We start from the raw sequence: 72089 nt of genomic DNA on the forward strand, positions 1-72089 counted from the left end.
TACGAGACTGCTTAAGTCCCACCTCGCCCCTTAAGTTTTCCCCAACCACTCCTGCCCTTGTGCCGGCTGGCACCAAGTCGCGCCTCGGTCACACGCCTGCGTGTTTAGATGCGAATGCGGACGAGAATACGCAAAGACCGTGGAACCGCCTCCCGCGTGTCGGCGCTCCTCGAACGCTACCGCGTGCCCTGCGCAAAATGAATGAACGAATGCATGACTCAGCGCGCGACCTACGCGCTAGAAGAGAGCGCCCTCGCAGGACCCGCTTTCCCGAAACAGACAAACGTGATCCGCGAGCGCGGAAGGCGAGGACTGACGGACGAAGAAGATCCGGCCTCCTATAGGCCAGAACGGCACGAGGGGTGGGCTCTTTGGGGGCACCGGTCGTATATTGGCCGAGCCTCCCGTCTTAGGGCTGGGACTGGCCGCGCAGCGCCAAAGGACGCCTCCGCGCGGAGGAGGGCGTGCCCTAGGGGCGTGGCCGGCGCTCGGTCCCGTGGCCGGCGCTCGGTCCCGCCCCCGGCGTAGCGGGCTCGGGCGTGAGGACCGCGGTCTTCACCTGGGACCCCCGTGTCGGGGCCGCAGTGTCGGTGTGCTGTCGCCGCAGGCCTGGTCGAGGCCTTCAGAGGGCTTGAGGCGAGGTAGGTAGCCTCAAAGTCGAGGCTTTGCAATCCCCGCCCGCACGGCCCGTTCCCCCTGCCTAGCAGCCTCTCCGGGTCTACAAACAGGGCGCGTCGCCGGGCCCCACGTCCCCTGCCGAGAAGGGCACAAAGGGCTCCTGGGGGGGCAGGGGGGCCTCGTGCCTTCGCCTCCATTTTGCAGGCGGAACGACGAGTGCCGGGCGCGGAAGCGAGAGGCCAGGGTTGGAAGAGCCTGAGCGCGGGGAGGCCGGGCCGAGGGGGGCGCGCGTGTCCACGTATCCTCCTGCCTGAGCAGCTGTGCTGCTGGTCGGCCCCGGCCGTGGACGAACTCACTTTCCCTCGCGGCCTGTCCTCGGGCGTGTGCTGTTTACCCTGCGCTCTCGCCGGGGGCCAAGTGGCCCCTGGAGTCAGGCACTGGCGCTGCTTGCGGTCGGTGCTAACGCGGAGACCCTCTCTCGCCAGCTCAGGGTCATTCCCACGGGGAAGATGGAGACGAATGATGCTCTCTTGGTGCCGTGAATGCAGCAGCTGCCGAGGGGGAAAAAGTACAGTGTTTTGCTTTTTTGTCTGGAAGGGCCACCCTTTCCATCTTCACCGGAACTGTTCTTAGCAGCCTAGGGGCACATGCTCTGGTCCTTTGTAATTATTTGGTTGGGCACCGTGTATTGTTTGTAATAAAAATGAGCGGAAACCTGCCAGTGCCACAGCAGATTGAACCTCACTGAGAATTCAGTGGGGAATGGGGCCTGCGCGAAGATTGGTAGTATTCATAAATACCCTAACAGCTCCTAGATCTAGGGTGGGAAGGATGTTGCTAAGATGCATGACAAAATCTATAGGTCATTTTGCCTAGGGTTTGGTTAAAAGAAGTTGAGGTCACCATTTAATCCTCGTTTGTACGTCCCCTGGACCAATTCTAGGCTACTCAGTACTGAAAAGAGTAAAGAACTCAGTTTCACCTCTCCTGAAAAACTTTTAAAGCTCTCCCCCACCCCACAGCTAATTAATCACGTCTTCCTTTAGGTTAGTTTCTACTGCCTCTGCTTTAAACATCACATTGTAGTTTCCCCAGCTCCTAGCACAGTGCTTGCAACATAGAAGACACTTGGTGACTAAAGCCAAAACAAAACAAAAAAGCCAGCAGTGTAGCCAAAACTTAACAAAACAAAAATTTTCATTCTTTAATTTTTTAAAAAGATTTATTTATTTATTTATTTGACAGAGAGAGCGAGAGATCACAAGTAAGCAGAGAGGCAGGCAGAGAGATGGGGGGGGGAAACAGGCTCCCTGCTGAGCAGAGAGCCCAGTGCTGATGCCGGGCTCATGCCAGGCTCCATCCCAGGACCCCGAGACCATGACCTGAGCTGAAGGCAGAGGCTTAACCCACTGAGCCACCCAGGCACCCCTCATTCCTTTTAATTTGTTGGGCCAATTATTTTTACAGATTACTTCGGCTTTTAAGTTAAATCAGGCTTTATCTGTCATGTTACTAACTCTGGGTAAGTTATTTAACTTCTCTGTGCCTCAGTTTCCTCATCTGTAAAATGGGAGTTACAGTAGTACCTAGTCCACGGGTTCTGAGGATTAAATAAGATATTGATATAAAGTGCTTAGATAGTTCGTGGCTCAAAGAAAATGTTCAGGAGCTGTTAGCAGTTATTAGGATAAAAATAAACAGATACTTAAATAGATTTACTCATGTTAAGTATCTGTGTATACTTGACCCTTCAGGGTCTCTCTGCCTGTTAGTCCTTATCTGTTGCTTGATTTTACAAAGTCCTTAAGCCTCTTCTGACTCCCCCACAGTGAACATATTCCATTGATTATCTGTTATTCATTTAGAGTCTCACCACCTACTATAAATTGAGTGCCAGATAATAATTTGGCCAAGTATTATAGTAGTAGTTGATACACTGTTAGTGTGGTCTGATACTCAGAATGGTCCTGTAAGAGCAGAGGAACAGATGGGGCCTGATGTGGCTAATAAGAAATCTTCAGGGGGGCGCCTGGGTGGCTCAGTGGGTTAAGCCTCTGCCTTCGGCTCAGGTCATGATCCCAGGGTCCTGGGATCAAGCCCCGCGTCGGGCTCTCTGCTCTGCAGGGAGCCTGCTTCCTCCTCTCTCTCTCTGCTTGCCTCTCTGCCTACTTGTGATTTCTCTCTGTCAAAAAAATAAATAAAATCTTTAAAAAAAAAAAAAAAAAGAAATCTTCAGGATCATTGGTTCAGCCAGAAAGGCGGAGGTTGTGGAGATGGACTTGGAGTGGCTTTTCTCCTTATAACTTAACTGTGTTCTCATGAAGAAACTGTCTCCTGTCTTTGAAGTTATTCACAGACATTGTGTAAAGTGGAAGAAGTCTTCTCATTGGCTTTAGACCTGTTGGCTTGACCTAGAGGTGGCAGATAGAACCTATAGGGGATGTTGCCTCACTTCCAGGTTTTCCCGTACCACTTTCTGGGGGCAGGATGCAGGCTAAGTTGTATATTTCCTTCCAGCTGTAGGTCCCCTTGACACATCAGTTTCTCTTAAATCATTTGGAGTCTCCAAAACAAATACCTTCTCCTTTTCACTTGTAACTATCACAAGAATTCTGGTCTCTGATTCTGTTTTTAATGTAGCCATGATGAATCCTGAATCCTTTCTAGGGAATACGGTTCTTTCTGGGGTCTCCTTTCCAGATCTGACATACTATAATTAGCTATTAAAAACCTGCTACAGGGTGTGAACTTTCTCTGATGTCCTGTTGCAAAGACTTTAAGGGCAAGGACCATAAATTTCCTTCTCAAGTGTGCCTGGCATAGGATAGGCACTCAGTGGAGTGTGCCGTTGGCTCAATCTATAGAGCGTGCAACTCTTGATCTTGGGGTTGTAAGTTTAAGTCCCACATTGGCTGTAGGGATTACTTTTTAAAGATAAAATCTAAAAAAAAAAAAAAAAAAGACAGTGAATGGTTGTAAAGCCACTGTAGTTGTTCTTTCCAGTATGCCAAAACAGGCTTACTGACTAACCTGGTGCTTCTGAAACATTACCAGTCCCTTGGAAATCTTGCTCAAATATAAATTCTGATTCCAAGGCTCTGGTAGGGCCGGAGAATCTACATTCCCAGCGGGCTCTGAGGTGATGCCCATGTTGCTGCTCTCAGACCACACTTTGAGTAGAAACATGCTAACATAAGTATCTGCATTTGGTTTTTACTTTTTTTTTTTTAAAGATTTTATTTATTTATTTGAGAGAGAGAAAGCACAAGCAGGAGGAGCAGAGGGAAGGGGGACAAGCAGGCACCCCACTGAGCAGAGAGCCTGACATGGAGCTTTACCCTAGACCCTGGGATCATGGCCTGAGCCAAAGGCAGAACACTTACTGACTGAGCCACCCAGGCACCCCTGCATTTGGTTTTTAGAAGTACTGCTAAAAACAGGTTTTGTTTTCTTATGGTTTTGAGATAGTCTTGAATTTATGATCTTTTTTTATTTATTATGTTATTCTATTTTTAACAATCTTATATTTTGTTCCAAAAAACTATTCGTGAAATCGTTCCAAGATACTTTCCATATAACAAGGTTTTTAATAGAAGTAATTGAAGCAGATAGGTTGAAAGAAAAGTAAGATGAAGTCAAGGGTAAGATTAGTATAAAAGGTGAGTGCCTTTCTATCGTAAGCTTTTTGCTTGGATAGGATTGCAGATTTGTTGCTGAGTTTCCTACTAGTCAAAGCAAAGAGGAAAATTTTACCAGTTTCGCCAGTACCTTTCAAGTAAAAACAAACTGGCTATTCAGTGAAACACTTGTTTTTGTTATGGAGACCAGAGAATTCTCTGGTGCCTTCTCCAAAAGAGGATCCTTTGGTACAGTGAGCAGCATTTTTATCAGTAAGATTCTTAGCGGTCTTCGTACATGTAACCTGACTGCCTCATGGAAAACACTCAGTACTGTAGTACAAGCAGTGGCTTGTGGAACAGCAACCATGGTTCCGGGACCAGCTTGCTCAGACAATAGGAGAGATTTTTGTTACAGGAAAGCTGTTTTTCTGCCTTGCTCTTTTGTGGGAACAGATGGTATGGTTATTAACACGTCGAGTCCTGAGCATCCTCATGGTTTGAGTTTTGTTGGATGGGGACAATCTGCTACGGAGACCAGAGAGCTCGTGGTTGAGTGGACAGGGGGCCGGAAGCTCAGCCAAACTCCTTGTAGATATGGCAGTGGCATCTCTTTAAAGGCCTTTCATAGACCTGCGTGATGAGTTAGAAGACTCGCCTTCCTGTGAGGCTGTCTGGTGGTCCCAGTCAGTTGCCAGCCAGCCTGTGAGTGAGTGAGTGAGTGAGTGAGAAAGCAAGAGAAGCAGCCTGGCCACAGCCTTCCCACCATATTGATTTAGAGGGAGCCAGTGGCTCCTTGCCAGGTGCTGGAGGATTCCTTCTGACTCTAAGTAAAACATATGGGAGTAGCCTGAGGGGAAGGAAAGGGGCTGCTGGTGCCGGAGCTTTCTGAGGATGGCATCAGCCCGGTACCAAGCCATGGGAAACATGTCTACCCTCTGCAGCTTTGAACCTTTTCATCCTTTTCACTTGGCTTTGACCTTCCTTTTTACTTGGCTTATTCCTTTTACTTGGCTTTGACCTTCACATAAAAAGGTGGACACAGCACCCAGGGTGACCTGCCCCACAGGAAAAGACAGGGTCAATGTGGAAGACTAAGGGACTTGGGGGCTTCAATAGCCAGGGAGGGAGCAGGTAGAATGGCAGTTGCTCTTGGCTATTGACCTCCCAGTCTCAAACTTCCAGCCGCAGTATTCCTGGCACCCACTCAGCTCTGAGGCAGGCCTTGGCCTCTTGTGACTGTCCCTTTTGTTAGCTTCCCCTGCATATGTATTTACCCCCTATCACGCTGCCTCCCACGCCTGGATTGGCTTCTGCCTTAAGTTCTTTCCCACAAATATCGTTCCCCACCAAAGCTTTCCAGCAACCTGACAATGTTGGGTCCTACCCCGCCCCCTCCCCTTTTCCTTGTGGGCAGTTTCATGTTTTTAGAGAAAGAGCAGTACTAAGAGCCTCTTTGTCTGCTTCTCTGGTCAGATCCCGCCACTATGTGTGAATGGCATTCACCACCCATACCTGTGGCCTCCTCTGAGAACCCGGGGAGTCTGAAGCTTTTGGCCTCTGCAGTGGTAGGGCTTGCTCTGTGAAGTGACACCTGCCCTGTGTAGCTGGTCTAGGTGGCTGGCTGTGTGCTTGGGGACAGAAATGGGCCTTGCCCCAGCACAGCTTCCCTGACAAAGTTGGTATAAATCAGATTATTTTGTATGGAGGTGGTGATTTAACAGATCCTGGAGATAATGCTCAGTTTGATTAGAGGAGGATCGCTCTCTGGTTGGTCATTCATTCCTCTATCCGAACAGTTTATTGTTTATTGTTTATTTATTTATTTTTAAAAGATGTATTTACTTATTTATTTGACAGAGAGAGAGAGAGATCACAAGCAGGCAGAGAGGCAGGCAGAGAGGGGGAAGCAGGCTCCCTGCTGAGCAGAGAGCCGACGCGGGACTCCATCCCAGGACCCTGAGATCATGACCTGAGCTGAAGGCAGAGGCTTAACCCACTGAACCACCCAGGTGCGCCCATCTGAATGGTTTAGTTAGAGGAATATCCTCTCTCTCCTAAAGCAGCCCTTTTTTCCCCCTCCTGGATAGGAGTGAGTGGAGGAAGTGCCGGCAGCTGTGACAGGGCTGCACCAGGCGGGGGCAGCTAATACCACGAAGGGTCAGGTGTCCAGCCTGCAGAGTCAGCGTTGCCACATAGGTGACGTGGGAGCATATTTTTACTGTAGGGCAAGCGGATGCCAACCCTACCTCACTCCTGATTATATGTATCTGGTAGGTCATATGGCCTCTGCGGGAGACTGATAGAGAATTTTAATAGCAAAGTCCAGGTGGCTGCTAGAATATCCTGAAGCTTATGTGCCTTGTGTCTTGGTTTGGCCAAGGACAGAGCAGTTCTGGTGTGTATAGACATTTTCCAGATGGAGGGTGGAATTTACTGTTCGTTTTCTGCGCTCCGAGACCTTCAGGCCCTCACTTCAACCTTGAGGTACTTCCCTGTTACAGAGGCGGCCTCTGCTCATCCCAGAGCCGCTAGCCTGTAGGAACACTGTGAGATCTGTGATCTCTGAGCAGGAAGGCCCCACACAGAATTATAGCTTCTGTAAAGCTATTGGCCTGGGAGGCAGTCCAACACCACAAGTCCTTTTCATCATCAGGAGCCGTCCATTGGAAGAGGAATAAGTTGCTTCTCATTCAAAGCAGAATCCGCAGCTCCAGCCTCACCTCAGAAGGTTAGAAGGGATAATGTGTAAGATCTAGAACCTATGGAAATGAGGGCTGGACCTTCATGCCGATGCCTGCCTGGCAAGGGCACACAGGATTGAACCTCAGAAATCTAAGACTTGTGCATTTGCTAGGCCACTTCATCAAGAGTGAAGTTTTAAAAATGCTTTTTTGCCTTCAGCAGTCACTACTTCAAGGAGTTTTCCCTGCTTTTTTCTATCCTTCGTGCTCTGTAGCATCTTATATACAACTTGGAACTACCCTCGTGGACTTCTTTTCATTCTCTTCCTTCACATGTGTCTGTCTTCCCATAACTTGTGTAGTTGGAGGGGCATGATTGGTCAGGCAGATTAACAAGTAAGATTATGAAGAGACTGTTTATCCACACTGAGAAGATAAACCTGCCTTTTCCAAAGCACTGTTTTCATGAAAATCATCATTTCATACCATCTTAACCTGTTGCTGAAGGGCCTCTGGGGACAGTGTTAACCTAGTTCCAGTTTGTATGCACACTTGAAAATTACCTAGAGATGTGTCCTGAATAAGCTTATAATTCTAGCTCACCACTCCCCACCCCCCAGGATAAATGGGTACCTTCTTTTTTGAATGAGTCCAGACAAGACATAAAAATTACATCATCAAAACAAAGTGATCATTTGTTTGCACCCTTTTCTTGTCCCAGCATCATCTTCCTGCTAGGTCACAAGACCACACCCGTTAGTGGATGGGGAAAGCCGGTAGAAGGGGAGTTAGCCACCCATCATGGCCCGACTGTAGCCATTGAGAGAGTTTCTAGGAATGGAGCAAGAAGTCGAAATTGGGGTCTGCAGGTTACACTCTTCCAGCTCTCGGGCTCAGCTTACACACGTTTTTGTGTGTAGCTTTTTAAACAGCCACAAGGTGAGGCTGTAGCTCCATGGAAACCTGTTTCAGCAGGCCTTGGTCACTCATCTGTCTGTCCTGTCTCTTCCCTCTTCTCCGCGTGCGGATCTGCTCTGTAACTTGTTCCCTTGATGCTTCAGAAAGAGCTTGGGTTCTGGAGTCAACAGCGTCCAGGATTTGAATCTCTCTCAGCCTTGGTTTCCCCCTCTGAAGGTAGATGAGGGACCTGCCTCCCTTGGGAAAACCAGCTCGCAGACTGCTGGGGGGGGTTGTAAATCGCTGCCACCCTTAGAGGCCACTTGGCGACACAGGCGAAGGACATGCAGGTGCACCCCTCAGACGCTGAGCTTCTGGATGCCGGTGCTGTGTGCTCTGCCTGCTTCTGCCTGGTCGGTGGTGGTTCCTGGCTGCCTTGCTTGTAGTGAGGAAAGATGGGGAGTAACCACAGCATCCCCCCATAAGGGACCTGTGAAATAAACCAAAAGGCAGCCTTCCAGCGGAATACAGTGCTGGGCAGTGATTTGAAAGAAAGGAAACTCTCTCTGTGTATTGCTGAGGAAAGGTCTCTGAGATAATTGTTTTTTTAAAAAAGGAAAGAAAACATTCTGAAAACAGTGCGCTGCTTTCATGTAAAGAGGGAGAAGAATGAAAGATTTTTGTATTTGTTTGCAAATGCATCAAGAGGTGAGACATACACACAAATTACTGAGACTCTTCACCTGTTTTTATGGGAATATCTGATAGTAAATATTCTGCCTTTGTTCTCTGAAACATTGGCTGTTTTTTCTCCCTCTGTTGGATTCCTTTTTGGCTTGCAAGGTGACTTGTTGGCACTGATTCGGTGCCCCCCACCCCCCCCACGATGCTGATGACCTTTGCTGCCACTCAGTGTTCACTGGGTGTGGGCCACTGTCAGATCGCCCGATGTGCGGTAGCTGGTTTTAGTGAGGGATGGAGACAAGGGCAGAGGGAGACTTCTGTGGCGCATTTTATATTACAACTACCTGTTACCTGTCCAAAAACATTGTTCTTCTGCCCCACTCGGTGGTTGTGAGAAGTAAGAGAGTCGTGTGAAGTGTGTGTGCTCGTCTGGGGTCGCCTCTTATTGGACCTGGAGCCTTATGTGCCCAGGCAGACAGAGCGCTCTCAAGGGGCAGCTGTGCCCACCAAGTTTCCCAGTGTGCGAGCTGAGCCCTTTCCATGGCCAACCCCACTTTCTCAGCTTCCCCATTGTTCCCAGCACTTCCTCTTGCTATCCCTCCATCCTCTGGTCTCCTCGGAAGCAGGACTATTTTTGTCCAGGTTCTAGCTTTGAGGTTGGCCCAGTGCATTCCGGGTGGCCTCTGAAATCCCAGGCACTTATGCTTCCGTTGTGTCCCTTGCAAATCCTCCGGGAGCTGTTCCCCTCCCACCAGCCCCAGCCACCAGTGCTCCCAGCCTGGACTTGTTGCCTGTACCCTTAGGCTCAGGGAAGGGGGTCTCTGTTATCCTTGCAACTCTTAAAGGAACGGTTGTTATTTTCAGGTCCAGTTCCCACATTGTTCCTTCTTCCCCCACCAAGTGCTCACCCTGGTCTCCCTTGCTTGCTTGCCCACGCGTGCATGTGCATGCGTGCTCGTTGGCGTGGGCTCTCTCTCTCTCACTGTCACATGCATACATGCTATGTGGCCATTGTCCTTGTTACCCACCTGCATTTCCCCACCTTCCCTCAGGTGCCAGTTCATTATTCCCCAAGCTAGCGGGAGAAGAGTTGCTGCTTGCCTTCTCTCTGGTCGCTGGCCATCCTCGGAATGAGAGCTGGCCACCTGCCTCACAGCCCGAGGTGGGGTTTCTGTGTTTTGAGAGGATCCTTCCCCCTCCGCTGGGCACAGTGGGCACTGCGGGAACACCCCGGGCACAGCCACGGCCGGAGCCCTGACCTGCTGTTCCCTGGAGCAGAGCGGCCAGAACCAGGCCAGAGCAGCCTGCCGACAGGAGCATTGCAGCAAAGGAACTGTGGCTGGCCTGGCACAGGGAGGGCCCCAGCCAGGCCCCATATCCACTGGGGCCCAGACTAAAGGAGGGGTGTAAGCCTTGGTTCTGATTGGGACCTGCATTCACCTGCCTGGGCACCTGCTGCTGGGGCGGTGCTGGCCTTGTAAAAGCAGAGGACGTAATGGTCTGCTCGTCTGTCCCCTTCAGAAAACTCCAGGGCCAGGGAAAAGCCAGACCTGTGTTCTCCTCTGAGGAAGGAGGATATAATAAATATAATAAATAATAATAATAAATAATAAATAATATATAATAAATAAATAATAATAAATAAACACTATTTATTCTTTATTTTCTTGACCAAAAAAAAAAGTCCTTTTTTTTTTTGACATGTTGGTTTCATAAGTACGACACAGTGGTTCCACAGTTATACGTGTCACAAAATGCTAACTACTGTAAGTGCTAAGTATAGTCCCTATCTGTCAGCGTACAGTGTTATTCCAGTATAATAGATCATATTCCCCATACTGTGCTTGTTTACTTTTTTTTTTTAAAGATTTTATTTATTTATTTGACGGGGAGAGAGAGAGAGAGAGATCACAAGCAGGCAGAGACGCAGGCAGAGAGAGAGGAGGAAGCAGGCTCCCCGCCGAGCAGAGCCCGATGCGGGGCTCGAACCCAGGACCCTGAGATCATGACCTGGGCTGAAGGCAGAGGCTTAACCCACTGAGCCACCCAGGCGCCCCTGTGCTTGTTTACTTTATACATCCCTGTGACTGACTTTCTAACTGGAAGTTTGTACCTCTTAATCCCAGTCACCCACTTCACCCATTCCCCACCCGTCCCCCTCCGGCAACCACTAAGTTTGTTCTGAGTCTGTTTCTTTTTGTTGTTCTGTGTTTTGATTTTTAGACTCCACGTGTAAATGAAAACATATGGTATTTGTCTTTCTCTGACTTACTTCATTTAGCCTAATACCCTCTCAATCCATCCGTATTGTCAGAAATGGCCAGATTTCATTCTTTGTTTCCATATTCTTCAGCTGTTTCCGTATCTTGGCTGTGGTCAGTAGTGCTGCGGTGAGCAGGGTGGCATAGATCTGTTCAGATTACCGTTTCCCTTTTCCCCCCGGGACGGTCCACGAGCAGGCGAGCCGGAGCACACGGCACCGCCAGTTCGCCTGTTTGAGGAGCCTCCGTACCGTGTACCATGGCGGCTGCTCCGGTTTCGGGAATTTACCGGCACTCTCTGGGGCTCCCTTTTCTTCACCTTGCCGCCAACACTTCCCATGTCTTGTCTTTTTGATTTTGGCCATTCCGACAGATGTGAGGTGAGCTCTCATTGTGGTTTTGATTTGCATTTCCCTAATGATGAGTGATGTGGAACATCTTTTCATGTGTCTCTTGGCCCATCTGTGTGTCTTTTTTGGAAAAACGTCTGTTCAGGCCCTGTACCCATTTTTAAAAATCAGATTTTTTTTTTGGTGTTGAGTTATATGAGTTCTTTATATATTTGGATAGTAAACCCTTATTGGATACATGATTTGCAGGTATCTTCTCCCATTCAGTAGGTTACCTTTTCTTTCTTTTGGTGGTTTCCTTCATTGCAGATGTCTGTCTTAATCATTAAAAAGAAAGGTTTCCGGGACGCCTGGGTGGCTCAGTTGGTTAAGCAGCTGCCTTCGGCTCAGGTCATGATCCCAGCGTCCTGGGATCGAGTCCCACATCGGGCTCCTTGCTCATCAGGGAGCCTGCTTCTTCCTCTGCCTCTGCCTGCCATTCTGTCTGCCTGTGCTTGCTCTCTCTCCCTCTCGCTCTCTGACAAATAAATAAATAAAATCTTTAAAAAAAAAAAAAAAAAGCAAGGTTTCCTGGACACAGATGCAGAGAATATATCTTTTTCTTTTCCTTTCCCATTCTGTAGAGAGCTGAAGGCTTCAGGGGAACCCTGACCTAGGGACATCTCAATGGCCTTGGGAGAAGAAAAGGCAGAGGTGGAAGCATCCGTGGACACAAAGACCCCGTCTTATGGGCAGTGGAGCTGCAGGGAGCAGGAGGTGGACATCGTGGGGCTCGTGAGCAGGGAGCAGGAGCCACCACTGTGCCTGGAAGCTGAGGCAGGGCCTGCCTCCCCTGTATGGGGAACAGAGGGGCAGTCTGCCCCTGCCTGCTCTGATGGGGCTGACCCTAGCCCCTCTGCATCCTGCCAGCCACAGGCCAACGCCAGCAGTAGGGAGCCAGTGGCTGGTAGAGCTCAGCTTGCTCTTGGTCGCCTGCCTCCTCCTGCTGGAGTGGGGACTAGAGACCTTTTGCACTCTGTGGGAAGCCAGGTAGGTAATAAGGCAAGTGGGACTGTAAGTTTAACTAATGTGGTCCTTTGGGATTATGTTCTAGCATTTTCTTACCATCTTACCTGCTTTCCCAGCCCCTGTACAAGATGGGAAATCGGCGGGCGGAGGGGGGGTGTCTGGGTGTGATGATTTCTATTTAATAGGCTCACTTGGAGAGTTGGGCCTTGGAGCCAGTGGAGGACTCTGTCCACACATGTCCTGTTCCTCAAGAGTGTGACTGGTGACCTTCTGAAGACTGGGGATTCTCTGGCTGGGACCTAGTGCCCAGAGGGCTGGGCCAGAGGGAGCCGGGTCCTATTTCTGCCTTCGTGATCTGAACTCTTCGGCGGGGGGTGGGGGGGTGGGGGGACCTGAAGAGACTTGGGGAGGGAGGGTCCAGGGCTGTGGGCTCCTTGAGGCTCTGAGACTGTATCCTTTTGGGACCCAGGGAACCTGGCAGAGCCCTGGAGCCGCCCTGGAGCCCCCGTAGTAGGTGGCCCTGTCCCTGGGTAAGAAGAATTTCTTGGGCCTTGCTGACTGCAGGGAAGCCTTGCCTAGTCAAGTCACAGGGAGCAAGCAGTCCTGCTTGGCTCTGTGACTTCAGGCATATCACCAGATATTTCAGGCCCTCAGTATAATTGGGAAGGTGACCTGAGTGATACTTCCCAGGTCATGAATATCCTTCCCAGCTCTGACATCCTGTTAGTTCTGCTTGCCAAGGCCTCCCACAGGACTGGCTTTGGTCTCTTCAGTGTCCCTGTGGCCTTGGCTGCTGCAGGCTGCCCTGTGTGGTTCTGTCCCGTGACGATGGGCTGATCATGACTGTCTGGGAGGAAACAGCAGCTGGGCCCATCTGCCTGGGAGCGGGGGTGGTGGGAAGCCCAGGGCACCTGTGAGTCAGAGATTTGGTGAGGCAGGAAGCAAATAAGCAAACCTGGAAGTAGCTGTTTCATGAACTTACTACAAATGGACTTATTATTTGTGGTACCTGTTGTTCATTGAGCTCTTACCCTGTGCTTCTCACACCTGAGTTCCTTTAATCCTCGTGTCCTGAGGAAGGGGTACTTTTTTTTTTCCCTTTTTTTAAAAATTTTTCAGCATAACAGAATTCATTGTTTTTGTACCACACCCAGTGTTCCATGCAATACGTGCCCTCCCTAATACCTACCACCTGGCTCCCCCAACTCCCCCCCTGCCCCTTCAGAACCCTCAGATTGTTTTTCAGAGTCCATAGTCTCTCATGGTTCACCTCCCCTTCCAATTTCCCTCAACTCCCTTCTCCTCTCTATCTCCCCTCGTCCTCCATGTTATTTGTTATGCTCCACAAATAAGTGAAACCATATGATACTTGACTCTCTCTGCTTAACTTATTTCACTCAGCATAATCTCTTCCAGTAGGAAGGGGTACTATTACTATCACCATTTGACAGACCAGGGAAGGGAAGCCCAGAGTCCTCCGTCCGGGAGGTGGCAGTTGGGTTGGCATAAGTCTGTCTGGTTCCAAAGCCCACGCCCCTAACCATTGGGTTGTCCTTCCTTCCTCGGGGGCAAGTTCTTCATCAAACAGACTGGAAACTCAGAGCTGAAGAGGCTGAGATGAGGGACTCACTGTGTTCATTTATAAGAGGCATGAGCTGAGCAGGTGGGGCTGGTGGGTCCCGTGCCTGTTGGGTGTGGATGTATCTCAGGGCAGGGGTTTCTGCTGCCCAGGACACGCTTCTCCACGGTTAGGTGGTGTGCCCCAGCATGACAGCCACGCGAGCTGTGCCTGCTGTCTGCTTGCATGAAGACTGGAGGGTAGGAGTGGTTTGGGGACCACGGTTGGCTTCCCGGAGCACGTGGAGCTTCCATGCTGGCCACTTGCCACATGTTGTCCAGTTCTCGCATCAGATGGCAGACTCTGCTTGCGAGAGCTCTCCTGAATATCATCTGGGTCCCCAAGGAAAATTCTACAGCTCTCCTCTGAGAAAGACACTTGGTTTGCTTATTTTCACCTGAGTGCTTTTTTTTTTCCCCTCTTCTCATTGCAGATGGAGGAGACCAGGCTTTCTGCCTCAGAGGATCTACCTCAGGCTCTCAGTGTTCCCAGAGCTACAGGCCTTTGCTCAGGACATGATGCCGATAGCGAAAATGACTCATCCCCGGTTGAGTCACCGCGAGCGCTAGACCTCAGCCAGCAGCCCCACTACTCAGGTTTCCCTTTCCCACCAAGGTGGAGGCCGCTGGCGAGCCAAGCTGCCCCTGCTCCTCAGTTCTCTAGCTGCAGCGTCTCTGCCTCCTCCCTGGGTAGCAGTCTCCAGGGTCACCGAGAGAAGGCAGAGCCTCCAGGTTGTTCCATTGCCAAGGTCTCCTCCTCCCTGCAGCTGGTCGTCCCCCCGCTGGCCCCCTCTGTGGTGGGGCCGGGACTCCAGTGGTCACCACAGCCCGCGTCTTCCGGGGTTGATGCTCCTGGGCTGGGCAGGAGGCGCCTCTCCTTCCAGGCGGAGTACTGGGCCTGTGTGCTGCCAGACTCCCTGCCTCCTTCCCCCGACCGCCACTCCCCGCTCTGGAACCCGAATAAAGAGTATGAAGATCTGCTGGACTATACATATCCGCTTAGGCCCAACCCTCAGCTCCCAAAGCACCTTGACAGCCACACGCTGGCTGACCCTGTCCTGCAGGACTCAGGTGTAGACCTGGATAGCTTTTCTGGTTCCCCAGCAAGTACCCTGAAGTCCCCCACTAATGGCTCCCAGAATTGCCCATCAGCAGAGGCTTTCCTGCCATTCTCTAGGCCCAGAGAGCCAAGCCTTATGCGGTCGCCCTCTGGAGTACCCCAGAAGCAGGGCAGCCTGGGACTGGCATCTTGTAACCAACTCGCATCTACCCCCAGAGCCCCAGGCCGTAGGGACGCTCCTTGGGAGAGCAGAGAGCCAGCCCTGAGGGGTGTGAAGGACTGGCTCCCCGTGGGCAGGCACCTTGAGGTGGGATCTCCCCAGCTGATGACATGGGACAGAGGGTGGCCCTTGCCCAGGATGGAGAGAGAGAAGGGGGCCAGCCATGGTGTCTGGCACCCTGCCTGCCCAGAGTCCAGATGGAAATCAGAAGAGGAGGTAGAAAGTGATGACGAGTATCTTGCCCTGCCCACTCGGCTGACGCAGGTTTCTAGTTTGGTTTCACATCTAGGTTCCATTCCCACCTTGGTGACCCTGCCCACCGGGGCTGCCAAAGGGCAGACCTCCCTGGACGCGTCAGACAGTGATGGGCCAGCTTCCCTCCCATCAGACTCGAGCCAAAGCCAGCTTCCTTCGGGGACTGTCTTCAGAGGGCCCAGGGGCCCCGAGGGCCAGAACCACTGTTTGCTGCACTCCTTCGTCCAGGCAAGGGGCCCTGCAGGGGACGGCCGTCTGGGGAGCAGCCAGGCGCTGGGGGTCTCCGGACTGCTGAGAGCACGCTCTTCCTTGCCAGCTGCGTGGGACCAGCGCGCGTGCTTGGACCCAGATGCTACAGGGCAGCCTCTCGGGAAGGGAGAGCAGGGAAAAGAATCGCTCGTGCAGTGTGTGAAGGTAAACAACATTCAAAGGGCTTTGCCTAGAGGTGTGTGTTCTGCCAGTGCATGGAACCAAATGTAGAAACCTGGGGCACTTCTTATGGGCCGGGCACCGTGCTGTGCCTTCTCTTACTGGATTCTCACAACTGGGCCCAGTAAGGACTGCTGTGGTCATTTCACATGTGGAGAAAAGGCAGTGAGGGGTTAGGTAAGCTGCCCACCCGAGGCGGGAGCCTGACTTAACCACCACTCCAGGCTGCTTCTGGGGCTCTTGACCCTGAGGATTGAGAGGTATTCTGCACAAGAAACGGTCCATGCTCACGTGCCCTTAGGAAATACTGAACTGAACAAAGGTAAATGGTTTTCTTTCTGTAGGTCTTCTGAGAGCTTCAGTTTGATAAAGTGGTGGAGCCGCTGAGTTGAAGTCATGGAGGCACTGTGTCCTGGCCATCTTGGTCACCAGACCTCTCGTAGACTGGGGGCTGTCTGGAGGTAGAATTCACAGTCTGTGGAATGGGGTCGCCAGCATCAGGCAGATCTGAATTTGAATCATGGCACTGCCATATTTGGAATTTTGGCTCAGTCTTTTGAGTTTGCTCATTTGTGAAGTGTGGGGCCTTGTCTCTTTGGGATGATGTGTGGCTCACACGAAATAATTCATGCCGAGGGCTTTGTATAGTCCCTGACACAAGGATGTTCGGGAACGTGGCTCTCCGCACACACACAGTCCACGCGTGACCTCAGGACACTGCACACGCGCAGTAGTAGGCCGGGTGGCGAGACCCAGAGCCAGCACAGCAGACATTTCCTAGCACTTGAGGGCTTGAATCAGCCCCCGTGATGTCCATGTATGATTCTGTTTGTCCTGGGAAGGAGGAAGGACAGATGTTAGCATGTGCCTCTTCTGTGGTAAAATACTGAACGCAGTCTTTGAGGCAAATGCACAACAGGGACACAGAGTTTTGATTCACTTGTTTCCTGCCATGGGTTCCAGTTTGTCACGATTATAGTCATTTATTTCGTTTTCCTCAGGGACAGAAAGTTAGCAGTGGTGCTCACCCAAGAATCGGTTCGCATGGCAGGTGTACCTGCTCTGGGCTGGATCCTGTGCTCCCCTCGTGCAGGGCAGGCTTCTCAGCCTGTCATTTTTGGTGTCACAAAGGCTGAGGGGAGACCGAAACCATAATGCCTTCACGGAGGTCTGGAGTCATGGGGTGGGGACAGGCAGGGAAGGAGGGAAGAGACTGACTCCTCAAGGGAGGGAACGCTCAGGAAGGGTACACAGTCTGTCTCCCAGAATCCCCTGGCTTGAACACACAAACCGCAGTTTGGTCAGTAATACCAGACTTGTGTTCTTTTGTCTACACAGACATTCTGCTGTCAGCTGGAAGAGCTGATCCGCTGGCTGTATAACGTGGCAGATGTTACCGACCACTTGATTCCATCCAAGTCCAATCTTACAGGTCTCAAGTCTTCTCTGCAGCTTTACCGGGTAATATGTGGTCCTGGCTTCTGCTGTTCACTCACCAGAGTGGTGGCTAAGTACTTGATTACAAAGTAAAAGCTCAAATAACTGATACCCGGTATGTGATGGTGCAATTAACTGTTTTACCTGAAACCTAATCAGAGGCCCTTTTCAGATTTTTACTGCTGAGAAACTAAAATGTAGGAGCTATTTCCCAGGCCAAGCAGAGTTTGGAGAAAATATATTGATCCTCACTCAGATCTACTTAAGGGAATTTGCCATGTAATTTTGCAGATGTCTCGGGGTTAAATGTAGAACTGCACTACTACGAGTCACTAGTCACATATGGCTATTTAAATTAAGTACAATTAAAGATTCCTATTTTCCAGTTATACTAGCTACATTCTAAGTGTCCGGGCATCATATTTGTCTAGTGGCTACCGTACTGAATGGTGCAGATAGTACATTTCCGTCATCATGGAAAGTTCTGTTGGACCACCCTAATTGGAACCTGCTTCTCAGTGTATTTGGTTTTGGGTTGGGGGGTGTTTGGGTTTGGGTTTTTTGGTTTTTTTGTGGGTTTTTTTTTTTTGCCTCTTTTTCATGAAGGTTTTGTTATTTTTAAAATCTTTAATTATGAGTTCTGGTTAATTTGACTTTAGAGTAGGTGTTTGGTGTGATAGTGTGTGCCTGCTCTTCTGGAATAATTGTCAATAGGTCCCCCTTCATTTTCAGAAGTGTTCTGAGATGTGTGATAAATTGTACAATTACCCTAAGTATAACATTAACCTTGACTGAACTACCCACAGACCTCTAGCATGTTTGGTTGGCCAAGCATTTCTAACCTCTTTTGAAGGAGCACAGGTAGTGTGTGGGGTCTGAGCCCGTGAGGCTAGTCTAGAAAGGGTTTTCTGAGACAGTTCTTTGGATTTCTGTCACCTAATCAATTGCCTTTAGAGACACCTTAGCAGAGCAGCACACCCCAGCATCCCCCCCACACCCTGGCAAGAGAGCCTTTGTCCTCCAACGTGGCACCAACTAAAATGTAAGGGCAGGGCCTTCCCTGAATGGGCCAGCTGTTGTACTTCAGTGGGAGTGCTGTTTACTGCTGTGTGGAGAGGTTGCCCTGAGTTCCCTGCCCAGAGCTTGAGGAAAGAGAAGGTTGAGTGGGACAGGGTCCTCCATGTGTAGCTTCCGAGTGTGTGTGCAGAGCTGAGCAGGGCCCACTCCTTCGGGGCTCAGGGATAGTACTGCTGTGGGGAGAGAGGAAACTGCCTGGAAGTTGCCCAGGAGTGTGGGCCCAGTGTCTGAGCTTCATCCTCATCAAGGCAGGTGCCAAGTAGAACAAGTCCAGTCCCTCCATTTTATCCCTCACTCTGTCCTTCTCCCCATCATCGTGCAGGCTAGCCAGAGCAGCTTTCTTGCTTTGTGGGTAGAACTGAGATCTGAGCTGGGCGTTATCCTCACAAGTCAGTAAGACTAACCCTCTTGTGTGTCACCCACACAGCTGTGTCACAAAGTGGGACTGCTGTCAGCCCCTTCCCCACACAGATTGGTACATGCCGCATGTGTGTGGGAGAGCTAACTTGACCCCTGCTGAGATGATAGCTCATATAGGCATGTCTCTGTGTTCACATATTGTCAACTCTGACTCCATCTCATGTACTTTGTCTGTGTCCCATAAACACAGTGGGTTTATGGCAGCATATAAACTACAGAAAATACTAAAGAATAAAATAATAAGTACAGGTATTAGGGCAAAGGAAAACTAAAGATAGGAATATAGTTAAATCTAAGATTAAGATTTTTTTTAAAGATTTTATTTATTTATTTGACAGATCACAAGTAGGCAGAGAGGCAGGCAGAGTGAGAGGGGAGGAAGCAGGCTCCCTGTTGAGCAAAGAGCCTGATGCGGGGCTCAATCCCAGGACCCTGGGATCATGACCTGAGCCGAAGGCAGAGGCTTTAACCCACTGAGCCACCCAAGCGCCCCAAGATTAAGATTCTAATTCCAGAATGTGAACCACCAAGTTCTGTACCCCATACTAAAGGTCGTCATGGATTTGACTTTACACATCTTAGCCGCTAGAGGAACGTCAAAAACAATTACAAGGCTTGGTACACACAAGGGGAAAACAAATCAGCTATTTAGGAGACTCATAGCTTCCCTGATGCTTTCCCGAGGCCCAAGGTCCGCACAGAGTAGGACACTGAGGGAAGAAGTGGGTGGGGGTCCCTCTCTTGTGGGTCTTACTAGGTTCGTTAGAATAGAAGTGTTTTGAGACTCCTGTAGCCTCGTGAGTTTAAAGAAAACTCCGTGAGATACGACAGAAAGAAACCTGGACTCCCAAGCTGATCATGAACCAGACTCTGTCGGGGAGAAGAAAACTCTTATTTTGTCCGACTGTAAATGGAAAAAAGGATGGAGTATTTCCTTTGGGCTCATAGTAGGTGAAGTTAAACTAATGCACCGCTTATTTGGGGAATTGTGATGATTGGGTGGGTTTGTCTTCAGGTTAGAGGGGAACTGAGCTACTACTCCACAAAGGATCATTTTGAGTAAGTTTTATCAAACAATAGTAACAAAACTTCTTTCTTTTCTGATATGCTTTAAGCAATTCAAGAAAGATATAGATGAACACCAGTCCCTGACGGAGAGTGTCTTACAGAAGGGGGAGATTCTTCTTCAGTGCCTGTTGGATAACACCCCAGGTGAGATGCTTGAAGTTTTGAATCGAGCCGGCACTCACTCCCTCTCAGCAGCAGGTCCAGGGGCCACAGGGTCACTGGTAAGGATCCAGCAGTGCAAGAGCACCACCCTCCCCCCACCCCCCTGGCACCCACTGCCTTAGATGCTGATGGCTGCCCGCCAGTCCTCACCTCATCACTGTCCCTGCAGCCCAGCAAGCCGGTCACCTAAAGGTAAGCGGAGTTGAGCCTGCGAGGAGGACACTCTTTTTTACCTTCTCCTGATACTGACCTGCATGGGAATGCTGGTTTTCATCCAGTCATCCTTGGTTCTTTAATAGGATGTTCACAGTAGGGGGCCTTCAGGGGTTCCCCTCCTTTCCCAGCACAGGCTGAACCCCTCTCTGGTTATCTGCTCTCTGGCATTCTGCTCTGAGGAAGTATCCGTTTCTGTATTTGAGAGCAGTCCATTCTAAGGGAATGGGCTGAGGGAAGAAGTGCGCTGATGAGAGGGGACAGACTCAAGTTCATTTTGCGGGGTGGCTTACCAATTTAGGAAAATGTAAAATCAGACTTTGAGAGTACACCTAAGCATGCAGGGTGCAAGGATTTACGATCAGTGTTGCCCTTGCTATGGACAGAGGGGACATGGAGGATGAGCTCAGAGAATGCTAGGCTAAAGCAAAGAACTGATAAGATTGCCAAAAGCAGCCCCTGATTTCCTGTAAGACTAAAAAGAGCTAAAAGATCCCCTTTATATTCTGCCTCAGTTTGGAGTGAGGTGGGGCTTCTGCTGGAAACAAACCACAGAAGCAAAGCTGGGCCAGACCCTTGGGCTTGGGAGGCGGTGAGCTGGTGCTGACCCGACCAGATGGGCGCGTGGGGGCGAGGTGGCCTAGAGCAGTTTCTCAGCCTGGGCAGTATCCGCATTTGGGGCCATTATCAAGCCGTGTGAGGAGGGCGGCCCTACACAGTGCAGGAAGTTTAGCAACATCCCTGGCCTCCACATTAGATGTCAGTGGTACCTCCACCTCCTTTCCAGTAGGGACAGCTCTACCTCCCTCCAGATGTTACCAGATATCCCCTGGGAAGATGGATGACCAGGGTTGAGAACTGAGAACAGGCAGAGGGGTTTCAGTGGGACGGGGAGCCACTGAAGGACTTTTCAGCAGGGCAGTTATCCAGTGTGAATTGTGGGAGTTCTTTGTTTTGGTTCCTGCACTAGGGTTTTTGGGTTTTATTGGGGCAGAAACAGTCCTTCAGGCTCCTGTGCTACTTGTTCGGAACGCCGTGCTCGGACACTGCGCTGCAGCAATTGACCTATCAGGGTTTTCCTCCTGTTTAGTCAGCCTGAGATGGATGGCGTTATTACTCATCTCAGAGTTGTGAACCTGCCTTGGGACACACAAGCGGGGACAGCCTGCCTCAAGCCCCCTTGATGCTGACTGCCCTGCTGCTGTGCCGTGTCTGGAGGTGTGGGGGCCTGAGCAGGAAGGGAGAGAGCTCCATAGTAGGAAACTATGCCCAGAGGCTGCTTATAACAATAGGCCTCTTAAAAGCTATAGGTTCTTTGACCTTCATTCAAAAACCAACCCAACAATACTTCTCAGTGTTTAATCTGGAAAAAGAACATCCCCCTTTCCCTTGTCTCAAAATAAGAGGCATTTGGGGTTCCTGTGATTTTCAGATATGTACCCAGGCTCTTTGAGATGGACACATTGCCCCTCCCATCTTCTGCTCAGACTAACCAGAAAATTGGGCGTTGCGTGAAGACCACATGTTCCCCTTGACCTTCATAGAGTTGCTCCAGCTAGATGTACGCATGTTTGACTCTCTCCAGGGTACATACCAGTATGGGTAGAGCCTGAGTTCACACATCCCCTACCCAACTTCACAGCCAGTTTTCTTCCCCAGCTACGAGCAGAACCACAGGGACAAGAACCAAATTCATTCCCCCTCCAAAATGTTTCTGCCTCCGCCTCCTCCCAGAGGCTTTTTTGCCTTATGCCGGCCCGGCTGCTTCGGTGCACGTGTTGCTAGTCCTTTCTCGTACGCAAACTCCACATTCAGCTGGATGGCGTGAAGCTGAACCAGGCCTCTGGTATGTCTGTATTGAATTAAAACACAAAAGCCTGGCTGGGAAAGATTGCATTGTCACTCCCAGCTTTCCTTTTACTTGGCCCCAACCAAATATTCTAACATCCTAAAATAAAAGTTCAGAACAAAAATAAAGGGTCTCTGAATTCCACACTAAGGAAAAAGATCTGGTGACTGGAGTGGAGAACAGCTGCTGCCCTCAGGCCACCTGCACACCTGGGCTCCGCCTGCAGGACACCGCACTGCTCTGGCCTCCGTAGAGGCTGATTTCACCGCCGCATGCCCTGGTTCCTCCTCGGGCTGCATCCTCTGCAGATAGGCAGCTTCCCCTTTCCCTTCCGCTGCTGGCAGATGTTGCAGCTGTAGCAGGAAACTGGAGGGAGTGTTAACATAGCTGATAAAGGCTCAGGAAGCTAAGGCGGCCTTTGTGTTTAACAAAGGAAATAAGGTTTTTCAGAGAAAAGCAAGCCTGCTGTGTGTGATGCACTCTGAACCTAGTCCATCCCTTCCTCAGATGAACACTTGGCCTGTTGGAGGAAATCTTGGCTTCACTAACCTCTTGTCAGCCTGCTTTCAGATCATTTTCTTTTGAAGTCTCTTCCTTGAGGACCCACGAAAAAGGGTTCACAAGCGTTCCTGAATACGTTACCAGGCTAGCTGTATACATGTTAAGTACCAGTTCCCCAGCCAACAGAAGCTGTTAGGACCTGATAGCAGGACCCAGTGTCCTGATCTTGGCATCTTGTTTTATGTAAGTTTGCCTCATAGGATCTGGGTGTGCCTTGTGTCTTAACTCTAAAAGCCAGATAACACCAGTCACCAGAGAACCATGCTTATGTGCCTGTTTGTGAATTATGTAAATCCAGAGCAGAGCCAGTGAAAACTCTTCTCCGCTCCAGTCAGAAGTTAACATAGATCCTCCAGTGCAGCAGCAGTCCCTGGAGTCACTGTTAGAAAGCGTAGGCATCCTGAAACTATGGCCCGGTTCCTATTCTGAGTAAAATGCTGTAGCCTTCTGTGATTCTTTAGAAAATGTAATTACATGTTGTGTTTTTGTTTGGGGAGGGTTTTTTGGCCTAATTGCTTTGAACCTCATTTGTTAGTGTTAAAGGATGTCCTCGGGAGGATCTCGAAGCAGCCCAGTGAGCTGGAGAGCCACGCAGATCGCCTGTATGATGCTATCTTAGCTTCTCTGGACATGCTAGCTGGCTGCACCCTCATTTCTGACAACACGCCAGTGGCACCCAAGAGCACTGATGTAAAGGGGATGAGCCTGGTAAGTAGGCAGCTCAAGAGAAGAAAATCTGTCCTCGGACCCCAGTGACCAATTAGGGTACAGAGCTCATCTAACAGTTGGCTGTTTCTTAGAAGCTTGCTGAACCGAGTTATTGAAGTAAATGAGATGCTAGGAGGGGACCCTGACACTGAAAAAGATGCTATCATTGCCAGGAAGAAGGTTTGGGTGTCTTCCTGTGGTGAGCTGGCTCACTGGTACCTTCCATGACTTCCTTTCACCCTTGCTGCCTGCTTGAGGACTAGGGTGCCCCATGCTTGCACTTTTGTGGCAGTCCCTCCACCCCTTCAAGACAACAGTTGCAAAACTCCTCTATCCCTAAACTTTGTCTGGATATGTAAGCTTCTCCAGCATAGGGCCACTGTCAGGCTGCCTGTTCTGTAGGCTCTTCCTGCCCAGCTCCTTTGGTGCTCAATCTTCAAGCGACTGGACAGCACCAAGTGCCCACAGAGACTATCACTGATAGGTCCCCCTCCCTCCCTTCCCAACAGTGATCCCTGCAAACGCCCAAAAAGAGCTAGGGGGATAGGCGGGGTGTAACCTGCCTTAGAGACTTAACAGTACATCTTTCCTTAGATCTTTGGGAAAGTTGAACAGGGAATGAAAGGGAAGAGGGGTTGGTGCCCAGTGTGGGATTGCCACTGCCTAACATTCTATATGATTCCACAACTGGACCACACTTTTTCTGAAACTTCCTCTCCCACAGCCAAAAAATGTGGTACTTAACTCAGACTTTCTAGGTTCACTGTAGCCAAGAGAACATAAAGGATAAAATCAAAGTATGTCAAGACAAGGGAGTCCCTGTACTTGCCTCAGAAATTTGAGCAAGAGTCATTTTAGTTCTAAAATGAATACAGTGATTATTGTCATTTCTTCCTCTGCAGCATTCTGCCTGTTAAAAAAAAAAAAAAAAAAGTTTCTCTTTCTCTTTCAGGCATCTCAAGCAGATATGTAACCTGTCGACTAAAATCTGGCTGGTGGGAAACTTTCAGGAAGCCCTTGTAAGAGCCATTTAACACTGAAATCAAGGGGGAAACTTAACTGTAATGTACTAGCTTTAAAATGCCTTTCTCGTCCCTGAAGTAGAAGGGCTGTTGAGTTACTCTTCTTTATTTAAAATGAATCCTTCCAAACTGAGGTTTTCCTTTTGGTGCTTCTCTATAAAAGCATGTGGTTTTGCAGTTTTTGATCAAATAAGGCTGGTAAAGCTTACAGGTCTTTCACTGCCCTGGCCCGCCCCAATCCATTTAAAAAGACCAGAGCTCCTAAAATAGTCCACCTGCTGAGAGCCTTTGAAGAAGGTTCACACAAGAGAGAAGGTACCAAATACTTGGTATTCTCCGGTATACCAGAAGACCCAAGAGACTGAAAAAAATGAATCATTGGCCAAGAACTTGGAGTTTTTTTATAAAATTTAGGTTTATAAATCCCTCTTGAAGATTTTACAAGAGACTTTAAATCTCCAAATTAATAGTTCTGAACGAATTATTTTTGGCTATTAGGACATCTTGGGTTATCTTTGGGGTTCAGTAGGGCTCCATCTGCCTGCCTAACTAATATGGTAAAGGAAAATGTGTCAGGGACTTAGGGAACTGTCCTTGAGCTTCTGCAGGACTGTGGCCTGATCATCCACACCTTAAGGGGACCTCTAGAAGGAAGCCACCGTGTATTCCTAACTCTGCCTTAGAAGAGTAGTATAAGATCAGGGAGAAGGGCATAGATAGGGTCATGCAGTCTGATTAACTACAGAAACTAAGGCTGTAGGTAGTGAAGGAAAAAAGGGAAATTCTTCATTGCTTGGGAGTGACATGTACCTTGATAAGAAAAAATATATAATCAACCATCAGTTCTGTAGCTTTCTAAAGCAACATTTAAGACTTCAGAAAAGGATTCTTTTTTTCAAACTCCTTCCACATTCTCATTTGAGGAGGGTTCGTTCTTAAGGAAGATCTCATGTTTATAAAGAAAAATGAACAAGTCATCTTGAACCTAAAGAAGGTGACTTTGGAACAGTTATTCTCATGAGCAGACATCACCTTAGAACAAAACATTTAATACAAAATTACCTTCTTTAAAAGTTTAGGACTTTAGTTTTGATGCCATGTATGTAATCCTACCACCATCTCATCTACTTCCATATGAATTTAAAGTCCTGTTATTAAATGTGACTTTTCTGCTTTAAAATCTGACTTTATCGTCACTGGGAAAAGTTGCTATTAGATTCTAATATTTAAAGATTAACTACAAAAGTAAACTACGTAAAATGCAGTATTTCAAGTGCCTGCTGCTGTGGTACAGTTAACCAATGAGCAAGGGCATGGAGCAAGGACATGATCAGAATTCAGTGATGTGTTTTGACTCTGCCACCTCCATGTTAATCTTGGTTCCACTGTGAGATTTAAAAAGGACAAAACACCTCCAGAGCAAATAATTACATGCGTAAAATATTCTTAAAAACCTACAAATGCTTTAAAAATGTATAATGGCCTCTGTTCTTAAATTGATCTATTTCACCTTCTCTTTGATGTGGCTATAAATTGGTACATGCCTTTCTACTATTACAGGATAGCCCTAAGGTGTTAAACCCATTTATATTTGCTAGTATTTGATAGACCTGTATTTAAAAAAAAAAAAAAAAAAAAAAAAAAAAAAAAAAAAAAAACTAAAAGAAAGACAACCCTAGGGAAACAAACTTGGCCAAGGTTACAGCAAGTGAATGCTGAATATACCATTCTGTTCTCATCCAGCCTAATAATTACCAGTTTCAACAGACAGGAATTTTGAGAGTATTTTATTTCAGAGTACCCTGTTTCCCAAGAAACTAATTACTTTACTCAGAGATGATCTGAGATATTTTTGTTTATCTCCTTTGAAGTAAGGTGTGACTGAGGGCACTCTGGACCTAGCTATGAATGCCATGGAAGAGGTCTCAACACAGCTGTAATTTTTTTTTTTTTAAAACACAGCTGTAATTCTATCTTTAGCAGTGCTGGAAGGAGTTAAAGACCACCCTTAAAACTTCGGCTGAAATGGTTTCAGCCTAGGAAGATGCTGCCAGTAGCAGGTCCATGAGCAGATGTGGCCGGGTTAGAAGCAGACAGCCGGGCCGGCCACTGCACTGTGGTTGGTGCACATTCGCCTTAAGGACAGCAGTGGCTTATACAGACATAACAGTAGTTATGAGATCCCAAGTTTACCTGTAGTAAAAGCTGCTAGTAGTCCCTATAAATAAATAGAATCGAAGCCCACAGGGAAGTGGTAGTACTAAGATCTGGGTTCGGGTTGCAGCTCCACGGCTAGGCTCATCTGCAAATAGGAGACAATATCAATACAGGGCTATTTTGAAGCTTCAGTGGGACATAAGGGATGATGTCAAGTAAGCTGCAATGGCAACACATATGTTAAAGGAAATTTCAGTCAAAGAACAGGAAGTTCCTGCTCAGACCAGAGTGCCTATCATTCTACTAGGATTTCCAGAGATTACAACCCCTCAGGCTTGGGACACTTCACTTACATATGCTAATTCATGGCAGCCAGGGACAATAAAATAGGACAACTGGGAATTCCCCTTATTAAGGAACAAATTATAAAAGCCCATAGTAGCTTGAAGTGTTTGTAATATTTTTTTCAGAACTGCATTTATTGTCCTATGCGAAAAAGCAAATAGGGAAGCATGCTGAAACATTTTGTGGTAAGCCCCAGTCTTGACTGCCACGGGGGAAAGAACACTAGATTTTCAAAACTAAGTAAGTATGTAAATATGCTTACATCTTAAATTCATGTAATGTTCGTTCTTGTTAACTCACAATAAGCTGCCAGTTTGAATAGCATCACGCTAACATTTGTAGCATTCATCTACTTTAGAAAAGTTTCTGAATCCTTTCCCCCTTTATACTGTATCATTAAGGCAAAAACCAAACCTTTGAAGCACTAAACAAAACAAAACAAAACAAAACTTTACCCAAATAACTATTGGTTGAACTTGAGGGATTTTTCAGTTGCCTTATGCGAGGATGAATAGATCCAACAAGCACATCTATAATACAAAGTAAACTATGATTTTATTGTGAAATTCTCATAGATGGAAAAATTAAATTGAATATTTATTCTGTCCATTTCATTTTACAATAATCTTACCACTTATTTTTGTACCATGTATTTCAGTTGCCTGTTTAGTGAAAATAAAGAAACCTATCATTTTTGGCTTGTTTTTAGTTTAAATTTTATCACTGGATTAAAGATCCCACCATAAAACGTGTTGCCAACAGCCACATCCCAAGTGCCTACGTAGAGAATGTTTTGGCTGCTATTTCAACCCCAAGGAAACAATCTCTGACTTCTATCACCTCAAAATGTCATCGTTAGCAAAAGGTTTTTGTTTCCCATAATAAAAACAAATCTTAGGATCTTTAAGGTCCTCGTTAACAAAATTTCACATGTGCAAAATTCCACTGAAATAAATACATTTTTCTCATTTATCATTCCCACTTAGCATTTGTGTTTTCAGTTAATTTTTAGGGATATAATTCCTAAAATTAGGGCAATCAATAGTAAATTTCCTGCTTCTACTTTAATGCTTTAACTCTTCCTCCAACCTAAATTATGTAATTGTGGAGGATAAAATAGTTTGACATGTGACTCAGAGCATGGAAGAAACAATATCAGCACACACAGAATTTAGTCTGATCACTTGCCAATTAAGAAAGGTGTGCTGCTTTCCACCTCTACCATAGAACAAAATGTTGATTGATGAAGCCATTTCAAATGGTTTTAGAGAAGGAGCAGAGATAACAGACTAGGTAGCATACATTCTAAACTTGTTTTCCATACAACTTAGGATCCCTGAACCACTAAGTTTGGTTAAATCCCTACACAACACAGAAGCCACCCTAGGTCATATACTGGGTATATTATCTGGAAAGCATACTGGATGCTGCTCTAAGATAGGTCTATAGTGCCCTGGTTGCACACACAAATGGCTGTTTGAGTATAATGCAAGGCTCTATTTCCCTTTAACCATAAGAATTAAGACAATACTTATCACCATACAGTTTGATATTACTTCCAATAAGTACAATATTTATTAAACATATCTTCAGTTGTTTTGTTACATAGTGTGCAACAAATTACAATATTCTGCAGCCACAAATTATATGCAGAGTATGAAGAAACTATTAATCAGATAGTGTAATCTTTCCGTTTATAACTCTACAAGGAAGAACTAGCAAATCAGATCTTACATATAACATCTCACTAAACTTTATGCATGGAAAGTGACAGACACTGGTTGTGCTGTTTGATACAAAATGGCTGAACTTCATCTTCAGAAGACTAAACCTGACATCTAAACATGCCAATATAAACATCAAAACAAAATATATTCTAACCAACCACGGGAAACAGTCTGGTATCAGGAAAGCAACAAGGATTACACACATTATTTTATAAACCAGCACACAAAGGTTTAAAACAGTTCTGAAAATGAAGTTAGCTGTCTTGAGTCAAGGGAATAAAAAAAAAGTCAGTATTGACCATTTACAATCTCTGACCTTTGTGGAGACGGTAAGAATCTGTTGTAGTGCAGCTACATACAGTACAATTCAGGCAATTTTGTTTTTTCACTTGGGTTCAGATTGCAAATTCATTGCTGTGAGAGAAGGACGGAGGCAAATTTTAGCAGCAACCTCCACCTGACTGCTTGACTGGAGTGCTCTGAATTTTCACATTGGACTTCTCTGCACCACCAGCTGTTGCTCCAGGACCCATTCGCTTTTTAATCTCAGCTGCCATCGTCATGAAAGACTGTTCTACATTCGTTGCGTTCTTAGCACTGGTTTCCAAAAATGGAATTCCAAGGGAATCAGCAAATTCCTAAGAGAATAGTAAGGCTTAATTAACACTGAAAATTTTTTCCCACTTAGTACATTTCTAGCATCTGAAATGGGGACTGAGGATGGACTGAAGTTTACAGAATCCAGTCAGACACTGCCCGGACTGTAAAGGCTGTCAGCTGGTTGTGGCTCTTGGGTGACTCCATACCCACACATCATCCAAACTGAACACTCAGTTCACATTCCCAGTTTGAAAATCAAACTTGAAACATACCTTTGCTGTTGTGTAGTCTACTACTTTCTTTGTGGTCAGATCGCACTTGTTCCCTACCAACAACTTGTTGACATTTTCACTGGCGTAACGGTCTATTTCCTGCAGCCACTGTTTAACATTATTGAAGGACTCCTAAGAAGACAGATGTTTTTAAGAAGGATCATATAATTCTGAACACAACCACTCTAAATAAGCAAGTAAAAACCAAAGGTCTTTTCCTGGCCTATGAAGAACTAGTGAGACAACTCTAGCTACAAAATAACTGCAATGCTGGGAAGGAAGTGAAGTGATATATTAAAATGACTATCAGTACCTATACGAAGAAAAGAGATTAGAATTTGAAGGCCTAAAGAGAGAAACAGGGGCACCTGGGTGGCTCAGTGGGTTAAAGCCTCTGCCTTCGGCTCAGGTCATGATCCTGGGGTCCTGGGATTGAGCCCCGCATCGGGCTCTCTGCTCAGCGGGGAGCCTGCTTTTCCCTCTCTCTCTGCCTGCCTCTCTGCCTACTTGTGATCTCTGTCTGTCAAATAAATAAATAAAATCTTTAAAAAAAAAAGAGAAACACAGTTCATCAATAAGCTACAGCTCAAATGAAAGATTTTAGCTATGTGAAAGAGCAAGCACCAGAGAGCACAAGAGCAGCAGGCAGAAGGAGAGGGAGGACTATGACCTGAGCCAAAGGCAGATGCTTAACTGACTAGCCACTCAGGCACCGCTGAATATGCAATTTTAGCACACCTATAAACAGCTGGTTTTTGAAATAGTTTTTTTTAAGATTTTATTTGACAGACAGAGATCACAAGTAGGCAGAGAGGCAGGCAGAGAGAGGGAAGCAGGCTCCCTGCTGAGCAGATATCCCAGTGTGGGGCTCGATCCCAGGACCCTGAGATCATGACCTGAGCTGAAGGCAGAGGCTTAAACCATTGAGCCACCCAGGTGCCCCTTATCCAATACTTCTAATGGCACTGACCAAAGTCTATGATTCTAGTTCTCTCCTAATTAGCTACTCTTCAGAGTTGAGGTAAAATTTACCATTTGCCACAAGAAAAATAAATTCTAATATTCAAAGTTTATCTTCATTCTTGGATAGAAAAAAGGACCCTGAAATTTTCTTTCTGATCAAAAGAACACTCGTGGCCCCTGGACCACCATCTTTACATTATCTCTATACCACCTACATTATTTCAACAGCTAAACTTAAATACTTTTTTTTTTTTCTTTTAAAGATTATTTTAGAAAGAGCATGCTCACGTGGGAGGAGGGCTCATGCAGGAGGAGGCACAGGAGGAGGGATGGGAGGACAGACGGAGAGAGGACACAGACTCCCTGCTGAGCATGGAGCTCCATTTAGGGCTTGATCCCAAAACCCCAAGATCCTGACCTGAAACCAAGAGTCGGCTGCTCAAGAGACAGCCACCCAGGTGCCCCCTCATTGTCCTCTTGAAAATCTTCCTCCAGGGTGCCTGGGTAGCTCAGTTGTTAAGCGTCTGCCTCCAGCTCGGGTTGTGATCCCAGGGTCCTGGGTTCGAGCCCCACATCAGACTCTCCACTCAGCAGGAAGAATGCTTCTCCCTCTCCCACTCCCCCTGCCTGTGTTCCCTCTCTCGCTGTGTCTCTGTCAAATAAATAAAATCTTAAAAACAAATCTTCCTCCAGCTCATCCCATTTCTGAACCATATCTTCCATAGGCAAAGACCTCTAATCTCACTTTTGGGAACTAAGAGGTTTAATTACTACAAATTCCTGCTAATACTTTGCACCAAGAACACAGTATACACTGAACAATCCACAGCTCCCTACAAACTCTTGCCAAAATGATCAAAAAGTTAGTTGGTAATAAATATAAGGAAAGTCCCTTGAAAGCAAACATAAAACCAATTACTAAATTTCCTATTTACTAAATGAAAAAATAAAGGAAAAAATAAAATTTTGGTTGGCCAATTTATTAGATATTCAAATAATGGAGGGAAGAAAAATACCAATGTACCTGTTTTAAAAAGAGTACTGCTTTAAATGTTTTTCAATGTGACTCACTTATATTTGGGAGTAGACAAAGTATTGTGCCATGTAAATAACACTGATGCCATATGTACAAAGTGAAAGAATCTGAAATTTATCAAGTAGGAACTTCCTACTTTGTCACAGCAGCAGTTTCCTCCTGGAACTTACCTGATCTGTCACATCATACACAACTATGATGCCATGGGCTCCTCTGTAATAACTGGAGGTGATTGTTCGAAATCTTTCTTGGCCTGCTGTGTCCCACTGTTAACAAAATAACCAAGAAATCCAAACAATTACATTAAATAAGAGTTGGGGGAAAGGGCAGGAAGAGGGAGGAGAGTTTAAAATTTACATAGTTTTGGAGATTATCAAGATTTGACGTGGAAACATTAACCCTCAATACACACCTAAACTGCATGCCAAATACCTGAAGATTCGGAAAAGAAGGTAATGCGTTTAATTTAGCTTGCTGTAATGCTCCCAGTAAACTTATTAAAAAACTATATCATACTTTTCATATTCCCTATAACCCTTAGCACTGTGCAAGGCATTCAGTATGAATGCAGAGACAGGTTGACTCAATTAGGAAAGCTGCTGGCCTCACACCCCATTAACACTGTATCCTTTCACAAATAAGAGAGAATCACTTGTTAGCACATGCACTGAAAGGACCTCCTCGGATAACTACTAGTCAAGATAGCAATTTAACTATGTCAGTAAGATACTACCTCAATGCTAGGAAAAACAATGTAAGATGATTCCGTTATCTTATAAAACTCATTTTAAGATCCATTTACCACAACTTCAACCATATAGGCTCAAGCAATGAAAACAAATGCTTACGTTACATTAATATTCTGGGTTTAAAAAACTAATTGTTAAAAACATCAAGAGGCAAACTCAACTGTTAAATTTTAAAAGCCTTGGTTTTAAGGACAGCAATGAGAATTTTGTTTGAATTACTCCTAGTCAATGACTTTTTTTTTTTAGATTTTATTTATTTATTTGATAGAGATCACAAGTAGAGAGGCAGTGGGGGGGGCGGGGGAAGCAGGCCCCCCGCTGAGCAGAGAGCCCGGAAGTGGGGCTCAATCCCAGGACCCCAGGGTCATGACCTGAGCAGAAGGCAGAGGCTTTAACCCACTGAGCCACCCAGGTGCCCCTAGTCAATGACTTCTTAAAATATTTGTGTAATTAGAATAGCTAACTACCCCACTAAAAGAAATTGGTTAAAGAGAATACTGATGGGGAAATAGCACAATAGTTACTTAATGGTTACCATTTTAAAAAATGGACTCGATGCCTAAGACAAATGGAGATTAAAAAGCAACAGCCCCCTTTTTAAAAAATTAAGTATTTTATTTTTAAGTGATCTCCACAGTCAACGTGTGGCTCAAACTCACAACCATGAGATCAACAATCCATCAACCCAGCCAGCAAGGAACCCCAACAGCCTTTAAAGGGAGGAATTGTAAAGTTTTGGAATATATCCATCAACTTGTCTTTGATCCCCCCTACCATCTTAAATGGCAAAACTAAAGGTTCAGGAACACGCAGTGAAACCACTTCCTTTTTTTTTTTTTTTTTAAAGACCCAGCCCACACAGGGGTATGAAAAACAAGTTGCAATTTGGGGAAAATCTGAATACAGACTGGATATTAAGAGTACATTATGGCATTACTGTCAATTTTCTTAGATGTGAAAATGGCATTACACAGTAAAATAGAGATGCACAGTCAAGTATTTTTGGAGTAAATGTAATGTCTGTAATTCAGCATGCTCCAGGAAAAAAAAAAGTATGAAGCAAATAAGGTAAAATACTAACTGTTAATCTAAAGCAAACAAACAAGTCACCACAGCTTCATTACCTTTACTGTCCAAAGTGCTAAGCTTGAGAGCACAGAAGACTATTTACACGTACAGTTTAAGTGAGGAGCATCAAATTCTTTCAGGATATCCATGCAGAAGCATGAGCTTTGGAGTCAAGGCAACCTGACTTAACTCCAGATCCTAGGTATCACTCACCTTACAGAACTGTGAAAGGCGTTTAAATGAACTAATGTTTGTAAAATGCCTAGCCTGATTACAGAAGCTGCTCCATAAAAAAATATTAGTTCCCTTCTCCACCCACCAATCCCTTTCACAAAGATAGCAAAGTTAGACAAGAAAAGGAAGACACTATTCCTGAACAAACACTAACGTAAATAATTGTCTCCCTGCCACTCTGAAAACTCCTGTAACTTCTCATCCTAACAGTACTTTCCTCTCCAACTGGTCACTCTTTGTATCTAATTCTCATTAACCCTTGTAATCACAGGGTAACTGATTTTTCCATGTTTGTCTCTCCCACTGAAATGGCATCTCTTCCTATGGGGCTCTGTTTCCTTCATGTCTGTAATCTTGCATCTATCTTTGAATGGATTAATTATGAGAAAAGGGCATGAATCCTGAAGTGCAGGGGAGAAAAAAACTCAAAGTCCAAATCAAGAGAAAATTTACCCCATGTAGTCCACACTGGCTGGACTCTATCTCATATTTGATTTTAGGAATTACATTTTAATAAAAGGCGCTCCTATAATGTGCAAGAGTGACCCAAATTGTAAAAAGTTCTGGAAGCATGCTTCGAGAAAGGAATGACTGACTTCAGAGGTAGAAGTCTGTGATAAGATCAACCTAAAGGGCAAGCTGCCAATAGAAAATGAATTAATCATGTTTAGGTGACTCCGAAAGGCAGAGGAATGAGAAATTAAAGGAAACTGGCTTCAGCTCAATATAAAGAATTAACAATCAGAAGTTATTTATAAATGGAACCAGCTGCTTTGAAATATGGTGAACTTACCAGAAGTATTCAAAAAAAGGCACCAGATAGGAAAAGGAAATTCCTACTGAAGATGAAAGGAAGACTGAGCGACTGACCTGTAAGATGCCTTCCAGCCACAGGAAAGGAGCAATAAATGGATGTTTCACAAATATACACTTGAACCCCTTATGAGCTCAATGATCACACATAATATAATCATTTCACATCAGTTAACTAAGACAGCTGGGTACACCTTTTTTTGCAATATTCTTTGTGGTACCAAGTATAAAGTTGGCACTCTACATAAAATGGGAAAAATCAATATGGAAGGTTATCTGTTCACTGGTTTAGAGTAAGCTACCTCTGATAACCATATTCTTGCAAGTCCTAATTTGTAGTATTAAGTATGCTCCTTTTATTGAAATCCAGTTCTTTTGTAATGTACCTTTTCTCTTATCAAAGGCAGACGAAAAAAAGGAGCAACTAAAAAACAAACTGTCAAACATCCATTTATTTGGGTATGTCACATAACCAGTAACATTTATGTAATGCCCAGAAGTTTACAACAGGCTTTCACACACATTATTGTATCCACAGACACAGAGCTACTGGATTTGGTTCTCACAACTACCTTGTAAGTTAATAAATCAAGTATCATCATGGTCATTTTAGAGATAAGAAATGGAGTCCCAAGAAAAAGGCTGAACTAAGTTAAACACATGACTTGTTGACAATATATACCAGAGTGAGGATAATATATTCAAGTTTTCTGACTCCAAATCCAGAACTCCTTTTGGCAGTCAGTGGTTCTCTATGTTACCTTGTACGAAGAGTCAATACCAAAAGAGACCCAGAAATTAATGTTTTTGAAGACCAATGATAGGTCCACAGTTGTAATGCCCAAACCCTATAGGTGATACAACTGAACTACTACCATTGCCTGTTTTTAATTCAGGGTTGGGGATGGAAGGAATGATAAGGGGGCTAGGATGGCACAGAAACACAAAATACTGAGGAAAGCAAGCTGTAAGTCACTTGGTTCTACCAGTAACTGTGGGCAAGTCATTAAATCTCCTGGCATTAGTTTGCTAAGCTGTAAAACTATTTCTGAACAAACACTAACATAAATGTTAAAAAGCTAAATTCCTTTCCAATAATTCTTGTTTCTACAGAGTTGGTACATACAATCTAATAAATACAAAAGAACTAAATAAAACTCTCCAACTAGCCACATATGAAAACCCTTTCCTAAGGTTTCTTTTACTGTTCCACGGTATTCAGCACAGTAAAAGACATCAGGAAAAGCTCAATCTACTTTGACTATTAAGACAAGGTTAACTTCAACTGAGGACTCCCCCTACCCCCACTGATAAAAGCACAAGAAAAAACTAGGACCAAGTATAACTTACAACATGTATTTCTTTACTTTATGAACATAAAATTCAACTAGAGAAGTCATTTTTAATCTAAACAATTCTTATTCTACCATTCTATCACAAGTGTGTGATTAAGATCCTTTAAATTTTAGCATGTTAAAAAGTGATAAATAATATTTTAAATTTACCAAAATGATTTCCCGAAACAAATTCTAGTTTAAAAATGACTTACTATTTGAAGCTTGATTGTTTTCCCATCTAACTCTATAGTTCTTATTTTGAAATCCACACCAATTGTGCTGATGTAGCTTTCTGTATATGTATCATCCTGAAGAGAAAAAAAGTCAACAAATAAAATTAATGTTCAATAGAGGAAATAAGAAAATGTAATGTCAACTTATATCTACAAAGTCTGATAAAGTTTATAAGCCATAACATGTTGAGAACAGCTACTTCATCCTACTCCAGTATTCAGTTCTGATTACAATATACTAATAGCAGTTTCTTCTTCGGATTTTCTCAATAGCTGTTCTTTAATTTTACCGAACATCTCTAGGCAAATTCTTTACATACATCATATCAAAAAAGGTTTTATATTTTCAATGATTACAAATGACTTTTCTAGTTGCTAATCAGCAAAATTCTTGCTCCCCTGACCCTCCATCCAATATATTCACCACAAAGAAATGCTCACGTCATTCTCTTCCAGTTTTTTTAAGAAGTCAATTTTATTTCCTAGCTATTACTTATATATAATAAAATTGATCAATAAAAATTGAGATATAATACACATACCATAAAATTCAATTTAAAGTGCACAACTCAGTATTTTTTAGTATATTCCCAAAGTTGTATAATCATCACCATAAATTTAACTGCAGAATGTTGTTATCACCCTGAAAACAAACCCTGATCCTGGTAGCAGTCACTCTCCATTTCCTCATCTCCCCTTTGACCCCAGAAACCACTACTGATGTAATTTTTGTCCCTGTGGCTTTGCATATTCTGGGCATTTCATGTGAATGGATGTGGCCTCTTGTGTGTGGCTTCTTTCACTCAGCATAAAGTTTTCAAGGCTCATTCATGTTACAGCATGTACCAGTTCTTTGTTCCTTTTTATGGCTGAATAACATTTTGTTATCCATCAGCTGATGGACATTTGGGTTGTTTCCACTTTTTGGCTACTATGAATAATACTGCTATGAACATTTGTGCCCAAGTTTTTGTGTGAACAATGTTTAACCCAATAATAAACTTTTAAAATTACACCTCTTTTCCTCAAGTCATCTGTTATGACTTTCAGAATGGAAACAAAACTTCTTTTTTCTTTAAAGTGAAAATGTGGGATGCCTGGGTGGCTTAGTCAGTTAAGCATCTGCCTTTGGCTCAGGTCATGATCCCAGAGTCCTGGGTTCAAGTCCCGTATCAGGCTCCTTGCTTGGTGGGGAGCCTGCCTCTTCCTCTTTCCTCTGCCTGCCACTCTCCCTGCTTGTGCCCTCTCTCTCTGACAAATAAATAAATAAAATCTTAAAAAAAAAAAAAATGTTTGTGAAAAGATATGTGAACAGAGAGATCAGGCTATCACCACCTAAACCCAAGAATAATCTTAGCCAGCACAAAGCAACATTTAGCAGGTACTCTGCCAACAAAGATGGGCCTAAATCTATTAAGAGCAGCCCTATCAAACAGAACTCTGATGATGAAAAGATTTTATAAACTGTACTAGTCAATACAGTAACCACTAGCTAGTGAGAATAAGGAACCGAATTTTAAATTTTATTCAAATTTAATTAATTTAAATGTAAAAAGCCTCAGGGCTAGTAGCTACCATAAGAACAGCACAGTTCTGGGGCTTCCAATTACAGTAACAGGAGAGATAATGGAACAAGTTTAAAGTCACCACAAAGAAGCAAAGTGACAAATCTAAAATGTTGGATAATCTATATGAGGAACTGCGCAGGTTCTGCCAAAAGTAAAAGACATGAAAAATACATAAATAAAAAAGGGGGTTGGAAAAACTCTAAGAAACTGAGCAGCAAACAACCAAATGGGATGTATAGACCATGTCTGAATCCTGATTCAAAGCAACCTGATACCACACTTCTGAGACAATCAGCGAAATTTATTTTGTAAGCTGACAATGACATTGTTATAAGAAAATATCCAGTTTTTATTCATTTTTAAGAAGATTTTAAGTAATCAAAGCAGCGTGGGCCTTGAACTCACAACCCCAAGATCAAAGGTCACATACTCCACTAACTGAGCCAGCCAGGCACTCTCAAAATGTCCAATTTTTAGAAATGCATTGTGAGAAGCATAAGGAGTGAAATGACATATTTGGGATTTGCATTACAACACTCCAAAAAAGAGTAAAGGAAGAAATGAAAAGTGTGGGCAAGTCTCCATAATGTTGAATGTAATGTGTCCACGGAATTAAAACAGATCTCTTATGAAAAACTGTAAAATGTGGGGTGCCTGGGTGGCTCAGTGGGTTAAACCTCTGTCTTCGGCTCAGGTCATGATCTCAGGGTCTTGGAATGGAGCCCCACCAGGCTCTCTGCTCAGCAGGCAGCCTGCTTCCCCCCTCTGTCTGCCTCTCTGCCTACTTGTGATCTCTGTCAAATAAATAAAATCTTTAAAAAAAAAAAAAAAAGAAAAGAAAAACTGTAAAATGTGTCAGAGAGTTCCAAGTGGCTAGAGGTAGCCATGCTGACTTCCTCATATATTCACATTTATACACATGCAAAAATCACTGGGTAAAAGGATATATTTTTTTTAAGATTTTATTTATTTATTTGACAGAGATCACAAGTAGGCAGAGAGGCAGGCAGAGAGAGAGAGGAGGAAGCAGGCTCCCTGCTGAGCAGAGAGCCCGATGTGGGGCTCGATCCCAGGACCCTGGGATCATGACCTGAGCTGAAGGCAGAGGCTTTAACCCACTGAGCCACCCAGGCGCCCCTAAAAGGATATTTTTAAAGCACTGAATGAAATTTGACAAAATGCTGGTCTCCATTACTAGGTATTCATTTTTTAAAACTTACTTCTTTCTAAATGAGTGCCTAATAAGTATCAGGTACAACAGAAAGTGAACGAAGAACAAAGTGAGTGCAATAAATATTCACTTAGCACTCCCACATGACATGTATTTTGCTGTAAATACTATTAATGCTTCGTTAGAATTCTTATTTACGTTCCTAAAATTTGCCTTACTTGCATGCCTCTGAGCCACTGCACATTCTCTTCCTTCTGTCCAAATTTTCAACATTTCTTTATGCATACCTCCTAATCCCCAGCCCCTGGGTCATAATTTTTATTTATTCTTGGATTTTGAGCTCAGGAAATACTGACTGTCCAAACATTCTTTAACTCCCTGGCCAATAGTGCTCTCGTAGCTTATATACTTCTGTGCTCTCATAGCTTATATATTTCTTTATTATAGTTTGTGCAGCTCATCTCTATTCTAGGGACCAGGGAATCAGTACTTTTTAAATGCTTCCCAGGCAATTGTGTGTGTAGGTAGGCAATACTGAAAACATGTGACTTAGATCAATAAGCATCCCAAAGTGGATTTTCTTTAAAATACAGACACCTCAGGCTATAACCATTTTCATCAAGAGACTCCAGATTCTTCCCACATACCCAGCATTGTTGATCTAATACAGGGATGATTCCTGATTTTAATATTTGCTAACTTAATAAAAATTAAGTACTACCTAGTTTTAAAGTCCTTTAATTACAAATAAAACTGAGCTTTTTGTATTTACTGTCAACTTGTATTTCTTTGGTGAACTGCCCGTTCGTGTATTTGCCCGTATTTCCATCAGGACAAACATCCTTTTCTTATTTAGTATGTAAGTGTGCTTTATATATTGAGAATGTCATCCCTTCCTCATATATATGTTTTTTGCTAGTATCATGTTTTCTACATTTGCATGTGCTTGATGTTTATTTTAATGCAAATTTAACAATCCTTTCCTGATATGTTTCCATGTTAGAAAGTATTTTCACACAAGACTATGAGCTGCCTATGTTTTATTCTAGTAGTTCCGTGGTTTCACTAGCTGTTACATATAATACAATTATATATATTTTTAGGCGGGCCTGGGTGGCTCAGCCAGTTAAGTAACTGCCTTCGACTCAGGTCATGATCCCAGGGTCCTGGGATCAAAGCTGCATCAGGCCCCCGCTCAGCAGAGAGCCTGCTTCTCCCTCTCCCTCTGCTGCTCTCCCTGCTTGTGCTCTCTGTCAAATAAATAAACAAAATCTTTAAAAAAAAATTAGGTATTTTTAATTTTTTTTAAAGATTTTATTTATTTATTTGATAGAGAGATCACAAGTAGGCGGTGGGGGGGGGAGGCCCCCTGCTGAGCAGAGAGCCCAATGGGGGGCTTGATCCCAGGACCATGAGATCATGACCTGAGCCAAAGGCAGAGGTTTAACCCACTGAGCCACCCAGGCGCCCCAGAATTATGTATATTTTTAATGATATTCATTAATATGGTCACTCATCAGAAAAGTCACAGTAAGTATCTGACACGCTATCAAGCTCACAGTGGTGAATTTTAAGTTTTCTAAACTTCTACTCTTCCTTTGAAAGCTTCAATTTTATTACAGGCAACAAATGCTATTAGATTTTTTTCCTTGAAATGAGTCTCAGTTCATTTGAGAAAATATCTGCCCAATGCCACCAAATTCTACATAACTACAGTTTGTCAGTTGTTCTTTCAAATAAAACAAAAAAGAAACAAATTTAAAAAATGGAAAAAGCAGCTAGTTCGGCTCACTCAACTATGTAAGTGCTTTTACTTTCCTCAAGGCAATCAACATACTTCAGTGTGCAGTACAAACGCTTTATATGCACTCCTCATTTTTTTCACACAGAACATGTTAAAAAGAACACTCAAGGATCAAGATGTTTAAAAATTCATCATTCTTACTGTTCTCATCAGACACTCTGAAGTGAAAACACCCGCCCGCCCCATGAATAAATACAAGTAAGTACAGTGCCTACGTGTACAGTTCAGCACTTAGTGCTGCCTTACCGTGGTGCTGAGACACCAGCAGTTTTACCCACCACTGCATCTGTAGCATCAAAGCAGATATCAACAGTGACAGAGGCAAACGTCTTTGTCTTAGTACTGAGTAAGCACTTAGTAAATGCTAATGGTTTAGTATTATTAAGATAAAAGTTTTAATCTCACGGACCCTCTGAGAAAGTCTTGATTATCCCCAAGGGTCCATACTCTGAGAACCAATGACCTAGACAGTGAGAAGGAAAACAGGCTAAATCTGAAGGCAACTTTGAAGGCAACTGTGGAGTCTATTCAGTAGGTTTAAAGTTATACACCTGTTTGTAAAGTGTAGCACATAAAACACTACGCCACTGTCGGGGTGGGGGGGAGTCTGTACCAGGCCCTGCTTTTTCTTTTATTCTACTAAAATTTTACTTGACGATTCATTTTTCATCCAGTTACTTAAATACAGGGCAACTAACTGAACTCTACCAAGAGTATCAGACATTGTAACTTTATAATCATGCTTTGCTGAACTTTTTAAAAGCAACAGCATTTCTTCTACTTAACAGTCCAAGATATTATTGGGAACGTACACTTGGAGGCTTTTAAATATATAAATTCTGGAAGAACTATTTAATTCTGAATAAAATGGTTTGATCCTCTACCTAGAAAACACACACAGCATTAATTTCTTTAAAGGCATTTCAATTTCAACTTACTGCAAACCTAAGAAGGAGGCAAGACTTTCCAACCCCAGAGTCGCCAATCAGAAGTAACTTGAATAAATAATCACTGCAAAAAGAAAAAGAAGATCACATTAATAAAAAGCATACTGCATTGTAAGTTCTACAACAAAAATATGGCCAGTAACAGATCACATGAGGACCTCTAAAAGGCCCATGAATGGCTTCAGAAGCCAAACCTGCAACCAACAGCAGAAGCCCTTTTCATGAATCACTGAACATGACAGAATTTTTGCAAAAGTAAGATAAGCAATGCCACCCATGATCTCTTGAGATCAATGAACTTCTACTTCCAAGGAAAGAATGAGAGAAAATATAAGCAATGCATATGCCTGGAGAGCCCAAGAGACTTATGCTAGATAAATTCCACTCCTCTGCAGCAGTAGAATACAAGGAGTTAACTTTCCATTGTTCTTGTCAATGAAACATAAATCTCTCCTTCAAATTCCAAGACCAGATCATTATTTCATGGTAATCCTCCAATGTAGGGGCTTTTAATGATCCTTTCTTAGCATGTACCTGGAATTCTCCCCATTTAAAAAAAAAGAAGAAGAAAAAGGATCATTTAACTTCTGAAAACCTGTATTAAAAATATTTTAGACTTGAGATGTGGTAAAATCAAATGCTGTTTACATAAACAATACAACTTTACCAACTTTCTAAGCTTGTATTAACGCTTTCTTCTGAAAACTAGGCTCTATTTATGTACATTAACCTGCCAGGCCTAACTCAAAAACCAGCCCCAGGGATTCCTTCCAGGAGCAGGATTGCTTCCTGGACCTGAAGACAACTTACTGCCCACAGCCTCCCAAGGAGTCCCTCAGAGATCCTTTTCAACTTGGACCACTGCTATGTATTCTTTAAAGTAATTTCAAAAGGACCCAAAGCCCCAGAATTTACAGATTTTTAAAGGAAACCTATTCATGATTTTCAGTTTTGATCTTTGTCATTAAAAAAAAAAAAAAAATGATACTTTAACTTAAGATGAAACCTAAATATCACAATTTAAATTTAGATGACAATTATCATTATTTAAATGTAAGCAAGATATAAAACTTTCAGCAGTGATTATCTCTGTGGATATTCATAAACTGCTATCTAAGTTTACACAGAGATACAGATTAAATTTTTCTAGGGTTACCAAGTTATTTTAATACACTTATTATTCCTAATTATATCTGGGGAAAAAAAATAGAAGTAAAAAAAATCCAAAGTGCCCTTGTCAGCAACAAAATAAATCACAGAAGGAAATAAGAAGCTTTTAAACAAGTCATTAGGAAGGGGAGTGAAGCACAGGATGAACTAAATAACTAACATCCTTTCCAGTTTGAGATCCTAAGAAAAAAGGAGGGGAAGCGGATAATAATTATAAAATTTACCCTTAATAAATACCTAATAATGGGACGCCTGGGTGGCTCAGTTGGTTAAGCAGCTGCCTTTGGCTCAGGTCATGATCCCAGCGTCCTGGGATCGAGTCCCACATCGGGCTCCTTGCTCGTCAGGGAACCTGCTTCTCCCTCTGCCTCTGCCTGCCATTCTGTCTGCCTGTGCTCGCTCTCTCTCCCTCTTTCTCTCTGATAAATAAATAAATAAAATCTTTAAAATAAATAATAAATAAATAAATAAATAAATAAATAAATACCTGGGGCACCTGGGTGGCTCAGTGGGTTAAAGCCTCTGCCTTCGGCTCAGGTCATGATCCCAGGGTCCTGGGATCGAACCCTGCATCGGGCTCTCTGCTCAGCGGGGAGCCTTGCTTTCCTCTCTCTCTCTGCCTGCCTCTCTGCCTACTTGTGATCTCTGTCAAATAAATAAATAAAATCTTAAAATAAATAAATAAATAAATAAATGCCTAATACCGAACAACTTTTATTAGCCAATAAAGCTGCTGAAGTACTATTAGTACTATTGACACGCTCCTTAGACTAAATACTTTTTTTTTTTAAATTTTTTAAAAGATTATTTATTTATTTATTTGACAGAGAGATAACAAGTAGGCAGAGCAGCAGGCAGAGAGAGAGGAGGAAGCAGGCTCCCTGCTGAGCAGAGAGCCCAATGCGGGGCTCGATCCCAGGACCCCGGGATCATGACCTGAGCTGAAGGCAGAGGCTTTAGACCACTGAGCCAGCCAGGCGCCCCTAGACTAAATAAATTCTTAAGAATGATGAACACTGAACATAGGCAATGAGTACACGGTACATGTTAACAAATTACATTTCACATTAGCAAGACTAATCTCACCATTAATACTACTAGAGTTACTTCATTTTTAACAGAAATTTAGAAACAACTAATGCCCTGAATTAACCAATCTCCCAGAGCACTGTGCCAGACATCCAAAAAACACCCCTGAACTGGCCATACTGTAACCCATTACAATAAAGGACAGCACTGGGCCACAAATGTGCCTGAGGTATCATTCATTACCTTAAAGATCAACTTCTCTATTTCAGAGTAACCATAAGGCTGGGAAACAAAAACAGGAATGCTTCCTAGTAAGTGTGTTACAAATTACATTATGGTTAAATGAAATTAATAGTCAATTTTCTAAAAATCAACTTTTTCAATTATCACTTCTTTTTAACTTTAATGATGTTATTATAAAATATTTAATTTATGAATTTCTGATAATTTAAGGTTCACAGCTATTATAAATAATATGAACAGTTGCGCCCTCTTCTTTGCAATGAGATAATTATTGCTAAAGACTACTTTGTTCTCTTCCAAACAATCAGCTTTACTAACATAAGAGACATGAAGGAGAATGGGAAACAAAATCAATCTCACAGACTTCTTCCTCTTGTTGAATAAACATACCTGGAGACTGTGATCAACAGCATGTAACTTGTATTGGGACATTTAAAATTACCCACCACCAAAAAAATAGTAATAAAATACAATTACCTACTACTGTAGTACCTTATTTCTAAGTTATTAATATTCCGAATGTTCAAGAGAATTCAGAGATTTGAGACTGCTTAATAATATTCTCTAACTATAATTTATAAGATAACACGGTAAAAATGTTGACAAAAATACGCAAATCTAAAAATAGAGAGCACAAGGTGAGAATTCTGGTATACGGTCAAGAATAATTTAGCAAATGGTGAGACTTTAAATGTATTCTTCCTCTATTCCCCAAGATCTTGGATTAGTCTACAATATAATTTGACCTAAATGAAAAAACTGGATTATTCCAGTTTAGAAATCTACAGTCACAATTTTAATAACACTCTTCTACTTTAGATTTTCTAGTAAATCCTACTCACTGTTCTCAAATGAGAACTTCCTCTAGTCTTCTTTTTAAGATTTTATTTATTTATTTGACAGACAGAGATCACAAGTAGGCAGAGAGGCAGGCAGAGAGAGGGGGGGAAGCAGGCTCCCCGCTGAGCAGAGAGCCCGATGCAAGGCTTGATCCCAGGACCCTGAGATCATGACCTGAGTCAAAGGCAGAGGCTTAACCCACTGAGCCACCCAGGCGCCACCTCCTCTAGTCTTTTTCATGTCTAATTTACTATGACAGTGAATATTTTCTCCCCCCCCAGTATTCGGGAATATACTTTTCCCCACTCTCATGTCTGACATAGCTGTCTATGAGTGTGAAGATAAACTGACTTATTCTGTGTATCTAAAATCAAGCATTGTGCCTTTTACAAAGCACATGCTAATAGATCAGAGAATATTTTAATTTTGCATTTTTAATCAGGTCTCTTTCATTGTGAAATATAACTAAGGAAGATCTACAGCCATCACTGATTAACATTTCAGATAAAACTAGGTGAAAAAAATAGATGGGACATGGCATATCAAAAGGACACAGAAGCCAACATGAAAGTTCTATCATTGGTCAAGGCGGAATAACTAGAGCCACAAAATAAACAACCATGTACTGGGTTATAAGCCAAAGAATAAAATAAACATACATGAATTCATACTGCTATCAATTATTAAATAAATAAATGGGAGAAGAGACCAATCTTCCTTATAGGAGTCTAAATAACATGTGTAGAAGGAATTAGAGAAGTAGAAACGTGTATCAATAGATCACCACAGTAAGAACTGCGGAAGGCAAAATCCACCAGTGAACGCTAAAAGTTGTGAATGAAACTTTAAGGAAAAACAGGATATTTACATGGCCTCAAAGTATGTCCCCCCAAATATTTACTGCAGTGGTGGCTTTAATGTATGTCCACCAATTCTTTGAACTGGACTTAATTCCATTTTGTTGAGTGTGGGCTCTTAATGACTGCTTTCTAAGCATACGGAAAGGGAAATACAGTAACTTTACAATGGAGAAACCTGACAGACACCACCTTAACTAAGTGATTAAGGTGAGTATCACCAAGAATAAGTCATCCTGATATCATGTACGCTCTGATATGATGTAGTGAGTAGAGTGCTTCACCTCTACAGTATCTTTCCCAAAGTCCATAACCCCAGTCCAATTATGAGAAAACATCAGACAACTCCAAACTGAAGGACATTCTACAAAATACCTAAAAGTACTCTTCAGAAGTGTCAAGACCATGAAAAACAGACTGAGAAACTCACAGACTGATGGACACTAACACATAGGACAACTAAATACAAGATGGCATCCTGGACTAGATTCTGCAAAAGAAAATGGATTGTGGGGCAAAAATAAACCAAGTGAAAAATTTTTTGCTATCAGTTTCTCCTATAATTCAATCCATGGTCTATTTAGCAATACTGGAGATTCTTTATTTCCATTATCTGGACATAATCTTTTTTTTTTTTTTTTTTTTTAAGATTTTATTTGACAGAGAGAGATCACAAGCAGAGAGGCAGGCAGAGAGAGAGAGAGAGAGAGAGAGATTGAGGGAAGCAGGCTCCCTCAGAGCCTGAGCCACCCAGGCGCCCCTATCTGGACATAATCTTGATATCTCTATCATTTTTGCATACAAGCACTAACAAAATTTTCTATACCTTTAAAAAAGACGCTACTGAGAGAGTATGAAGCATTATACTACGCTACTGAGAGAGTATGAAGCATTGTACTTTTAAAAAGTTACTAAAATAAACTTTGGTTCAAAACTGTACTTAGGGGCGCCTGGGTGGCTCAGTGGGTTAAAGCCTCTGCCTTCAGCTCAGGTCATGATCCCGGGGTCCTGGGATCGAGGCCCGCATCGGGCTCTCTGCTCAGTGGGGAGCCTGCTTCCTCCTCTCTCTCTCTAACTGCCTCTCTGCCTACTTGTGATCTCTCTGTCAAATAAATAAATAAAATCTTTAAAAAACAAAACAAAACAAAACAAAACTGTACTTCGGTAAAATGGTTTCCTTCTCATGAAGTTACCAAACTGCATACATAAAATATGTAGTAAGGCATTAATCTGCTTATGTCTGAATCTAAAATGCTACTGGTGGGGCACCTGGGTGGTTCAGTTGGTTAAGCGGCTGCCTTCAGCTCAGGTCACCATACCAGGGTCCTAGGACTGAGCCCCGCATCGGGCTCCCTGTTCAGAGGGAAGCCTGCATCTCTTTCTCCCTCTGCCTGCTGCTCTGCTTACTTGTGCTCTCTATCTCTCTGGCAAATAAATAAATAAAATCTTTAAAAAATAAAGTAAAATAAAATGCTACTGGAAATTCTAAAATCTCTAAAAAGACTGTTTATGTGAAACTCTCTGATGTGAAACAATTACACTTTATTTAGTATAACCCCATTTCACATTTTTTTTTTAAAATTTCACATACATAAAAAATATGGGGGGAAATGGATACTTCTAAATTTTAGGATTACAATTGATATTTTCTTCTTTATACTTTTTTCAAAGTCTGCAGTAAGCTCTTATTACTCTTATAACAAAAAAAATGTTGAGGAGGAAAAAGTGTTAATTGGAGGGTTTTTCAAAGACTTAACACCTTTGCAAATTTGTTCAGTGTAACTGTCGTAACAGAAATGATTTCTAAGTAGGTAGAGAGTAGGATTGAGGTTATAAGCAGATAGCACTGGCACATTCCCAATACAGTCACAAGTATATGAAATCAACTTTTTGGGTTAAATGAAAAACATTTTTTTCTTCTTTTATGAAATAAAATTTATCAGATACAGGTCACATGTCAGTGAATATTTTATAAAGGAAAGTTGACTAACATTAACAAACTTTCATCACCCCAACCTTTGGAAGGAAGAAAAGACAAAAGTAAAACAGTGGAGGACTATAACATAAAGTTGTTTTTATCCACGCAGTACCCCCAAAATACAAATTTCATAACATCACCTATAATATAAATATACCTTAGAAAAGGCCTACTATTTTCAAAAGTTCAGTGGAAAGTAAATTTTTTTTTTTATCTGCAAATTCACTGGCATGATGGGAATGGTATTTTTATCATACTTGAGAATAGCCTAAAACTAAGCTCACATATAAAATTTAAAACAGGGCGCCTGTGTGGCTCAATGGTTAAGCGTCTGCCTTCAGCTCAGGTCATGGTCCCAGAGTACTGGGATCCAGCCCCGCATTAAGCTTCCCGCAGTTCTCCCTCTTCCATTCCTCCTGCTTGTGTTCCCCTTCTCGCTGTCATTCTGTCAAGTAAATAAAATCTAAAACAAAATTATGACTATGATATCATGACACAGTGGCCAAATTTTAATTCACTATTAAACTATACACTATTAGACTTTGGGGTATAGAATGATTAATTAAAATTTTGGGCTGCAGTTAATTGTGACTAACACCCACTTTTCTTCCTCACTCATTTTAATTATGCTCCACAGAAAAGAATTCAAAACTGACCATCAGGCTGGAGAAAAGAAGTAAGAACTTTTCATTCCTTCACATGTTTCTACATTGTTTGAATTTTATAAAGCACATATTAATTACTTTGAGGGTTACAATAAATAAAATAAACCTCCAGCTACGGACAAAAGCAGTCTATTAGTCAAAATAAACAGTCAAAATAATCATCAAGAATCTGAGAGTACAAGAGCCATTCCTCCAAATTTAAGGAAATAGCCAAGCAATTCTTTAAAAACTGTCCCCATAACCTACTCCTAAAGGTTACACATTTTTGATATTTAGAGACAATCACTTTTTCCAGGTTCCACTTTAGCTCTGTTTAGAACAGTGTTCTAAAAATTTGAAGCAGGAATTCAGAAAGCAAAGGAAAGTTTGGTAGTGCTAAAGAAGTCCCAAGTCATTCAAGTGGACAAGAAAGTAGGTAAATAGTCTCACAACCTATATAACAAGTATTTGCTGAAAACTATGCCAGGGAGAAGGTGTGTTATCCTCTACCTCTTCTATCTCTCAAAGCCTGCGTGGGTTTTAGAGCTGGAAAGACCTGTATTTGAATCCAGACTCCATCACATACTAGCTGTCAGATCTTGAGGCAAGGTACTCATTCCCTACCATGAGCCTCAACTTCCTCATCTGTAAGAAATTCCATTAGTACCCTCTATCATCCAGTTAAGCTTCTTGTCAGGAATAGAAGTAATAAGAATTAGGCATTAGAAATATTTAGGAATAATGCCTCTAAAACCTGTAGCACAGTATCTGTCACAATACAGGAGCACAGTAAGTGGCTATTATTATTATTATTCTTCCCTTCTCCAAACTGCAAGGTAACTTGATGAAAACCTTCAAGTGCTATGACAAAAACTTTGAAGCTATTTATCCAAGCTTCTGTTCAAATAGCTGAAAAAATATCATGAGTTCACTACTGAAATCTAAAGCGAAAGTTTAAAAATTACGCAACTAACAGTTGTTAAGTACTATGATCACACCAGTCACAACTCCCAAAGCCTAGTAACACATAAGAGTAACAGGGTCTGTGGCATTGTGCCCTCTCCAGCAAAAGAAAGACAGTTCTCTGCTTCACCTGCTTTTACTCACAGAAAGATAACCATGACTTCTTAGGCCCCAAGTGTCAATATTCAAGAACAGGCAGGAGGGTAGAAAAACTGAGAATGGATGCAATAATTAACTTCAAGCCTAAAGAAGCTTTAAATATCAACCCAGCACAAGATGTGAAGAAAATTAAAGACCATAATATGTACCTTGTAACATGTACTTCACAAACCCTTAACATTTCTAAAAAGACCTCTCTAATCATGAATTTTAAAACAAACTGACCACAGAAATGTTAGTCATTTAATTAACTGGTTCAAATTTTAAATTCCTAGAGTTAAGCACACACACTGAATTAGAAAAAACATACTACGACTGTGAAATCACAGGCCCTTGAGTTAAAATTCCAATTCTGCTATTTACTCTGAAAGCCCTTAGGTAAGCCATTTAACTCTTCTCTGCCTCTGTTTCCCCATCTGTAAAACTAGGACACTATTTCTTCATGGGACTGAGAGAAAGAATTTACATACATAAAATTTATGGCTGGTGGTAACAACTCAAATTCTTAGTTGTTGACCACATCCCACTACTAGCACCAAGGGTTCTGGAAAATCCTGCTGCTCAACAGTGCTCTGTTACTCTCCAGCTAAATCAAACCTTCCGTTAATAATAGAAACCACAGGCCTTTTCTCTAAATCTTTTGCACTATTTTGCCACTCTATTCTTTGAAAGTATCACAAGATTTAGTCTGTGCTAATGCTATGATACTGATTATACTTGTCTGAGCATGAGTCATGTTCTTAACTAATTGGTAAGGACCTGGGAGCAGAGTCCATGTTTCATAATCAAAAAAACACAACAACCCCCCCCCAACCCTTAGCATAATCTTTACTGGTGACAGAGAAAAAGCTGGCTGTTTTCTTTATCAAGCTTTCTTCTAAGATTAAATTAACTCTGAGTGTGTGTGCATGTGTGTATACACACATATGTGTATGCATTTACTGGAAGATTTTTTTAAAAATCTGTATTGAAAAAACTGTTAGACAAAAACAGACATAATTGTGTGATGATTAATCATATGTGAGAAAAGCTTTAAAACTGAAACCACTTGCCATTTGCATATATTCTAACACCCTTTATTAGATTATACATGTCAAATAACATCTGCATAGTACTGCACAGTTTACTCTGGAGACTCAGAACTGAAGTGGTACTAATCATATGTTTTGGATAAAGAAACAGGCTCAAAAATCACAAATAACTTGCAGAGGTAAGTGGCAGTCTGAACTTAAACCTAGGGTTTGTAACTCCAAATGAGTTTTTTTTATCACACCACTTTCCTTCAATGATTTATTTTATATACTTGGATGATAAAAATGTCAGTAAGTTAAATCATACATATAAAAACCTATCAGAATGAAATCAAACCATCTATGAACTGGCACACAGGACCTGACCAAATATAAAGAAAAGTGCAATTTACTGTTTAAATTAACTTAGAACATTTGCATTAGTAGAGAATAAGTTAGCTCAGCTCAAAAAGCATGGTAAATTTTAGAGTTCAGACTTCATTAGCTTTTAGTAAGTGATGAACCAACTGCTCCTCATGAAGACAGGTGCTACCAATCTACAGAGCACCAAATAACTACCCACAGCATGTATTTCACAAAGCTGCTTCAAATGTCCTTTTGTAAACCTAGCTATTCAACTATTTTTATAAGTTCCATCAAAAGCTTAAAACTATATTAACTTGGTTAGGCATTTATTCTAACTACATCCATATGCATTCTGAGGTAGTAAAGATACTAAAGAGATGACCTATTGCTCTTCATGAGAACACTAATGGTCTGTGAAGTTAGTATGCCTCTGTTTCAAGGCTCTTGGAAAACTTGGAAAACAAGGCTCATGTATTAAAAACTTAATGAGAAACAGAAAAGTAGCATTTTAAAAAAAGAAAAAGAACAGAACAGGTCATCAAAATAAAGCATGCCCAAAGACATCTCACATTTTAAAACGAATTAGTTCAGAACACCAGATTTTAAATTGTCATTTTCAGGTTTGCACTTTTATGCAAAATGTATGAGCATGTATGCATAGAAGGAACAGGTTCACAGAGTTTATCAAATGCTCCTAGGAGTACATAACCATAAATAGGTTAAGAATAACTGCCCTATATATCCAAAGAATACAAGAACACTAATTCAAAGGGACACATGCACCCCTATGTTTATAGCAGTATTTGTAATAGCCAAGATAAGGAAGCAGCCCAAGTGATCATCGATTGATGAATGGACAAAAATATATATAAAATATGAATTTACATGTAATGGAATTTTATTCAGCCATAAAAAAAGAATGAAACCTTGCCATTTGCAACAACATGGATGGAGCTAAAGTATAATGCTAAGCAAAGTAAGTCAATCAGAGAAAGACAAATACCATATGATTTCATTCATATGTGGAATGTAAAAACAAAACAAACGAGTAAAGGAAAAAAAATAAGAAGAGACAAATCAAGAAAGGATTCTTAAATATAGAAAACAAACTGATGGTTACCAGAAGGGAGGGGAGTGGGGGATGGGTGAGATAAGTGATGGGGATTAAGGAGTGAATTTGTTGTGATGAGCACCAGGGTGACTATGGAAGTGTTGAATTACCATATTGTACACCTGAAACTAATATAACACTGTTAAGAAACTAGCATTAAAATAAAAACTTTAAAAAAGAATAATTACCCTCAATCAAGTTGTTTTTCCAACTCTATAGGCAGAGTGGAAATGACAATAATTCCATTTAAGTACTATTGTTGTTCAAAGGAAATACATTCAGACAAGCAGAATCCATCACTGTTCTTGGAAAACTTCAATTACATCATTCATTCAACTTCATCTGTAAAGCTCACTAGTTTGAAGGGCAGACTGCATTAAATACCCTGTGTAAAGACCTTATGCCAAGCAGTTAGCACACAGAGTAAGCACTCGTTAAATACTAGCTACTATTAAAAAATGGTGTTTCCACATGTGCGCAAAGACACTTACATATAACACTTCTTGTCATAATTAGGAGTCCACAAACAGGGAACAGAGTAAACTTAATCAGAACTTATCACAACCTTGGATTTAATAAAGCTGAGTGTTCTGGTCACCTGAGCCAACCAGTCACAAAATTACCAAGGAAAGCTTCATTTCCTACTTCTCCTTTGTACCCCATTTCTTTAATTTAATTATTAAAGTCAGTCAACACACCAACACTTGTTCTCTTGCTCCTCAAGTCTATTATTTTTTTTTTTCAAATATCACCCCACCATTACCATTTCATAATCTGAAACACAGAGCAGTTCCAAAGAAAAGCAAGACCTAGGGGTTCTTCCCTAAATTCTATTGTAGACATCAAAGAAGCAGTATCAGCTCCACCTTCTACAGGAAAACAGTGGAATAGTCTGACCACTCCCTTCTCCCTGCAAGATTAAAAAAAAAAAAAAAAAAAAAGGCTTTTTGCCTAACTCTATTACTAAAACTCCAAAATTGAGTTCAGACAGAGTGGTAAAAAAAAACTCTAAGTGACACATCTAAAATATCTCATGCACTGGCATCCTATACCCATTTTTTGTTTATTTTCACCTTGAAACAAAGTATTTTTTAGCAAATCTTTAAAAAAATCTCAGGGCCCCTGGATGGCTCAGTGGGTTAAAGCCTCTGCCTTCCGCTCAGGTCATGATCCCAGCATCCTGGGATCTACCCCTGCATTGGGCTCTCTGCTCAGCGGGGAGCCTGCTTCTCTCTCTCTCTGCCTGCCTCTCTGCCTAGTTGTGATTTCTGTCTGTCAAATAAATAAATAAAATCTTAAAAAAAAAACAAACAAAAAACTCGGGGCGCCTGGGTGGCTCAGTGGGTTAAAGCCTTTGCCTTCGGCTCAGGTCATGATCCCAGGGTCCTGGGATCGAGCCCCACAATGGGCTCTCTGCTCAGCAGGAAGCCTGCTTTCTCCTCTCTCTCTGCCTGCCTCTCTGCCTACTTGTGATCTCTGTCAAATAAATAAATAAAAATCTTTAAAAGAAACAAAAACAAAACTCAAAAACCTTAAAAAGGATTTTATTAGACCTTAAATATTTTCATATATTAGAGACAAAAGTAGATAACATTAGCAAAAAGAATCTATTCTTAATTATCAAAAATGAAATTATTACAACTACAAAGAGCAAAACTATCCTAAACTTACAGTCAAAAGTGGCCAAGAAAACACATGTACACAAGGGACTGCTAAAAGGATGTGAATATAACAAAATGTTAGACCACAAATTACTAAGATTGCTTCCAGAATTAAAAAGACTGAACTATCTAAGACAAAATTACTTATAAAGCAAAATTCTCTTCAAAAGTCAATTAAAGAGTCAATCAAAGCACATCTGATTCTGAAGCTCTTCCATCTTTATTATTTTTTAAACATTAAAAATTTTATTTGGAATATGTAAGAAAGTGTCAACTCTCATTTTAACTTAATTATGAAAAAGAAATTTTTAAATGCAAAATTTCCATCATCTTCAAATGATCTTACAAGATCGTCTATTCACACGAAACTCTCTAAGATTCATTCTGCAGATTCTATAGAGCTCCTAGAAACTTACACTACCCAAAGAATCATACTTGCTGATTCTCTACAGACATTAAATCATATACTCTATGGTGAGAATACTGGTTATTATTCTTCTTTAAAATTTTCTGGATTTTTCAAACCACTACCAACACCACCAAAATGTCATCAAGACAACCAACAAAAAAGCAACTTACTTTTAGTTGATTTATGCTTCTTTTCTAATTAAGAAAGTTCTAAATAAAAATTCTATGACAGCCAATTATGACATACTTATTAATGAAATTATACTGACACACAGACAACAAAACTAATTAAGCTGCTTTTACATTCAAATCCTTACCTTAAAAAAAATATTAATTCAAAGCACACTGCTGGGGGGACAAAAAGTCAAATGTTCCTGAAGTCTACTATGACAGAAGAGCAAAGTTTAAAAGACTGACTAAATCTTGAGCCATAATCTTAAACATCACTCCAGAGCCATATTAAAAAACAAAACAAAAACAACACATTTACTATAAAATTTTTCTGCATTAAAGAACTACAGTTGATCCAAGTAGACTACTACAGTCCTTCCTATTATAGTTAACTGGAATATCCATGATAGGTAAACATACTTTATTAACACATTCCTTATAGATGAAGTAGCCAAAATGATTTCCTTGACACTAAAAAAAATCCACTAAAAGCTAATGGATTAGAAAAAATGTTTCTGGAATGAGAATAATGTTAAGCATTTCTCAACCAGTGTGCTGAAATAATCACTGCCTGCTTTACCACCTAGCTCAGAAAATCAAAATCTTTCTTCAGATCTCCAGAAAAATGAAAGCTCTGATCTTTTCCATCTTTCCACTATTCAGATCTCACTTTCAGTTGCTTTTTCTTTTTGTTTGTACTTGAAATTCAGACAAATCAGTCATTACCCTTAATATCTACTATAAAGATAACCCAGGGTTTTCATTTCTCCCTATTAGCCAAATAACACAGAAAGTAGTCAAAGGGACAGCTTAAAATTTAACCTTTGACTGATGTATTTATCATCCTCACTCCCAAAACAAGCTTACAATTTAAAGATCATAAAGTAAATTCAATAAAAAAGCTACCTACAAGTAATCCTATGTCAACCAATAATCTAAAATCCTGTTCCTTTTGAGAGAATCAAACCTCTTTTGTCAAGAACCCATTTTCATTACTAAATTCAGTGGCACCCATGAAGCAGTTTTAAATGTTTCTAAAAGGAATAAATTAGTAGATGATAACCAAAACCAAGGAATATTCAGATTGGACTTTTAAACATTATCTAGTATACTACCCCCCCTTCACATTAGCATATAAGCGTATGCTATAACACATGTATTATAATATATAATATACCCAACATACACATAGCTATAAATGGTAGGTATTAAGACAACATCATGGAATCATGAAAGGCACTCACCCATTAAAAGTTTGAATTTAAGAAAAAATTTAAGATTTTAAAGTTCAGAACAAGGTATTAAAGTAAATAGACCTGTATTCGGTGATAAAACTCTAAGAATTTCTTTCCTTCTTTTCTCTATTTTCCAATTTTTCACTAATTACTTTTATGATGGTAACAAACTTCATTAAAGACGGAATGAAAAAACTGCTGAGGTCACATTGTTAAAAATCTGCCTGCTGGATGCCCTTGTGACCTTCTCCAATAAAATGTCCAGCACCTTCCCTCCAAATAATTTTCAGTAATGCTCTTAGAAAGGTTTTTCCAAACTCCTATTTTATAGACACAGTCTAGAATATAAATATAGTAGGCCTGGTACTGGCCTAGTCAATGGCAGAACAAGTATAAAAATGATTTCTGGGTTTGATTCTGTTAAGGTCATTAATCTGACCGATGGTTTGGCACGGTTTTACTTAAAAACTGCTATCACTGCCATTTATTAACAAGCCTTCCTTCCCCCCCTTGAAAAATCCTCCTCATTTCCCTACTACTTCTCTAAACCTATTGCTAATAATTCCCTCAGAAGTCTCTTTTCTATATATTTTTCCTGAACCCAACTAGCCAACCACAATCCACCATCCTCCTCTGAAATCTTGTTGCTCCTCTCCATCCTGCACATGTGGAACAAACTAGATCTACTGGTATCTGACATATATAACCATCTATTTTCTATAGCCCATTTTAAACTCCTTGAGGGTAAGGATCATATTCCTAAATCCTAGCACTATAGGAATGTCATACGTGATAACGACATATACCACTTAGAGTGCTCTTATGTTTTCTTTTACCTATACTCGAATTTCACAACTACCCTGATAGGAGTAACGACTCCTACTATCCTATTTTACAAAAGGAGAAACAAATTCAGAGGCTAATTTGTCATGGTTCTGTTCAACTAATCCTAAAGATCTATTTATAGTACTATATGTAGCAAATACAAGAAACTCCCTGAAAAGAGGAGGTTTACAAGTCTCCGTAAGTGGCAAATCCATGTACTTTATTGCTGCCAGGAAAACCACCAAATTAGGGACCTCCCTGATCTCCCTAACCGTGCAAAACCAACTCTGTCCTCCGAGTCCTTGATAAAGAAATTAAAAACGGCCAGCATAGCAAATATGGCTATGAGAACACTCAACTTCTTAAAGTATATAAAATTTTAATGAAATACAGTGGCTTCTGTTTAGTGCAAAGGGGGACATTTCGGCATCAAACCACCGTATTACAAAACTTGAAGTCAGAATGCATTTTGCAAGAGCCATGTGACACACACATGACAGTCAGCTAAACTGATGGGTGGACCTTTTAGGGGAAATGTTTAGCAGTAACTGACCAAAGGAGCAAATATACTCAGCTTTTAAAATACTGATTTTTACTTTAAAAATAAGTATTCCCTCTTTCCCCCAAAGCCTTCTGATGCTGAAGAGGCATACTAATCAAATCTCCAATTATTCATTAATTTATATACTAAACTGAAAGAAATTTTAAAGGGCCGCTAAGGAGCGCCCAACGAAGTCTTCCCAAGGAAAGTGAACACCAATTCCCAGGAAAGGTGTCAGGTGTGTCACATATGCTGTGGTGACTTCTTGAGTAAGCAAGAAAAAGAAATGCATTAACTTTTCATGACACGTCATGGAACCTCACTCCCTATCTTTGAGCAACAAGCAGGTAACCCAAAACCTACAGATCATAGAGCCCATTCGTTTCTCTTTCAACTTGACAGCAGTCGTCCTTTAATTTGATAATATCAGAAAAATGTTAAGTCTTAGTTGTTATTTCTCGACCTACAGAAAACAAAATAACTTCTGTGTCCTCTAAAAAAAAATTCTCACAAATGTCCAGGTTTTCAGGAAGGCAATGGGCCCCCTGAGTTTTTGAAGAACTCCAGGAAATAACTTTAAAAAAAAAAACACTAAAAATTTAAAATCTCTTCTCACCATCTACTCATTCCCCTCAATCCCACGCAGTCCTGAAAAGCATCCATATTACCTGCAACCTGGCCGGAAGGGTGAAAGAACAGAGCCAACAAGCTCAAGATTTACAAGTAAAGCTGGTTTCCACCCTGACGATTCTGACAGCTCCGCAGAGTGCGGGCGCAGGGTCTGACAGTGCCCTCTAGGAGAGCTCTCCCACCCTAGCCTCTCCCCTTAAAAACAAGTCTTCCTTCAAAAGTCACTGCCTCCGCGTGAAGCTACCCCTTCCCACCGCCCCACCACCGACTCCCAAACGCCCCAACACCCTCAAGACTGCTCCTCCGCACCGGTCCGACACTCAAGGCCTTCAACCTGACCCGTCCAGGCCCGGGCGGCTCACCCCTCCGGCCCGACCCCTCCCCTCCCCCCGGCCGCCCCTTCTCCGTCAGACAATGGGGCCCGACTCCCGGCCGCCAGCATCTCCTGCCCTACGACCCTCACCTCACCGCAGCCGAGGCTCCCACCCCTGCCTCAGCCCTCCTCGCACCCCTTAAGCTTTTCCAAGCTGGCCCACGGACCCAGCCGACCGGTGCTCTCCTGCACTCACTATTCGGGATTCATGCTGGACATGTCACTGCAGCTGCCGCCGCCGCCACCGCCGCCCTTGCTGCTGCAGCCGCCGCCCTGACTCTTCACGCCACGGGTAACCGAGGGAGAGGAATGATATAGGCTGTTCCGGGAGAGCAAACGTCTTTCCCCACTCCGTCCCCTTAGAACACAATCAGCAGCCCCCGCCACTCAGCTATCGCTTCCACCCAAAATGGCCGCCGGCGAACCAGGAAATAGGAAAGCCTTAAACCAAGGGGTCTTTACACAGCACAGAGGGCGGCCGCACCGCGCGGCACGCCGGGAAAGAGAGTTCGAACACCCAGTGGGCGCTGAAGACCTACGGTGCGGCGCGGCAGTCAGGACTCAACTTCCCGCGAAGCCCCGCGCCCCTGGTGCATGCGTATTTGAAAGCTTGTCGCCCGCCCCATTCCCCACTCTCTCACCTCCCCCTCTTGCCCCTCCTTGCTCTCCGCCCCGCTGACTCGCTGGCTAGGACTTCGCTCGGACTCCCCCTAGCGGATTGGCTAAGTCCGAGCGGCCCTGGTGATGTCATCAGTGAGACGTGGCAGCCGGGCGAGTCAGCGCCCCAAGGGGAAGGGGAAGGGGGAGGGGAAGGGGGAGGGGAAGGGGGAGGGGGAGGGGGAGGGGAAAGGGAGGGACAGAGGGCGGTGTCCGCCACGAACTGAGGATGGGGCGGGGGTGGGGGTGCGGGGGGTGAACTGGGGACTCCGAAGGGTGAGAAGAGATGGGTAGAAATCAAGGGACAGCCTGATAGCAGAGGCGGGGAAGGAAGGCCGGCTGGAGTATACGCCCGGCGGGTCCTTCCGCCTGTGAGCCAGCCTGAAGCTTGAGCTTTCCTGCGGATCCCAGGACGTCGGCGATAAGGACTAAGAACGTAAGAGGAGTCGAGGGGCCTCTGTAGAGAACTTCAGGTCTCTGGAGAACACGAGGCTGTTCTTTCAGTTCTCTTCCTTACTCACCCAACCCCACTGGATCTGGTCATTGTCCAGTGTTGGCCACAGAGCACACTACCAATTTCTCTTTTCATTTTTTACCATTCCCTTTCCCAGCCTCGATATTACAGGAGCCTCCGAATGCAGGCTGCCTCTCATCTCTGTCCCAGACCCTTTGCACACATAGCCAAATTTCTCTTCCTGAAAAATCACTTCCATCATGAACCCACAATTTTCAGTGGCTCCACTTTTCGGGGAAGCGATGCAGCGCGAAGTCAGCCAGAAATTTAAGATCTTCCTGCCCTGGTCCCAGGCCTCAATTTGAACCGTAATTTTAGTTATTTAATGCTGAGCTGTTCTGCAAGATTGAAAAATAATAAGCGAGGGAAAGAAGCAATTCATCACTACCTAGTGCCTAGAAACTCCAGGAGTAATAACATTTATAAAACTAAATAATGTTAATTCTCTTTAATCAGCTCAGGAATTTAAATCTCCACTAAACGTTAACATATTATCTTGAATTGCAAAGGGCATAGTATAATACATTGTCCAAAGTTTATCTTCCAACTTATCCTAAGAACCAAGAAATTATTTCCCAAGAGTGATTGCAAAATCACTTTAAATTCTCGTGACACTATAATACAGAAAGAAAGCAGTTATTATTACCCACTTAGTAACTATACTCCTTAACCCCCAAATTCCACCATGTGCCTTTGCTGACAACCTCATCAAACAGCACACTAGCATTCCTTCACATGATACTGGCTTCTGAAATGAATATGGTCACCACACCAGAAGTACCCTGAATGGATCAATGACAGACATCCCCCCCCCAAAAAAAAGTTATTACTCTGGACTCTTATCCCTTCTTGCTTACTGTGATTTCACAGAAGAAAAACTCAGAATCTCCAAAGAACTTAACCTGAAATAAAAAATGGTTTGTTAACTTGTCTCTCCCATTAGGAAGTACCCACTAAACCTCCTTTAATTATCTATTTCCTTTCCCAATAAAGAGTTACCTCCTAATTACTTTTAACTTCAATGAGAGAGTAGTTGTAAGAATTAAATAAAACAGTACAAAGCATAAAACACCATAACTTTGGGGCACTTAACATTACCTTTCTCCTTCCCTTAACTCCCCTGGAAGTTTTAAATGCATGTGCTATGTACCAAGAACAGAACATTTCATATCTTGGTAATGGTGGTGTGATATGTGAGGAGATCAGAGGCAGCTTAGCCTGGGAGTGGTGGATGGTCCTTTCCTACCTGCTAGTACAACTTATGTCATTCACATTAAGATTTCCTCCCCAAACCGAGTGTCAGTTTTGCTGATTCAAACTTCAATATATTTTATGTTTAGGTGTTTAAGAATGACTGCTTTTGTAGTTCAGATTAATAACTCAGAATAATTCATTACACTAGCATTTATTCTGTTGGCTGCCCCATGGCTGAATCAGAATTTTCCTAGGGCTATTTGTCCATTTATTCTTTGGCTCATTCTTTTCTTCATTTCTTTTTTCTTCTTTCCTTTCTTCTGGTCTGCCATTCTTCCTTTTCTTCCTTTTTTCATTTATCAAATATTTATGACCTGGTATGTAATAAGTGTGTCTGGAACTTGTGCTTAGAACCATGAACAATACAAAGGTGAGTGATTACATCTCTCTGTCTGCAAGGCCTGTAGGGGAAAATGCAAAAATACATTTAAATGATATGAAGTGTATAGGGACAAAAATCAGGTCGGTGATTGCCAGGAACTAGGAATGGGAAGAGGGAATTGTCTACAAAGCGACACAATGGAACTTTTTGGTTTCTCTAAAATATTATATAACTTCATTGTGGTGATGGCTAGTTACTCAACTACATATTTTGCTTATCAAAACTCATAGAGGGGCGCCTGGGTGGCTCGGTGGCTTAGGCCTCTGCCTTCGGCTCAGGTCATGGTCTCGGGGTCCTGGGATCGAGCCCCGTGTCGGGCTCTCTGCTCAGCGGGGAGCCTGCCTCCCCCTCTCTCTCTGCCTGCCTCTCTGCCTACTTGTGATCTCTCTCTCTCTCTCTGTGTGTGTCAAATAAATAAATAAAAATCTTAAAAAAAATTCTCTAAAAAAAAAAACTCATAGAACTATATACCTGAAAGGGGTGAATTTTGCTGTATATATGTTATACCTCAATTATAAACCTGACTTTCAAAAAAAAGATATGAGCTGACACAGAGGAAGGAAACAATTCTAATTCAAACTATTGGTAATGTTGGAGAGGCTGTGGAGAAAGGGGAACCCTCTTACACTATTGGTGGGAATGCAAGTTGGTGCAGCCATTTTGGAAAACTGTGGAGATTCCTTAAGAAATTAAAAATAGAGTTTCTCTATGACCCTGCAATTGTACTATTGAATATTTACCCCAAAGATACAGATGTAGTGAAAAGAAGGACCATCTGTACCCTAATATTCATAGCAGCAATGGCCACAGTTGCCAAACTGTGGAAAGAACCAAGATGCCCTTCAGTGGACAAATGGATAAAGAAGATATGGTCCGTATATACTATGGAGTATTATACCTCCATCAGAAAGGATGACTACCCAACTTTTGTATCAACATGGTTGGGACTGGAAGAGCTTATGCTAAGTGAAATAAGTCAAGCAGAGTGAGTCAATTATCATATGGTTTTGCTTACTTAGCATAAGGAATAACATGGAGGACATGGGGAGATGGAGAAGAGAAGTGAGTTGGGGGAAATTGGAGTGGGAGACGAACCATGAGAGACTATGGACTCTGAGAAACAAACTGAGGGTTTTGGAGGGGAGGTGGGTGGGAGGTTGTGTGAGCCTGGTGGTGGGTACTATGGAAGGCACACACTGGGTGTGGTGCATAAACAATGAATGCTGGAACACTGAAAAGAAATTAAAAAAAAACAAACCCTATTAGGAATGCTTTCATGAAGGAGGTGATATTTGAATTAGGCCTTGAAAAAAGTAAAATATTGGTCATTGGCAGAAACGGGGAAAAGGGAGCCTTACATCCCAGAATTATAAAACAATGTGAGCATGACCCTAGAAATGTGGATACACATGTATTTAAGGAACAGAGATCACAGGTTCCATGGTAGATAAGGTAGGAGATATTTAGGTTAAGGTAAGGTAAGGGGGACCCCAAATGCCTTCTATGGAGTTTCAGCCTTGTTTAATAGGTCATGGGAGAGCCAAAAAAAGTTCTGAGAAGGAAAGTGATGAGCTCAGTGTTTTATGTTTGTTTGTATGTATGTGTGTATGTATGTATGTATTTATGTATGTATGTCAGTGTTTTAAAAGAAGCACTTTGGAGTTCTCTGATGACTGGAGATAGGAAGATTAGTTAAAAGGTAATTAGATTCACTTAGGCAAGAGGCTGATGTCCTGACATAGAGTAGTTGCATCCAGAATGGAAAGGAAGGAAGATTCCAGAGAGCAAGATGTAGAACCTGAAGGTGTGGAGGGTAGAAGGGGGAGTGCTAAAAGTGATCCAGAAACATCCAGCTTACCTGCCAGCGTGGAAACCAAGGCCCCAGTTAAAGTCAGAGAACAGAAGAGAAAGGCCTTGGAGAGAGGTACAGGTTAAAGACTGTGCAGTTTGAGGGCAGAGTTAAAGCTGCCCTGGTGCAGAAGTACTAGAAAGACCAGAAATTGTCCTCTTTCTGAAACAGAGCACACACACACACACAAACACACACACACACACACACACACACACAGAAAACTGTCAAAAACAAATTCAGAAAACCCTAAAGACTCCACCAAAAAATTACTAGAACTAAGAAATGAATTTAGTAAAGTTGCAGGATCCAAAATCAATCTACAGAAATCTGCTCCATTCATATACACCAATAATGAAGCAGCAGAAGGTAAAATTAAGAAAATAATCCCATTTACAATTGCAGGAAAAACAGTAAAATATCTAGGAATAAACCTAACAAAGAACTCTGAAAACCATAAAACACTGATGAAGGAAATTCAAGATGACACAAAGAAATGTAAAGACATTCCATGTTCATGGGTTGGAAGAACAAATATCGTTAAAATGTCTATCCTACCCAAAGCTATCTTCAGATTTAATGCAATCCCTATCAAAATACCAGCAGCATTTTTCACATAACCAAAGCAGTCTTAAATTTGTATGAAACCACAAAAGACCCCAAATAGCCAAGGCAATCTTGAAAAAGAAAGGCAAAGCTGGAGTTGTCACAATTTCAGACTTCAAGTTATATTCCAAAGCAGTAGTAAATTTCTTAAAGATTTTATTTTTAAGTAATCTCTATACTCAGCATAGGGCTCAAACACACAACTCTGAGATCAACAGTTGCATACTGTTCTGACTGAGCCAGCGAGATGTCTCACAAAGCAATAGTAATTAAAACAGTATGGTTCTGGCACAAAAAGTAACACATAGATCAATGGAACAGAATAGAAAACCCAGAAATAAACTCACAATTATACAGTCAATTAATCTTCAACAATGAATATACAATTGAATATACAAGAGAAGAAAACAGTCCCTTCAAAAATGGTGTTGGGAAAACTGGACAGCCACATGCAAAAAAAAAAAAAAAAAATGGAACTGGACCACTCTCTTTCACCATACACAAAAATAAACTCAAACCATTTTGGACCTAAATGTGGGACCTAAGGACCTAAATGTGGGAACTGAAACTATAAAAACCCAAGAAGAGGGCACAGGCAGTAATTTCTCTGACATTGGCTATAAGCAACGTTTTTCTGGTTATGTCTCCTGAGGCAAGGGAAGCAAAAGCAAAAATAAACTTTTGGGACTACATCAACATGAAAAGCTTCTCCACAGTAAGGGAAGCAATCAACAAAACTAGTAAATGTACTGAATGGGAGAAGATATTTGCAAATGATATATCTGATAAAGTGTTAGTATCCAAAATATATAAAGAACTAATACAGCTCAACACCCAAAAAACAAATAATCCAATTTAAGAACAGATAGAAGACAAGAATAGATATTTCTCCAGACGACCAACAGACATATGAAAAGATGCTCAACATCACTCATCATCAGGGAAATGCAAATCAAAACCACAATGAGATACCACCTCACACCTGTCAGAATGGCTGAAATAAAAAAGACAAGAAACAGTAAGTATTGGCAAGAATGTGGAGAAAATGGAACCCTCTTACACTGTTTGTGGGATAGCAAACTGGTGCAGTCACTGTGGGAAACAGTATGGAGGGCCCTCAAGTAAAAATAGAACTACCATATTATTTGGTAATTCCACTACTGGGTACTTACCCTAAAAATACAGAAACACTAATTCAAAGGGATACATGCACCCCTATATTTATTGCAGCATTATTTACAATAGTCAAACTATGGAAGCAACCCAAGTGTTCACTGATAGATGAATGGATAAAGAAGAGGTGGAATAAATATACAATGGAATATTATTCAGCCATAAAAAAGAATGAAATCTTGCCATTTGCAACAACATGAATGGAACTAGAGAGTATAATGCTAAGCGAAATAAGTCGGTCAGAGAAAGACAAATACCATATGATTTCATTCATATATGAAAATTTAAAAACAAAACAAATGAGCAAGGGGAAGATAGAGAGATCGAAACAAAGAAACAGACTCTCAGCTCTAGAGAACAAACAAACAGCTACCAGAGGGGAGGTGGGTGGGGGGATGGGTGAAATAGGTGATGGGGATTAAAGAGTACACTTATCATCACTAGCACTGAGTAATGTATACACTTTAAAAAAAAAAAAAAAGAAAGAAAGATGGGGCACCTGGGTGGCTCAGTCATTAAGCCTCTGCCTTTGGCTCAGGTCATGATCCCAGGGTTCTGGGACTGAGCCAGGCGTTGGGCTCCTTGCTCTACAGGCAGCATGCTTCTCCTTCTCCCACTCCCCCTGCTTGTGTTCCCTCTCTCTCTCACTCTCTCTCTGTCAAATAAATAAATAAAATCTTTAAAAAAATAAAAAGAAAGAAAGACAAAACTAGACATTTGTTAAAGCAGTAAGAATAGACTTCACTCAGCAACAACCTTCGAGAATATTTGCTAAAGAACCCTTGATCCTTTTTAGACAAAACAAAACAAAACAACAGCAACAACAACAAAACCCTAACTAAGCCTGTGTGTGAGTTAATGACACAGTAAGAATAGAACCTATGTCTCCTGACTCCCAGTCTAGTGCTCTTCCCATTGCCATTAAGAGTATTTGCTCAGACCCCTGGAGAGGAAGTGTCAGAGCACTAAAGAGAGATAATTGCCTCATCAAATCCAGTCATCTTTTTAACACAACAGATTAATGAAACCCAAGATAAGACTCTACTCTGTTCAATAGATACTCTCTGGTACCCTCAACAGTGTTCTCTGAAAGTTCCCAGAAGCTAGTGCTATCTTCCACATATTCTCCTCTCAGAACACTATAATCACGCCCCTTTCTGGAAGCCTTCCCCGTCTACATCAACCTGAAGTGGATGCTCTTTGTCCTCTCTTACCTACCTCAGCCGTTTTGTTAGTGCTTATGTAACGCCTCACATGAAGCTGTCCAGTTCAGAAGCCTTGGTCCACATGTGGCTATTTAAATAAGTTAAAATTAAGTTAAAAATTCAGTTTAGTTCCTCAGTTGCACTACCTGTATTTCAAGGGCTCAACAGTCATAAGTGGCTAGTGGCTACCATATTAGACAATGGACATTAAAGAACATTTCCTTCACTGCAGAAAGTTCTATTAGCACTACATACTATTTGTTAAAATTTTTTGTGTATATGTTTTAGTTTTCTAGCTAGACTATGAGCTCCTTGAGGGCAGGGACCACACCTTATCAATTCTATATCCCTCCCGCACTTAGCACAGTGCTTTATACCTAATAAACATCCAACATATTCATTGATTGGATCCTCAGGAAAGAATTGCCACATTAGTAAGATCTAGGATTACTTAAACCTTTTCCCTATATTCTCAGCCAAAAATAAAGTTCAGCCCATCTTCCCAGGAAGAAGAACAATGTGTTAAAGTGTAATACATAAAAAACTCCTGTCCATCTAGGCATGGTCAGTGGGAAGAAATGGCAAAGGAAAGGATTGGCTGAAGTATGCTATGCCTACCATAGATACCAAACTCCAGACCCTCAATATGCTGAAAAGAACCTCTGTCTGAACACCTGGTTCCCTGACTTCTACTTCCCATGGAGTTGTCCCCAGTTTGGAATATTTTTGAAGGCAGGGTACTGCCAAGGTCACCACAGTGTTCAGCAAATGGCAGGGCAAGGCCACAGATGCATCAAATAAAATCAGATAAAAAATTCCCCAGCTGTCTCTTTAAAAGAAAAAAAAAAAAGATTCCCTAAGTAGGTCTCAGAACCATCACAGAGGAGTGTAACACCTGTGACTAAAAGGGGTCCACAAAATAATAAATCGTCCTTATGTCAAAGTGGCATATTTTAGAGCAGCATATTAGCCAAGCCACACCAACACTATTATGTGCTGCTAGGAACTCATTTTCATTCACTTCTAAAACAATGGCAACCCTATGGACAACTTCTATTTTATCTAATGGCAGTATTACATAACTTGGCTGGGCAATCCAGCCATCTTGGTCTGTCATCTACTCATTGATCCACTCATTCATTCAACAATTATGTATTAAGCACCTATTTTGTTCTGACATGGAGATAAACCAATGAGAAAAACTGAGTGGGTCTATGCCCTTATGAAAAATGTAAATTCTCATAAGTGATATAGCTGTTAACTACTACATTTCCACAAATCTGACATCATTGTTTTCCATCATGGACTTAATAACAGCTTTTCAGGAGGCAAAAAAGTGCTACCACACTAAATACACATATTGATCTGATGTCGCCATCACACATTCCTTCCAAAAATATCACTAAAGCAATGTGTTGATAAGACAAAACCCAGTTTATTGTTTACCTATGTAAGGGAAAGCATTATCTAGATAGCCTCTGTAGCATCTCAAAGGAAGTTAAGGACAAAATTGGGCCATTTTTGAACTTCAAAAGTCTGGTTTAAGGTGGGTCTTTCACTGAGGAGAGAGGAAAGTCTCAGTTAGCATTGGACAAGGATTGCGATATAATAGTTTAGGGTTGATAGACACAGCAATTGAGGCAAGGGGCTCAGAGAGTCTTGAAATAAAAATTGTTATTTGATGCTTTATTTGAAGAGTAGATGTGTCTTTCAGGCAGGTCCTGGAATCAACAATAAAGTCATTTGTAACGTTTACCTTCCTGATAAAAAGAGTTGCCTGGAATGGTGAAGTCATGTTGATGTAGACACTGTGCTACTTAGATGGTGCCATCAACATGTGAAAATACACCCTTTCAAAGAAATAAAGTAATTACACAACTAAAAATATGTAATTATAATTGCAAAATATGCTCTGATGGATAAATATAGGGTACAATGGAAGCATGTAACTGGGGCACCTCAACTACTCTGCAGAGGTCAGAAAAAGCATCTTTGAGGAACTTGTGGTTGAATTGAAGCAAAAATGAATTCAGCAAGATGAAGAAATGGAGAGGAAGGGGTGTAGGAGCTAAGATAGCATGTGCAAAGGTCCTGTGGCAGGGAGGAATATGTAGTATGAAAGATTAGCAAGGCTGGAGCACAGGAATGAGAGGGAAAAGGCACACAGTTTAGGCCAATTGGCTGGAAGTGGGCAAGAGATCGCTGTCCTCTGTTATGCTTCCGAGTGACTTTTTATTTTTGAGACAACCCCCCCCCAAAACCCCAAAACAAAAAACACACTTAATGCTCTGAGATCTGAAGACAGTATCCCCAAAGTCAAAAATCTAACATTCTCAAAGTTTTAAAAAGAGTGATGAATGAGCCTCCATGATAGTGTACCATAACAACATAAGATTCAAATTGTTGCCCAACAATAGCAAAACGAGTTCTAGAATCCTCCTACTTGTGCTTAGACTTGTGATCAAACAGGTTAACTTGATTCTGGTCTGGAGATTTGGCCATGCCCAGGAGGCCAGATAAATTTAAATTAAGGAAGAAGAGTTGTTTTTTTCCCCAAGTGTTTAATTTATAAGTGGGCAAATCAACATTTTTTTAAAAAGCCCTGGGATTAAGACCTCTGCTTTGTAGTGATTTTTGTTTTAAATACAATCATTCATTAATTCATAAGAATAGTTCAGTAATGTCTACGGGGTACAAGCTGCCACACTAAATCTTGAGTGAAAGTTGCTTTCTGTTTTTAAGGATTCTAAGCAGTTGGGGATGGGTTTAGAACCACATGGTCAAACGAAATTCTTTATTCGGGGGCCTCTTTGCTCTGTTTCTCTATGGCTGTGTACAACAATTTGTTATTATCTGCCATGGGTTGACTGGGTTCAACTCAGCAGTTTTTGCGTGATGTCTCTCATGCAGTTGCAGTCTGAAGGGTCAACTAGGGGAGACAGTCGAGGTGGCTCACTTACCTGGCTGGCAACTGATGCTAAATGTTGGTCAGGAGCACAGCTGAGGCTGTCACCCAGAACACCTGCATATGCTTTTTCCATGTGGCCCCCGCTTCTCTCAACATGAAGGCTGAGTCATGACAGGAAGCAGTCAAAGAACAAGGATCCCAAGAAGCAGGAGCAGAAGCTGCTGGGTCAGTCGGGGACTAAGCTAGGACTTCCTCTGTGTTAGTTCTGCCATATTCTATTAGAGCAGTCACAGGGCCTTCCCAGATTCAAGGAGATGCAGAAATTGACGCCACATATTGATGAAGGAGTGACAAGTTAACTTGGCACGAGAGCAATGCAGGAGAGGTGGGAGATATGGCAGCAATGTTTGGAAAGAATAATCTACCGTGTTGGAATGATGAGAATATTTGGACCAGTAGCGTGTACCAAACCTTACAAGGAGGAGAAGGATAACAAAAGAGTAACAAGCATGACTCTTGTCTTTGAGGTAGTGCTTAGCAATGCTAAACTCACACTGAAGAGAGTATGTAAAGGCACTTTCAAAACTACATACCAATAAGTATGGACAAATGCACAGGCATGCCCCATGCAATAGCAAAAAAAGCTCTTCTGAAAAGTGGAAACTCTGTGTGCAAACCCAAACGGGGAGCCTATTTTGTGTAATTTAAAGGGAGAAAAGTATAACCAGTTATACATTAACCCCAGACTCTCAATCAATTTTCTAAGTCCTGACTAAAATACTGTAAAGCACCTATATGTAAGTGATAATCAGCTATACTGGGTTGTAAAAGGCTTAAAACATTTGCCACCTGATACCAAATAATTAATATGAATGTCTATAAATCACTGCTTTGTGTCAAGAACCATGGAGGATTTGAGATCTTTTTCCCACTTGCAAGCCAACAAGTTAGTCTGCCACAGTTTTGTGGATGCTAACCAGAGGCAAATCTGGGATAGTGACGGAAAGAACAGTTTATTACTCACAGCAATAGAAATAGACAGAGAACGATTATTTTCTGGCCTTAGTTCCCCAACTCCAGTTTCTACAGGTGACAGAATGAAGGTCAGGTGGTGCCAGCTAATCACATTCCAGGAGAAGAACCCCAAGATTAGGAAACCTCAGTTTTGTATAATGGACAGGACACAAACCCATTGCTCAACCTTTGCTCCAGAGGGAGACATTATCTTTATTGCACTGCATAGCACACGAACCTACCTTCTGCTCTGGAGAAAAACACTATCTCCTTCTTTGTAGGCTATACTGTCCTAGAAAAGATAGTGCAGAACAAAAGACTATTGGTGCCTCTACTCACAAGACCTGAAAAAAGAAGAGAGACACATGGAGACTTGTCTCTCAACACTTCGTGGGCAGTAAAGGCTTCATCCAAGATCAAGCAATAGCTGAATAGTGTGCCCAATTTGTTGACATTTGACATTTCGAAACATCTACATGGAATTCTGATGTTCTGGCACTTGTTTATAATATAACAAGAGACTTTCCCTGAATATCATTTTCTTATTGAGTTTCAAAAGAGAAAGAGACTTGGCAATACATGATTTTTCACTCACCAATACACTGAAAACCAAGACCATGGAAATGGATGATGATACCATGTAACCATACATTTATTTTTCCTTTCATGCACTCACTCATTCATTTATTCAACAAATAATTATTTCGGCCTCAGAATTATAGAAATAAAAAAGACAGTCATGTTTCCTGCTGTCATCGAGCTTATGGTTTAGTGGGAGAGGTAGACATTAAACAACTAATTACACAATAGATTGTTTATTAGAATGGTGGTAAGTGCTCTGAAAGAGGGAAAGCCAATATTACTTGGGGAGTCTGGGAGGCTTATCTGAGAGGCGGGATGAGGGATGAATGTAGTTAATCAGACAGTAAAGGAGAAATACAGGGAAGAGTGAAAAGGGAGAGAGCCTGGAACAATCCCTGAAGATAAAACCTTGGAGAAGACCATTATTCAAGGGAAGGTAAAGAAGTCTACAAAGAAGATTGAAAGGAGGAGCTAAAGAGGTAGGAGGACAATTAGTATTAAGAAAATTTGTTCAAAGGCACCTGGGTGACCCAGTAGGTTAATCATCCGACTCTTGATTTTGGCTCAGGTCATGATTTCAGGGTTGTGAGATCCAGCCCTCTGTCCAGCTCTGTGCTCAGTGGGGAGTCTACTTGAGATATTCTCTCTCTTTCTCACTCTCCTTTTGCCTCTCCCCCACACTCACTCTTGCTTTCTTCCTCTCTCTCTCTAAAATAAATAAGCAAATCTTTTTTAAAAAATCATGGTAAAAAAAGGGTGGACATAAGCCAAATGCTATCAACCGATGAATGGATAAACAAACTGTGGTATATCCATACAATGGGAGGTTATTCATCCATAAAAAGGAATGAAGTACCAATACATGTGTAACTTAGATGAACCTTGAAAACATTATATTAAGTGAAGGGAGCCAATCACAAACGTCAACATATTATGTGATTTTATTCATATGAAAGTTCAGAACAGGCAAATCCATAGAGACAGAAGGTAGATTAATGGTTGCTTAGGGATGGTAGTGGACGATGGAGTGAAAAGGGAGTGACAGCTAAGGGGTACAAGGTTTCTTTGTGAGGTGATGAAAATGTTTTAAAATTGTGCACATACTAAACACCATTGAACTGTACACATTAAATGGGTGAACTTAAAAAAGGAAGAAGAATGTGGTGTGGTTCATAGTGCTAAATGCTCAGAGAAATCAAATGGGAAAAAGAATAGTGCAGTGGGAGGTGAAGAAAGAAATGAGTTAGATGACTTTCTCAGGATATTTGGCTATGAAGGGCAAGGTATTGAGTGCCTATAGTATTGAGGAAATATGGTTTTTAGATTGAAGATAAGAAAAGATATCTCAAGATGTCAGTAGAGAGGGAGAAGTTAAAGAGATAGGAGGGAGGTTCATTGGTAAGTAGAGGTCCCTGAGGCAGGAATAGGAGGAAAACCCAGGACACAGGTGAGGGGTACAGCTGGAGACAGTATGGCAAATATCTCTTTTGGTGAAATGGTACGGGGTGGAGAAAGGCAGGTGGGTGTGGAAGGAAGCAGGTAGGTTTGTAGGTTGGGTCATCAGAACTTGAGGAAGTTCTCTGATGGCTTCTGTGCTTGCTGTGAAGTAGATCTGGCCATCTGAGGGAGTGAGGAAAAAGGTGATTGGGTTGGAAGAATGAGGAGTGGGAAAAAGTTTGAAATGGTTGCTTCTGACAACGGGAGGATGGGGTTGCAGTGTTGCAGAAAAGACTGTAGTTGGAAGAATCTTATTTAGTTCCCACCCAGAAAGTGCAGAGAAGTTGAATTCATAAATATATACTCTAAGATGAGCAGGAATGATGGGCCGCAGGGTTAGGGTGGCCTATTGGAGATGGCTTTAATGATAAATAATTCTGGGTCTGGGTCTAGATACCTGCACTCTAATTTCAGGTAAACAACTTCTGTTGTGTAATCTTGAATATCAATGAACTCCTCTGAACTTCAGTACTTTTTAATTGAAACTGTATTTTTTTAACTTTTATTTTGAAATAATTTTAAATTCATCGAAAATCCAAAGATTCCAAACTTTCTTAATATTAACAATGTACACAATCATGACACATCTATCAAAACTCAGAAATTAACATTGGTACAATACTAAACTACAGATTTTATTTGGATTTTACCAGTTCTGCCACTTACATCCATTTTCTGTTCTAAGATCTAATTCAGGACACCACGTTGCATTTACTCATCATGTTTCCTCCAGTCTTGATAGCTCTTGGTCTCTTCCTGTTTTTCATGAACTTGATGCTTTTGAAGAGTGAAATATTTTGTACAATTTCCCTTTATTTTGGGGTGTCTGATATTTTCTCATGATTAGGCTGCAATTATGGATTTTTGTGGAAAAGGAGTATAGAAATGATGTGCCCTTCTCTTCATATCAGGGGGGACATGATAGTAACATGACTTATTTCTGGTGATGTTAAGTTGATCATTTGGTTAATGTGGTATCTGCCAGATTTCTCC

At 42.2% G+C, this 72089-nt stretch overlaps 2 protein-coding genes across 2 annotated transcripts; one reads left to right on the forward strand and one right to left on the reverse strand.

Moving 5' to 3' along the window:
• Positions 1-605: 605 nt before the first annotated feature.
• On the forward strand, positions 606-25875 carry LOC111148162 (centrosomal protein 68). Its single transcript, XM_022504605.1, has 7 exons — positions 606-641; positions 11735-12140; positions 14171-15685; positions 17039-17161; positions 19750-19846; positions 23023-23195; positions 24148-25875. The coding sequence occupies exons 2-7, from the start codon at positions 11778-11780 to the stop codon at positions 24166-24168; spliced, it is 2292 nt and encodes a 763-aa protein (XP_022360313.1). The 5' UTR covers positions 606-641; positions 11735-11777; the 3' UTR covers positions 24169-25875.
• A 1375-nt stretch (positions 25876-27250) lies between these two features.
• Positions 27251-57875, reverse strand: LOC111148163 (RAB1A, member RAS oncogene family). The gene is made up of 6 exons (XM_022504606.1): positions 57652-57875; positions 41233-41305; positions 35731-35826; positions 31488-31583; positions 29319-29450; positions 27251-29084 (listed from the first exon to the last, which is right to left on the reverse strand). The coding sequence occupies exons 1-6, from the start codon at positions 57672-57674 to the stop codon at positions 28887-28889; spliced, it is 618 nt and encodes a 205-aa protein (XP_022360314.1). The 5' UTR covers positions 57675-57875; the 3' UTR covers positions 27251-28886.
• Positions 57876-72089: the final 14214 nt, after the last annotated feature.

Source organism: Enhydra lutris, unplaced genomic scaffold (assembly GCF_002288905.1).
Source record: "Enhydra lutris kenyoni isolate GAN:26980312 unplaced genomic scaffold, ASM228890v2 scaffoldscaffold18, whole genome shotgun sequence".
NCBI classification, from domain to species: domain Eukaryota; kingdom Metazoa; phylum Chordata; class Mammalia; order Carnivora; family Mustelidae; genus Enhydra; species Enhydra lutris.

Excerpts from the sequence above, each read along its gene's own strand:
- LOC111148162 (XM_022504605.1), top strand. The coding sequence starts at position 11,778 with ATGGCCTTGGGAGAAGAAAAGGCAGAGGTGGAAGCATCCGTGGACACA. Across the intron at positions 17,162-19,749 it reads CTTCTCTGCAGCTTTACCGG|CAATTCAAGAAAGATATAGA; the intron begins GTAATATGTGGT and ends ATATGCTTTAAG. Across the intron at positions 19,847-23,022 it reads CCTGTTGGATAACACCCCAG|TGTTAAAGGATGTCCTCGGG; the intron begins GTGAGATGCTTG and ends CTCATTTGTTAG.
- LOC111148163 (XM_022504606.1), bottom strand. The coding sequence starts at position 57,674 with ATGTCCAGCATGAATCCCGAATA. Across the intron at positions 31,584-35,730 it reads AAACAATCAAGCTTCAAATA|TGGGACACAGCAGGCCAAGA; the intron begins GTAAGTCATTTT and ends TTTTGTTAACAG. Across the intron at positions 29,451-31,487 it reads TGTATGATGTGACAGATCAG|GAGTCCTTCAATAATGTTAA; the intron begins GTAAGTTCCAGG and ends CTGTCTTCTTAG.